The sequence below is a fragment of the Thalassophryne amazonica genome, chromosome 11 (assembly GCF_902500255.1).
Source record: "Thalassophryne amazonica chromosome 11, fThaAma1.1, whole genome shotgun sequence".
NCBI classification, from domain to species: Eukaryota; Metazoa; Chordata; class Actinopteri; order Batrachoidiformes; family Batrachoididae; genus Thalassophryne; species Thalassophryne amazonica.
In genome coordinates, this window is record NC_047113.1 from 8,184,950 (window position 1) to 8,257,038 (window position 72,089).

The 72,089-nt window shown below is 44.2% G+C and overlaps 3 long non-coding RNA genes across 3 annotated transcripts in view; 2 read left to right on the top strand and 1 right to left on the bottom strand.

The window, feature by feature from the left end:
- Window positions 1–13,557: 13,557 nt before the first annotated feature.
- On the bottom strand, window positions 13,558–40,946 carry LOC117520430. Its single transcript, XR_004563646.1, has 3 exons — window positions 40,935–40,946; window positions 33,012–33,022; window positions 13,558–13,775 (listed from the first exon to the last, which is right to left on the bottom strand). It is a non-coding gene; the product is annotated as an uncharacterized LOC117520430 (long non-coding RNA).
- Window positions 14,494–21,259, top strand: LOC117520431. Its single transcript, XR_004563647.1, has 3 exons — window positions 14,494–14,630; window positions 18,374–18,380; window positions 21,248–21,259. It is a non-coding gene; the product is annotated as an uncharacterized LOC117520431 (long non-coding RNA).
- Window positions 40,947–59,692: 18,746 nt separating the features above from the next.
- LOC117520773 overlaps window positions 59,693–72,089 on the top strand; it is a 14,307-nt gene continuing 1,910 nt past the window's right edge. The window contains exons 1-2 of the long non-coding RNA XR_004563759.1: window positions 59,693–59,822; window positions 72,052–72,055. This is a non-coding gene — a long non-coding RNA (uncharacterized LOC117520773). The remainder of the gene's footprint in view (window positions 59,823–72,051; window positions 72,056–72,089) is intronic.

The window sequence follows — 72,089 nt, forward strand, 5'->3', positions numbered from 1 at the left end:
GCAGGTCGGCCCTAGCTGACTTGAGGGCCTCCTTGTCCCCAGACTTGAAAGCAGTGTTGCGTGCTCTCAGGAGCTCACGTACCTCCCTGGTGAACCAAAGTTTTTCGTTTGCTCTTACTGTAATGTCCTTGGTGACGGTTACATCTTCCATGCATTTTGTTATGTATCCAGTTACTGAGTCTGTGTATTCGGTGAGGTTGACGTGCTGGTTGGTGGTGGCCGCCTCCCTGAAAACAGACCAGTCTGTGCTTTCAAAGCAGTCCTGTAGAGCTGCTGTGGCTCCCTCTGGCCAGGCACTGATCTGTTTCACAGCTGGTTTGCTCCTTGTCAACAGAGGTCTGTAAACTGGAATTAGCATAACAGAGACATAGTCTGATGATCCTAGGTGGGGGTGTAGAACTGCTCTGAAAGCCTGTCTGATGTTTGTGTAGACCTGGTTGAGTGTGTTCTCCCCCCTTGTTACAAAGTTCACATGCTTGTGATAGTGTGGCAGTACTGTTTTTAAGTTGCCCTGATTAAAATCACCAGCGATTATGCAGACCGAGTGCGGATGTGTGTTTTGTAGTGTACTCACAGACTGGTACAGAATGGAGAGCGCTTCTTTTGTGTTTGCGCTGGGTGGAATGTAAACAGCTGTGATGTTGACGGTGTTGAATTCCCTCGGCAGGTAGAACGGGCGGCAGTTGAGGGTTAAAAACTCAATGTTTTCTGAGCAGTGGCTTGTGATAACTGCAGCGTTTGTGCACCAGTTGTTATTGATGTAAATGCACACACCACCTCCCCGAGATTTACCCGTGCTGGTGTGGTTTCTGTTCACTTGGAATGTTGTTAGCCCTTCCAGTTGAATGGCACTGTCCGGAACGGTGTTGTGAAGCCATGTCTCAGTGAGGATGATCGTGTTGCAGTCTCTCACATTTCTTTGTGTTGTTAAATCCAGCTTGAGGTAGTCCATTTGATTTTCCAGTGAGCGAACGTTGGATAAGAGGATAGACGGTAGTGCAGTTCTGTGAGGGTTTCTTTTCAGTCTGTTGGTGATGCCAGCTCGACAGCCTTGCTTGCTAGTTCTAGCACACCTCTGCTGGCGCATGCTAAGTCTCCCCTGCCGCTTCAGCTGCTTCCAGTTTCGGCTGGTGTGGGAGGAGGAGCCTGCTGTCTTGGAGGCCCCATTGTCTCACTGGGGTATAAGTCCTAGTCCGAGAAGAGTTTCTCGATCCGTGACTAGGTTAACTCCTGAAAGATCCTTTGTGGTGTTGTTGTTTCTCAGTCCAAGTAATGTACTCCTGTTGTATGTGATTCTTATAGGAGACTGCAAAGGTGCGGATGACATATTTAACATAAAATGCACATCGCTATCGGGAGCTAGCGTGGCCGCAGCCACAAGGCACCGCCATTGAAAACTCATGCCGATAATCTCGTTCACATAAAATCCTTAGAAGATTGCCTTGCAGCAGTGAGAAGCTGGATGTCTAGAAATTTCCTACTTTTAGACTCTGATAAGACTGAAATGATGGTTCTTGGTCCAGTGAGACATCGGCATCAATTTGACCAGTTAACACTCAGCCTCGGGTCGTGTGTCATACATCACACTGACAAAGTGAGGAACCTTGGGGTAATTTTTGATCCTTCGTTGTCCTCTGGCCTCCACATTAGAAATATTACTAGGACTGCTTTCTTCCACCTGCAAAATATAGCGAAGATTCGTCCCATCCTGCCTATGGCTGATGCTGAGACCCTGATCCATGCAGTTATCTCTTCGAGATTGGACTACTGCAATGTTCTATTTTCTGGTTTATCGCAGTCTAACATTAGGCGTCTGCAGTTGGTTCAAAATGCTGCAGCCAGACTTTTGAAAGGAAGCAGAAAGTACAACCACATTACACCCATTTTGGCATCCCTTCACTGGCTTCCTGTCCCAGTGAGATTAGATTTTAAGGTTCTGCTACTAACCTATAAAACCTATAAAATTATTCATGGACTGGCACCTCCCTACCTAGCTGACCTAATTAAACCTTACATACCAGCCTGGGCTTTACGTTCTCAGGGTGCAGGACTACTTTGTGTCCCTAAGGTGAATAAGAGGTCTGCGGGTCACACAGCTTTCTCTTATCGTGCCCCTGTTCTGTGGAATGATCTCCCTGCGTCAATAAAACAGTCAGATTCTGTTGAGATTTTCAAGTCCAGAATTAAGACGCACTTATTTTCCCTTTCATATGGCTAGCATACTGGTACAGTTTTGTTTTACACTTTTTACTCTTTTAATTCATTTATTAGTAATTGGATCAGGCTGCGGCCTCAACTTTACCTAAATTCTGGGTCTTTTAGTGAAGTTTAGGGCTAGTGGCCGGTGACCACCTTAGTATTTCTCTGTTTTTCTTGTTGTTTAATGCTGGCAAATTATATGATATTTTTTGTCTTTCTGATGCCTGATTCTGTTTTTTCTCTGTTTAAAGTGCAGCTCCATCCAGAGATGGGAGTTGTATTTGTGTTGGCAATCCTCCTGTCCTGTGCGCCAATAGCATTTCTTGTATATTCGTCCGTGAATTGTTCTGTGAATTGTTCTGTAATTTATGTTTGTAGCATGGCCCAAGCAGAGGGTCACCCATTTGAGTCAGGTCTGCTTGAGGTTTCTTCCTCAGAGGGAGGTTTTCCTTACCACTGTTGCTCTGGGGGTTGGTAAGGTAAGACCTTACCTGTGTGAAGTGCTTTGAGGCAACTTTGTTGTGATTTGGCGGTATATAAATGAAAATAAATTGAAAATTGAATTGAAATTGAACCACATCCTCAGCAAACAGCAGAGATGAGATTCTGTGGTTCCCAAACCATACCCCCTCTACACCCTGGCTGCACCTCGAAATTCTGTCCATAAAGGTAATGAACAGAAATGGTGACAAAGGGCAGCCCTGGCGGAGGCCAACATGCACTGGAAACAGGTTTGACTTACTACGTGCAATGCGAACCAGTCTGCTGCTGCAGTCGTATATGGACCGGATAGCCCTTAGCAAAGGACCCCAGACCCCGTACTCCCTGAGCACCAGGTACTCTGCACCACCACTCGGCCCGTAGGCCAAAACAACAGTGAGAGACCTGTCCCCGACCAGAAGGCGTAGGGACGCGACCCTCTCGTTCACCTGGGGTGAACTCCAATACATGGCGACTGAGCTAAGAAGCAATAAGCAATGCTACCCCAGCTCTCTGCCTCTCCCCGTGGGCAATGCCAGAAAAGTGGAGCATCCAGCCCCTCTCCAGGAGTTGGGTACCAGAGTCCAAGCTGTGCGTGGAGGTGAGCCCGACTATCTCTAGTCGGTATCTCTCAACCTCCCGCACATGTTCAAGCTCCTTCCCCCCCGGCGAGGAGCCAGGGGCTGTGAGTGCAGACCGGGCCGCCGGGCCACCCTCCCTCGATTGCCACTCAATCCTCTCTGCACCCGACCCCCATGGCCCCCTCTGCAGGTGCTGAACCCCCAGGAGGGCGGGCCCACGTCGCTCTTTCGGGCTGAGCCCGGCCAGGCCCTGTGGGCTAAGGCCCTACCACCAGGCGCTTGCCATACCGGGCGAAATCTGGGTCCTTGATTTTGTACTGGTCATGGGCGATTCTGAACTGCCCTTCGTCTGACCCGTCACCTAGGACCTGTTTGCCTTAGGAGACCCTCCCAGGGACACAAAGCCCTAACAACATAGCTCCTAGGATAATCCGGGTAGGCAAACTCCCCCACCACGATAAGGTGGCAGTTCGAGTCCCCCTCAAGCTGCCACCAGACAGATGCCTTTGGCCTCTGTGTTTGTTACAAAACTTCAGAATTAGTGCATTATTTAACATTAAAAGATATGTGTTATATTTTGCCTTTGTACAAATGACAGAATTGACATTAATGGAGTTACTTTTTATTATTTTTTAAAATCAAAACTATAAGTCAAAACCGCTTTATTTTCCAAGACCTCTGCTTCACGGTGGCACAACTGTATCCTGTTAAGGAATAATGGCTTGATTTGTGTGGGTAGAGTTGAGTTTAGCTCCTCTCAGCTGCTTCACTGCTGCAAAATATGTAGTAAACATAAGCTTCCAGCAGTGGGCAGAGTGCACAAATACAGAAGTTGTTGTAAGTGTACTGGAGACAATACTGAAAGTTATCAGTTAGCTGTAGCTTCTGATAAATTTTTGGGTGGTTTATCGGTTTAGCTTTATAAAAGATAACTTTTCAGTTAGCTGATTAGCTGTTGTCGAAGCTAACTTTTTAGTTAGCTGTGACCACCACTGCGTAAATATATGGCTTCACCCAGCTTCAGAAATATTTTCAGAGCAGATTTGTTGATGTTTTAATGTGCAGAGCGCTTATTAACTTAAAATCAGTAGGTTAGCATCACTGTGCTATATACAGTGAAACAGTGGACAGAGAAGAGCTTCCTCTGAAGTTTTTTTGTTTTAATTATAAAAGCTTGATATTGCATTCAATAAAGAACTACAACCCCTGGCAAAAATTATGGAATCACCGGCCTCAGAGGATGTTCATTCAGTTGTTTAATTTTGTAGAAAAAAAGCAGATCACAGACATGACACAAAACTAAAGTCATTTCAAATGGCAACTTTCTGGCTTTAAGAAACACTATAAGAAATCAAGAAAAAAAGACTGTGGCAGTCAGTAACGGTTACTTTTTTAGACCAAGCAGAGGAAAAAAATATGGAATCACTCAATTCTGAGGAAAAAATTATGGAATCACCCTGTAAATTTTCATCCCCCAAATTAACACCTGCATCATATCAGATCTGCTCATTGACATTGACCCTATGTGTCTTTTTGCAAGGAATGTTTTTGCAGTTTTTGCTCTATGGCAAGATGCATTATCATCTTGAAAAATGATTTCATCATCCCCAAACATCCTTTCAATTGTCCAAAATATCAACATAAACTTGTGCATTTATTGATGATGTAATGACAGCCATCTCCCCAGTGCCTTTACCTGACATGCAGCCCCATATCATCAATGACTGTGGAAATTTACATGTTCTTGTTGTGAAAGTGTAGGAACACAGACCCACAACAGGGGGCGCAAATGAACGGACAATGGAGGAAGTCAAATAACAACACTTTACTGTTGTGAATAAGCACAACAAACACAGCAGATTACAATAATAGACAAAGAAGTCAATTCACAAAATGTGTCACGTGGGCAGGCTCGAAGATAAGAGACGTCTGTCCAAAGCAGAACCGGAACCACACGATTTCCTCTGCCACCGAGCCCCGGGAATACTGGAGCCGCCAAGTCCCGAACTCCCAGGTGGCCACTGCCTCCGCTTGTCGGATCTGGTACTGCTGGCGAGGAACAAAAACAGTTAAATGTGGGTGCGTTTGCACCCAGCAACACGTATGGTGGGAAAACCACCTCCACCTCTCGTCAGAAGAAATGTCTGCTATCCAACGCACAAAGTAACAAAGTATTAATGTCAGAAGGACAACACAGTCGGCTGAGTACTTTACCTCCTTGGTAGAGCGATATCTCGGCAAAGAGGTGGAGATGTCGTCTTGCTGATATACCACTGCAGATCAGATGATTGGTGACAGCTGTCGTAGGTGATAAGTGGCAGCTGTCACCCCGGCAACTCCTGTGAGGCGGCAGCGCCCTCTGGTGCCTGGAGCCCGCACTCCAGGCAGGGCGCCCTCTGGTGGTGGTGGGCCAGCAGTACCTCCTCTTCAGCGGCCCACACAACAGGACCCCCCCCTCAACGGGCGCCGACCAGGCTTGTCCGGGTGGTGGCGGTAGAAATCGGCCAGGAGGGCCGGGTGCAGGATGAAGCTCCTCTTCACCCAGGAGCGTTCTTCGGGTCCGTACCCCTCCCAGTCCACCAAATACTGGAAGCCCCGGCCCATCCTACGGACATCCAAGAGCCGGCGCACAGTCCAAGCCGGCTCGCCATCGATGATCCGGGCAGGAGGCGGTGCCGGACCCGGAGCACAGAGGGGTGAGGTGTGATGCGGCTTTATCTGGGACACATGGAAAACAGGATGGATCCGCAGTGAGGCCGGAAGCTGAAGCCTCACTGCGGCTGGACTGATGACCTTGAGGACCTTGAAGGGACCGATGTAACGATCCTGCAGTTTAGGGGAGTCCACTTTTAGGGGAATGTCCTTTGTTGACAACCACACCTCCTGCCCTGGCCGATACGCAGGGGCCGGGGTCCGCCGACGGTCTGCATGGGCTTTTGCCCTCGTCCGGGCCTTTAGCACACCCGATGGCACTTCCGCAGGTGGGCCTGGACCGAGGGCACACCGACCTCTCCCTCAACCACCGGAAACAATGGGGGCTGGTACCCCAGACACAGCTCAAAAGGGGAGAGGCCGGTGGCTGAAGACACCTGGCTGTTATGGGCATACTCGATCCAGGCCAAATGGGTACTCCAGGCCGCTGGGTGCGTGGCCATCACGCAGCGCAGGGCCTGTTCCACCTCCTGATTGACCCGTTCTGCTTGCCCGTTGGTCTGAGGATGATACCCGGACGAGGGACTCACCGTGGCCCCCAGTTCCCGGCAGAAGCTCCTCCAGACTTGCGAGGAGAACTGGGGACCGCGATCGGAGACGATGTCTGTTGGAATCCCATGCAGCCGGACGACGTGGTGGACCAGGAGGTCCGCTGTCTCCTGGGCAGTCGGGAGCTTCGGGAGGGCCACGAAGTGGGCCGCCTTGGAGAATCGGTCCACTATTGTGAGGATGGTGGTGTTGCCCTGGGACGGTGGGAGGCCCGTGACAAAATCCAGGCCGATGTGGGACCAGGGGCGATGAGGCACAGGCAGCGGCTGGAGCAGTCCCGATGCCCTGCGGTGGTCAGCCTTGCCCCTGGCGCAGGTGGTGCAGGCCTGGATATAATCCCGGATGTCGGCCTCCAGGGACGCCCACCAGAAGCGCTGCCGAACAACTGCCACGGTTCTACGCACCCCCGGATGACAGGAGAACTTGGAGCCGTGACAGAAGTCCAGGACTGCAGCCCTGGCCTCTGGTGGGACGTAAAGTTTGTTCTTCGGCCCAGTTCCGGGATCCGGGCTCCGTGCCAGGGCCTCCCGGACGGTTTTCTCTATGTCCCAGGTGAGGGTGGCCACGATAGCGGACTCCGGGATGATGGGTTCCGGTGGATCCGACAACTCCGTTTTGACTTCGTCTTCATGCACCCGGGACAAGGCATCCGATCTCTGGTTTTTGGTCCCGGGGCGGTAGGTGATCCGGAAGTCAAAACGGCCGAAGAACAGTGACCAGCGGGCTTGCCTGGGGTTCAGCCGCTTGGCGGTCCTGATATACTCCACGTTCCGGTGGTCAGTGAAAACCGTGAATGGCACGGACGTTCCCTCCAACAGATGTCTCCACTCTTCAAGAGCCTCTTTCATCGCAAGGAGTTCTCGATTGCCGACGTCATAGTTCCGTTCGGCCGGGGTCAACCTGCGGGAAAAATAGGCACACGGGTGAAGGACCTTATCGGCCTCTCCGCTCTGGGAAAGCACAGCTCCTATCCCTGAGTCCGAGGCGTCCACTTCAACCACAAACTGGCGACTAGGATCGGGCTGCACCAGAACAGGTGCAGACGAGAAGCGCCGTTTCAACTCCTTGAACGCGGCATCGCACCGATCCGACCAGGTGAAGGGGACTTTTGGAGAGGTCAGGGCTGTCAGGGGGCTAACTACCTGACTGTAGCCCTTAATGAACCTCCTGTAGAAATTTGCAAAGCCGAGGAACTGTCGCAGCTTCCTACGGCTGGTGGGTTGGGGCCAGTCTCTCACCGCCGCAACCTTGGCCGGATCAGGAGCGACGGAGTTTGGGGAGATGATAAACCCCAGGAAGGACAAAGAGGTGCGGTGAAACTCACACTTCTCGCCCTTCACAAACAGCCGGTTCTCCAACAACCGCTGCAGGACCTGACGTACATGCCGGACATGAGTCTCAGGATCCGGAGAAAAGATGAGTATATCGTCTAGATATACGAAGACGAATCGGTGCAGGAAATCCCGCAAGACATCATTAACTAATGCTTGGAACGTCGCGGGGGCGTTTGTAAGGCCGAACGGCATGACCAGGTACTCAAATTGACCTAAGGGGGTGTTAAATGCCGTCTTCCACTCGTCTCCCTTCCGGATCCGAACCAGGTGATATGCATTTCTAAGATCTAGCTTAGTGAATATCTGGGCTCCATGCAGGGGCGTGAACACTGAATCCAACAAGGGCAACGGGTATCGATTACGAACCGTGATTTCGTTCAGCCCCCTATAATCAATGCATGGACGAAGTCCGCCGTCTTTTTTACCCACAAAAAAGAAACCTGCACCCATCGGGGAGGTGGAATTCCGGATCAACCCGGCGGCTAATGAGTCCCGGATGTAGGTCTCCATTGATTCGCGCTCAGGTCGTGAGAGGTTGTACAGCCTGCTGTACGGGAACTCAACGCCTGGAACCAAATCAATGGCACAATCGTACGGCCGGTCCGGGGGAAGGGTGAGCGCCAGATCCTTACTGAACACATCCACAAGGTCATGGTACTCCACCGGCACCGTCCCAAGATTGGGCGGGACTCTGACCTCCTCCCTAGCCTGGGAACCGGGAGGAACCGAGGAACCTAAACATACCCGATGGCAGGTCTCGCTCCACTGAACCACTACCCCGGACGGCCAATTGATCCGGGGATTGTGTTTTAACATCCAGGGGAACCCGAGAATCACACGGGAGGTGGCAGGAGTCACAAAAAACTCGATCTCCTCCCGGTGGTTCCCTGACACCACCAGAGTTACTGTTGGTGTCTTATGTGTGATTAGAGGGAGTAGGGAGCCATCTAGTGCCCGCACCTGCACAGGTGAAGTAAGCGCCACCAGAGGGAGCCCTGCCTCCCTGGCCCATCTGCTGTCTAGCAGATTCCCTTCAGAGCCCATGTCCACCAGTGCTGGGGCCTGCAGGGTTAAATCCTCATAAAGGATTGTAACTGGGAGTCGTGTGGCAATATGGGTATGTCCCACGTGAATGTCTTGGCCCACCCCTAGCCCGGTTTCTAGGGGCGGGCGTTGGTGTTTAACCGCTCGGGGCAGTCCCTCACTTGATGCTCTATTGAGCCACAAACAAAGCACGCTCCGTGGACCAGCCTCCTCTGTCTATCTGGTGGCCTAAATGTGGCCCTGCTCGTGTCCATAGCTTCATCAGCAGGGGGAGCTGTAACCACACGGAGCGTAGAGGCCGTGGAGCATGGGGAGGGTGGAACTCGGTCGGAACCGGAAGGGAGAGGGATGGCGCGTGCCCGGCCACGCCCTTCGTCTCGTTCCCAACCGCGTTCTTCTAACCAATTGTCTAATCGTATAACGAGATCAATAAGCCCGTCTAAATCCCGCGGTTCGTCCTTGGCCACCAGGTGCTCCTTCAGGACCAACGACAGTCTGTTTACGAAGGAGGCACGGAGGGCAGTGCTATTCCAGCCGGACCTCGCAGCCGTGATGCGGAAGTCGACTGCATAAGCAGCTGCGCTCCGGCGCCCCTGTCTCATTGACAGCAGCACGGCTGAAGCGGTCTCTCCTCTATTTGGGTGATCGAACACTGTTCTGAACTCCCTTACAAACCCATCATATGTCAGAAGGAGCCGTGAATTTTGCTCCCAGAGCGCTGTAGCCCAAGCGCGTGCCTCACTGCGAAGCAGATTAATCACATAAGCTATCTTACTAGCATCAGTCGCGTACATGACGGGACGTTGTGCGAAGACGAGCGAACACTGCATAAGAAAGTCCGCGCACGTCTCCACACAACCCCCGTACGGCTCTGGAGGGCTTATGTATGCTTCAGGGGAAGGTGGGAGGGGTCGTTGAATGACCTGTGGAACGTCACTGTTGCGCACAGGATCGACAGGTGGGGGAGCTGCAGCAGCGCCCTGAGGGCGCGCTTCCACCTGCGCGGCGAGAGCCTCCACCCTGTGGTTAAGGAGGACGTTCTGCTCGGTCATTAGATCCAACCGAGCCATAAAAGCGGTGAGGATTCGCTGCAACTCACTGATTATTCCTCCTGCAGACGCCTGTGCGCCCTGCTCTTCCATTGGCCGTTCAACAGCCGGTTGACGCCCCTCGGGGTCCATGACGTTGGCCGAGATATCCTGTTGTGAAAGTGTAGGAACACGGACCCACAACAGGGGGCGCAAATGAACGGACAATGGAGGAAGTCAAATAACAACACTTTACTGTTGTGAATAAGCACAACAAACACAGCAGATTACAATAATAGACAAAGAAGTCAATTCACAAAATGTGTCACGTGGGCAGGCTCGAAGATAAGAGACGTCTGTCCAAAGCAGAACCGGAACCACACGATTTCCTCTGCCACCGAGCCCCGGGAATACTGGAGCCGCCAAATCCCGAACTCCCAGGTGGCCACTGCCTCCGCTTGTCGGATCTGGTACTGCTGGCGAGGAACAAAAACAGTTAAATGTGGGTGCGTTTGCACCCAGCAACACGTATGGTGGGAAAACCACCTCCACCTCTCGTCGGAAGAAATGTCTGCTATCCAACGCACAAAGTAACAAAGTATTAATGTCAGAAAGACAACACAGTCGGCTGAGTACTTTACCTCCTTGGTAGAGCGATATCTCGGCAAAGAGGTGGAGATGTCGTCTTGCTGATATACCACTGCAGATCAGATGATTGGTGACAGCTGTCGTAGGTGATAAGTGACAGCTGTCACCCCGGCTACTCCTGTGAGGCGGCAGCGCCCTCTGGTGCCTGGAGTCCGCACTCCAGGCAGGGCGCCCTCTGGTGGTGGTGGGCCAGCAGTACCTCCTCTTCAGCGGCCCACACAACAGTTCTCTTCAGGCAGTCATCTTTATAAATCTCATTGGAAAGGCACCAAACAAAAGTTCCAGCATCATCACCTTGCACAATGCAGATTCGAGATTCATCAGTGAATATGACTTTCATTCAGTCATCCACAGTCCACAATTGCTTTTCCTTAGCCCATTGTAACCTCGTTTTTTTCTGTTTAGGTGTTAATGATGCCTTTCGTTTAGCTTTTCTGTATGTAAATCACATTTCCTTTAGGCGGTTTCTTACAGTTCGGTCACAGACGTTGACTCCAGTCTCCTCCCATTCGTTCCTCATTTGTTTTCTTGTACATTTTTCGATTTTTGAGATATATTGCTTTAAGTTTTCTGTCTTGACGCTTTGATGTCTTCCTTGGTCTACCAGTATGTTTGCCTTTAACAACCTTCCCATGTTGTTTGTATTTGGTCCAGAGTTTAGACACAGCTGACTGTGAACAACCAACATCTTTTGCAACATTGCATGATGATTTACCCTCTTTTAAGAGTTTGATAATCTTCTCCTTTGTTTCAATTGACATCTCTCATGTTGGAGCCATGATTCATGTCAGTCCACTTGGTGCAACAGCTCTCCAAGGTGTGATCACTCCTTTTTAGATGCAGACTAACGAGCAGATCTGATATGATGCAGGTGTTAATTTGGGGGATGAAAATTTACAGGGTGATTCCATAATTTTTTCCTCAGAATTGAGTGAGTCCATATTTTTTCCCTCTGCTTGGTCTAAAAAAGTAACCGTTACTGACTGCCACAATCTTTTTTTCTTGATTTCTTATAGTGTTTCTTAAAGCCAGAAAGTTGCCATTTGAAATGACTTTAGTTTTGTCTCATGTCTGTGATCTGCTTTTTTTCTACAAAATTAAACAACTGAATGAACATCCTCTGAGGCCGGTGATTCCATAATTTTTGCCAGGGGTTGTATGCCATCAGATGTGTGTCGGATGATGCGGGCCAGTTATTCATGCTAAATTAGACTCATGAAATGATCTTAGGCTGAAATCATATGAGCATTACTGACAGTAGCAAGGAAAATGTCTTAGTAACTCTTGATATCCTGAAAAGATTTACCAGATGTTTTACTGGCTTCTAACTAAAACATAGGACCAAATCCAATATCTGCATCAGTTTGTGCCAAAATCTCCTGAAACAACAGATCAACACAAGAGACAGAATATTGTTTATGCCTTAGTTTATGCAGTAGAGCACAGTTCTACTTATCTCTCTTATAGAAAGAGCAAAAACATATGGGGAAGACAAACAGTTTCCAAAGGAATTCACAATTTTCTCTGCCCCGTGACACTGCCTTGTGTCATTCCACATGAAAACACACACACACACACACACACACACACACACACACACACACACACACACACACACACACACACACACACACACACACACACACACACACACACACACACACACACACAAACTACCGTGGCTGGGAAGTGCAAAAGCACTTTTACAAATTGCAAAACACTTTTCCAAGAAGTCCTGAAACAAATTTACAAAAACAAATTTACAAATGACAGATTCTGACAGAAGGGGAATGTACCAAATGCTGAATGTGACAGAAGAGGAATGTCTGTCATTTGGTACATCCCCTTTGAATGTTTGAATGGCTTTAAACAGGGTATTTATTCCTAATGGTGTGGCTTGAAACTTGGTTGATTGCGTTCCATCAGGGTAAAAATTTGAAGTTCTGGCCGAGACCTCAGATTCGTACTTTTGTTTTCATGCGGATTGCCAGGTCTACACTTTATAAGACAGCCAGTTGCCAGGTCTGCACTTTATGAACCAGCTTGGAGGCAAGCCAGATTAAGCCGTTTCATCCTGTTTTTGCAGTTTTTGGGATTGTGGGTGATCATAGTAGAATGGAACCCTGTGGAATAGCAGACTTGCATCTTGAGAGAACGTCAGCTACAACATTTTGGACATGTGGCATGCGTTTCTGACCATGATACAACACACAAGTTCCTTAGTGTTGAGGACTCTCGTTGGCTGGAAAAGGAAAATGTTCCACCTGTGTGCAGCACATAGATGACTACTTCCAAGATCTGGGGATGGGTCAATTATCTGCCTGGATGGTTGACTTCCAAGAGCCACTGTGTGTCTGTAAGGTGGTGCATATGGCAACGCACAGCACCAGTGCATACTCACAGCCAGTGCTGGACAGAAGAATAAATAAAAATCATCATAAAAGACATAAAAATTCACATAAGAGATAAAATTGTAAACAAAACACGACAAAAATAATTAAAAGCCATAGATCATGAATAAAAATAACAACCACATGATAAAAAGCAATAAGCAAAAATAAATAAATAAATGAATGAAGTCAACATTTTAATAGGGGTCAAAGGCCAAGGAGAAGAGATGGTTTTCAGAAGAGAATTTTTTTTTTAAAAAGATGAGGCCTGCCGAATTTGCTGAGGTGGGTTGTTCCATAATTTTGGACCCAGTCGTGCCAAGACCTGAACAGCAGAGGAAGAGTGAATGATGCGACTGAACCGAGCAGCAGAAGCTGGTTTAACTCATAGAGTTAAATATAAGAAAGCTAGAGGGCGGAGTCAGGCCTGAGCATGTGCTGACAAGGTGCATGTTTTTAGCTGGCCAAAAAAAGCTTCCACGAATGTCACAAATGACCACAATTCCTGGAGTTCACAACTGAGCGTGTCGATACATGGTGATTAGTGGTGACCCGTAACAGAGCGTGACAGCATTCGTAGTTACACGAATGGACACAAAAGCTGTTATGAACTGACACGATTGTCACGCGCTTTCATGCGGCATCACGTATCGCTGTCCCCCGCTACGAATCACTGTTTTCTCACATGTGCACGCTCATGATTGATACAAACCCTGCTGAACCACGTTTCTTCAGTTCGTTTTCCTACCTGCAGTATGTCAGAGAAGCAAAGTGGTGCCCAGTCAGCCAAGTCGCGCCCCAGACCACATACTCCTGTTGATGAAAATCCTATTCTTGGGACGTGAAGAAATCAAAGTACAATTTCTAGAGTTACCCTGCATTGAGCTGACAATTTCAGTCTCTCTTTCTTCAGCATTGTGTGTAACGTCCTCTGGCCTTGATCATTAAACATCTGCTAAAAATTCATTTCCTCCCCAAGAAGCTTATAGGGTCAGAAGACCTGCTGATCTCTGTTTATTGTGCTCACAGCCAAAGTTCTTTAGCTCATAAGCTTTGATCAAAGAAGTAAAATTACAAAATGAAACTGTTGTTCTGATGGGAGATCCAGCTCTTTAAGACCACTTACTATGCACAATGGAGTAAAATTTGTTTTCACAGATAGAATGATGAGTTGCTGGAGCCAGATTCTAATTTGATTTGAAATAAAGCTGAAAATAAAAGCAAAGGATTACAGTAGATGCCAAAAAGATTATTGTAAATCTGCCTAATGAAGTGCCATCTATATTATAGTAGCCAAATGGCCTCTGTATGTGTGTTTGTGTGTATGCACGTGTGTGTATGGCTTCTAACACATAGAAACTGGGTAGAGCTGACATTTTCCATTTGTCATGCTTATGTATTTTGGGTCAAGGATGAATGTGGTGAAAATGGAAAGTTGATAGGACTAATATTTTTGGAGAAATTAGCAATATTAGCTAACAACAGTGAACAATGGACGTGGTGCTGCAATGCACCATGGGAGTTTGGGGTTTTAAGTGTTACTGTGGTTCATGTTAGTTTAACAGTGTTGTTGATTTATTGTGTTTTTGTAGTTCAGTTGGTTTAGTCAGTTTAGTTAAGTGTCATGTTGCCGTTATCATGAGTGGGAAGTGTAGTGTATTTGATGTCTTAAAGAACCTTTGCATAATTGATTACCACCCTTAAAAAATGTCAGATACCTATTTTATAAACAATCTAGAGCTCAGGCAACGCACTAGTTAATGCCTTAATATTTTAATCTAACTCCTTGCAATATGAGAGAGTATAACTCTCACAAAAGGCAGGAATATGTCATGCTTAACCTTGTGGTAAGAACCAAAAATGTGGAAGGTATTGTTGTGAAATTTTGTGCTGTGCTTTAGACATGCAGCTTTTGAAATAGTTCCCAATGAAAAGAATATTGTTGATATTGTATTTGTGTTGGTGACCCTCCTGTCCTGTGTGCCAACAGCATTTCTTGTATATTCGTCCGTGAATTGTTCTGTAATTACCTCCGCCAAGGAGGTTATGTTTTCGGTCGTGTTTGTTTGTTTGTTTGTTTGTTTGTCTGTCTGTTTGTCAACTCAAAAGGTTTTGAACGGATTTGATGAAATTTTGTGGAGTGGTTGGAAATGACAAGAGGAACAAGTGATTAAATTTTAGTGGTGATCCGGATCACGATCTGGATCCTGATGCTAACGCATTAGCATGTCTATGGCATTTTCAATGTTAAAAGTTAGCATTAAGCAGTTGCAGCTGTCATCACGTTCGGGTGCATTTGTTTTCAAATTGTAATATTTCTTAAATTTATTTTTGTTTATAGAAATTTTGTGGAGTGGTTGGAAATGACAATAGGAACAAGTGATTAAATTTTAGTGGTGATCCGGATCATGATCCGGATCCCGATGCTAACACGTTAGCATGTCTATGGCATTTTCAATGTTAAAAGTTAGCATTAAGCAGTTGCAGCTGTCATCACGTTCGGGTGCATTTGTTTTCAAATTGTAATATTTCTTAAATTTATTTTTGTTTATATATTAATAATCTAATGATTATTATATACAATTTTAGAGAAAGAGACAAAAAGAAATAGATCACTGTGCCAAGGAGGGAATCTCTTTAGGGTCAGTGACCCTATGGCCTTGTTTAGAGAAGTGTTTCATAAATGTTAAAAAAAATTAATATATTTGCAGTTTAGTTGAATAATAAATTGAATTCTGTCTCTTATTTGTTTTTGTCTATAAACACATGCAATATCAATATCAGTGCTCAGATGACAGTAGCTTCTGGGAAAAGTGCAAGTTGCAATAAACTGTGATGCCAAGCGCTAAGGATACATGCTATCCAGTCACAGCAGATGAAACATTTTTTACTACTGAGCAAACATCATTCAGTGGTGTCAAAAGTACACACATTTGTTACTTAAGTAGAAGTATAGATACTGCAGTTTAAAAACACTCTGGTAAAAGTTGAAGTATCAACTTGACCTCTTTACTCAAGTAAAAGTGAAAAAGTATGTGCTCCAAAACCTACTTAAAGTATAAAAGTATAAAGTAACCTTTAAAAAAAAAAAAAAAAAAAAAAAAGGTAGATGCCACTATATGAATTGAAAGCTTAATTTAAAAACTGATTCGTTCAACTTGTGGCCCAAGACCCAAAACCCAAAATTACCCCCCAACACCACCTGCACGAAAATGTTTCAATTCTAGAAGCTCTGAAATACAATCTGGGACTATTCCAGACAATAAACTGCAGTGAGTGCAACATCCATTTAGTGAGGAAAAAAAATACAACTTTTCTTATTCAAATTCATTCCAGTAGTATTCTGCTCTTACTAGGATGCAGCAGTTTTCTAGTTTGTCAGATAGGGATGAAGTGGAGGTGTAAGAGTAACTAGGTGTTCACAGGAAACGCTTATTTATGATGATGTGAAATATATATATATATATATATATATATATATATATATATATATATATATATATATATATATATATATATATATATATATATATATATATACATTAAACTGAAGCCAAGAGTAACGAGGCTGTTTGTTTTAAAAATGTAAGGAATAGAAAGTACAGATACTTGTGTGAAAATGTAATGAGTAGAAGTCAGAAGTAGGCAGAAAAATAAGTAATGGAGTAAAGTATAGATACCTAAAAAGTGTACTTAAGTACAGTAACGAATACGAATACCGGAGATTTCAGAAGTCCAGAATGAACCATCAGCCACAGGAAAAGTATAAAACAAAGCTCTCTGCCTGATCTCCACTCAAAGTTTTTTATACACACAGCACTTTCTGATGAACTGTGCAGACATGAGCTGACAAGGAACTCATTTTGAGCTTTATAACAACGCTTCATAAAATGAACGTTATTCATAAAGATAACGGTGTACACCACCGATCATTGTGCGCCCGTTGGCGGTGATATTAAAATGACATTCTTTTTTTCTTGAGTTCACTCCCAAACACACATCACTCCAATCATGTGTCAGTGGACGATCTGCTGTTGCCGTGGTGTTTTCCCTTTGGACATTGTGCACTTTTCAGGCAGTCATGGGGTGCTCTTTGCGGTGTTTTTGCATGGCCTGTATGGTATTTGTGCATCTTCTGTGCTTGGTGACTCTTCTGCAGAAATCAGGTGCAGCTTCATACTTTGCGGCAGCCATTGTGATCATGGCAAGTTTGTGAAAGGATAATAGACAGCAAACAACTGTGGTGCCAAAAACAGGGGGTAAAGAGAATGATTAGAACTTATTTGTCTGATACTTCAACTGAAGCATTCCTCCTAAGGCACCAAGCTGCATGGTAATGGCCCCCAAAACTGTTTCCAGATAGTATATTTACATTACTACCTCAAGATCCACCAGATAATTTCAGTGACACCATTTAGAGTACAGATGAAGAGTTCTTCAGTGAAATAAAAGACACCAGAGGGATGATCCTGACCCTGCTCATGCACTTACAACTTTGCTATAAGAGTATGGTTACCATTTCAAGATATACAGTAGGAGGAGTGATGGTTGGCCATTGTAATCACAGAACAGAGGTAAATATAATTATTTTTTTCTTTTCACACTATTTAAGGACTTAAAATCCAATATATGAAGATATAATTTTTAATGAAATGTTTTCTTGGGGGAGAGGCCCAAAACACTGTACTTAAATTTTAACTTCTGCTTTTATAAACATAAAATAATTGCATCCTGTGGTACCTCAGTTCATGCAATAGGACAAGGATCTCTTACAATTGATGGGATATAGCTTTAGTTACTGGTATTTGCTATTTTGTAATGTATTATGTGTATTCTTCAGGTCAGTGCTTGTGTTTGCACAGTTGTGGTCAGACTTTTTATATGCTTTTATTTGGGGTCTTCTCTAATCCACACAGGGTGCAAAGATATCAAATCAAATCAATTTTATTTATATAGCGCCAAATCACAACAAACAGTTGCCCCAAGGCGCTTTATATTGTAAGGCAAGGCCATACAATAATTACGGAAAAACCCCAACGGTCAAAACGACCCCCTGTGAGCAAGCACTTGGCGACAGTGGGAAGGAAAAACTCCCTTTTAACAGGAAGAAACCTCCAGCAGAACCAGGCTCAGGGAGGGGCAGTCTTCTGCTGGGACTGGTTGGGGCTGAGGGAGAGAACCAGGAAAAAGACATGCTGTGGAGGGGAGCAGAGATCAATCACTAATGATTAAATGCAGAGTGGTGCATACAGAGCAAAAAGAGAAAGAAACAGTGCATCATGGGAACCCCCCAGCAGTCTAAGTCTATAGCAGCATAACTAAGGGATGGTTCAGGGTCACCTGATCCAGCCCTAACTATAAGCTTTAGCAAAAAGGAAAGTTTTAAGCCTAATCTTAAAAGTAGAGAGGGTGTCTGTCTCCCTGATCTGAATTGGGAGCTGGTTCCACAGGAGAGGAGCCTGAAAGCTGAAGGCTCTGCCTCCCATTCTACTCTTACAAACCCTAGGAACTACAAGTAAGCGTGCAGTCTGAGAGCGAAGCGCTCTATTGGGGTGATATGGTACTATGAGGTCCCTAAGATAAGATGGGACCTGATTATTCAAAACATTATAAGTAAGAAGAAGAATTTTAAATTCTATTCTAGAATTAACAGGAAGCCAATGACGAGAGGCCAATATGGGTGAGATATGCTCTCTCCTTCTAGTCCCCGTTAGTACTCTAGCTGCAGCATTTTGAATTAACTGAAGGCTTTTCAAGGAACTTTTAGGACAACCTGATAATAATGAATTACAATAGTCCAGCCTAGAGGAAATAAATGCATGAATTAGTTTTTTAGCATCACTCTGAGACAAGACCTTTCTAATTTTAGAGATATTGCGCAAATGCAAAAAAGCAGTCCTACATATTTGTTTAATATGCGCTTTGAATGACATATCCTGATCAAAAATGACTCCAAGATTTCTCACAGTATTACTAGAGGTCAGGGTAATGCCATCCAGAGTAAGGATCTGATTAGACACCATGTTTCTAAGATTTGTGGGGCCAAGTACAATAACTTCAGTTTTATCTGAGTTTAAAAGCAGGAAATTAGAGGTCATCCATGTCTTATATATTAGATATACATACAGTAAATGATCCACGTAAATGTTTTAATAGGTGGTGCAGAAGATTTGACAATGCCTTTTTACTTGACAAGGCCAAGGCCTATTCACTTCTCGTGAGTGATCATGATTGATTACATCTGGTAGTTTCTCTATACGAGCATAAAAATGATGTGTTTGACAGCACTGACTGGACTGACCAAAGTCCAAGGAACTCAACAAAGAGCTAAGAATTGTAGTTTTACACAAGTTGGGAAGGTCTCTTGGAGCCATTTCTAAGCAACTGCAGATTCCAAGATCATCACTTAAAACAATTGTACATAAGTACATGTTAGTTGGATGTGTCACCACTTTGTCAAGGACTGGAAGAAGTCCAAAACTGTCACCTTCAGATGAGAGAAAATTGGTTAGGATGTTTAGGAACAACTGAGGAATCACCAAGGCTCAGGCCTGCCATGAACTGGCAACTGCTCAAACATCAGCATTACTGTTCACAGTGATGCCGATTGTCTTCTTTTTGTGATTTTGTTTTTTTTTTTGGTTTTTTTGGTGCTTGTTTTGTGCCTTTTCTGATTTAATATTTTGTAAATAATAGTTTTAATTTTGTAGTTCCGTTTTTTAAAACCTTATAATTTATTTTATATACTCATACTCTGAGAGGGGTTGATAAAGAATAAATAAAGAAGAATAAAGTGAAGTGAATTTTACATCACCATGGACTGAAAGGCTGCACTGACCAAGAAAGAAGCCCCTGCTCCAAAATCTACACCTTTAGACTGAAATTTGCAGCTGCCCACATGAAAAAGCCAAATATCTTCTGGAGGGAAGCTTTTTGGTCAGACAAGACAAACATTGAGCTATACAATGACAAGACGTATGTTTGGAGGAGTAAAGGTGAAGCTTTCAAACCTAAGAACACTGTACTAAGTGTCATGCATGGTAAGTGGTAGCATCATGCTCTAGGGCTGTTTTACTGTCAGTGGTACTGGTACATTGCACAAAGTGGATGGAATAATGAAGAAGGAAAGGAGGACTACCACCAAATTCTTTAGCGTTACCTCAGTCAACAGCTAAATGGTTGTACATTGGATAGAGCAGGCTAACATTATGTGTCTTACATTTACTTTGACTTCCATGTCATTGCAAACATTAGGAACCCAAGATATATTATTGTTTATGTGGTCAACTTAATTTTATTTGATAATGTACATCCATTCCTGCATTTCAGGCCTGCAACACATTCCCAAAAGGTTTCTCCCAGAGAAATTTATGACAAGTTATAATGTACTGAAAAAAACAAAACAAAAAACTGTTATTCCAGACAGGTGTCGTTGATATGTGTCTGTAATCATGACGTGGTACAAAAACAGTATCCAGAAAAGGCTGAGTCTTTCAGAAGCAAAGATATGCAGAGGATCTCCAGTTTGTCTCTAAATGCATATGACAGTTATCGAAATGTTTAAAAACAATGTTCCTCAAAAACAGGGAATCACATAGTGCTCCGTCTACAGTGCATAATATCATTAAACAATTCAAGAAATCGGGAGGAATTTCAGTCCATAAATGGCACAGGTGCAAGTCTAACCTGAACACCCATGACCATTGATCTCTCAGACAGCACTGCATCTCATTAATACCTGATATAACCACCTGGGAAAGGAATTACTTGGGAAACCTTTTCAAGTACTAGGATATAGAGTTACATTCACAAATGCCACTTAAAACTTTATTGTGCAAAAAGGAAATCTTATATTAATGTTGTGCAGAAGTGGTGTTGACTTTTCTAGGCTTGGAGGCATCTGGTTTGAACCATCACACAGTGGAAACGTGTACTATGGTCAGACAAGTCAATATTCCAGAATGTCAGCTATATCTCCAAAAGAACAACATTCTGCACACATTTCAAAGACATGAATGTGGAAGAAGGGGATATGGTTTATGGGATATGGTATGGATATGGTTACTGGACCGCTCTGCCTGCAGTCCTGACCTGTTCCCAGTTGAGAAAGTGTGGAGAGTTTTGAAATAATGCAACAATAACCCCATCCTGCTCCACACCGTAAGACATATTTGCAGTAAGAATGGGACAAAATAACACCAGAAATGCTTCATAAAACATTTTCTAAGTGTCATGAGAAAGAATGGCAACATTACGAGGTGGTAAATGCTTTAGTCTCCCAGCTTTTTAAAAATGTGTTGTAGGCTTGAAATGCAGGATGGATGCACATTAATAAAGGAGATTAATTTGACCACACAAAACATGACATGTCTTTGGAGCATACTGTCTGCCATGAAATAGAAGCAAAATGTAGTGTAAGAATAACTGTGTACTTTTTTGCATAACATCCCAACTTTAGGGATTGTACAACAACCACTACAGAGCTGACTTTACATGAATTATTCAGCTCCTACTGTATTATGTTTAATTTGTACATGTTCATTCAAGCCCCTCTATTTTGCCACAAGATAATTTCACAAGGACCATAATGGAAATAAGCATTTATGCTTAATTGTGTGTGTTATCAGTGTATCATTGATACTGATGTTGCAGAATAAACTCAATCACTCAATCATAAACAATGTTTTATTTATGTTTTAACCCTCTGGGGTCCGAGAGCTTTTTTTCAACAGTTCACTCGCCTGGCATAAATGTTTTATTAAGGCTGTTAACAGCTCTCCCTGCATCCCACAATCAAGTTTTATGTCTCTTTTTTCAGGACAGCCTGTTCTTTCATAATATATATGTTTTTGTTGTGTTTTATAAGTGTAATAAAGGTTTACAATCAAAAATAACAAGGGAAAAAGTAAAGCAAACACATTTAACACCACACACACCACACGCATCTATTCAAAACACACAGCAAACTATAATAAACAACTGTTTTGACACTTTATAAAGGTAATTTGAGGTCTTGTGTGAAAGACTGTACAACAAAAAAGTTCAAACAATAAACACAAGCACATTTTCAACAATATATACAAAGTGGTCTATGCATTTATGCTCCAGTCTGAGGAGCGGCCCCTCTCCCTTACCTCATTGATGTGGTAAACAGTGCTTTACACCAGAGGGAGAGAGCCACAGAGTAATCCAGTAACATTCAAATGCAAACTAGTGGAGCAATCCTGATAGTTACACACTCTTTGTTTGAGCACGTGAGATTGTAATGCGAGGCTCTCCATCTGCTTTCACTTTCGCTGTGTGTAATGGTGCAGGGTGCATTGGAGGAGTTAGGGGGCTATTCAAATGGGCCAACTAGTAAGATATCACTCCTGAAAACGATCTTTGGTTTATCACATGAGGTAAATCTGCCCTATGATTGGATTTTGGAAAACCATGTGACAGTGAACCAATTCCAATTAGACACTCACATTGCGCACATCATCACACAGCTTCTATGAGGAGTACAAAGATAGGCGACAGTGGATCGAAAGTCCGCGGAGTTAACATTTCAGCAAAGAAAAAAAAAAGTAAGTTTCTATCTCATATCATTAAAAAGTTATTTATAATTTAGTAAAGCTTGGTCCCAGCCATCGTATACGACGGCGTCGGCCCCAGAGGGTTAACGGCGTCTGCAGGAGGGCATGTGTGTGTGCATACATGAGCTTTTGATAAGAGCGGAAGTTAGCGGAAGTTAGCATGCACACTAGTGTCTGTGTAATGTCTTTTAAATTACTCCAGAGGTGTTATCAAGGTTCCAAAAACAGCATTTTTGTTGTGAAAGTGTAGTGACACGGACCCACAACAGGGGGCACAAATGAACGGTCAATAGATGAGCCAAAAACGTAACAATTTAATGTTGTGAAGGTGCACAACGAATATACAGACAATCTCAGAATCTGATAACAGTCAATCCACAAAGGTGACGTGTGGGCAGGCTCGAGGATAGAAGACGTCTGTCCTAAGAAGAGCCGGAACCACACGATTTCCGCCGCCACCGAACCTGGTGAATACTGGAGCCGCCAAGTCCCGAATTCCCAGGTGATCACCGTCCCCGACTGTCGGATCTGGTACTGCTGGCAAAGAGCAAAGACAGTCAAGTGTGGGTGTGTGTACACCCCGTAACAACAACGGTGGGAATGCCACCTCCACCTTTAACACACACTCGTGCAGCGTCTGTTTAACCACTTATCTGACGGGACGTTAGGACGAAACAGTCGCGACCCACGCCGGTCCTCTGGTTGACAGCTGCAACACAATAGCTCTTAGAATCACTTTAATGCTGGCAGAGAAAATTACCTCCATAGAAGTACGATATCTCGGCGATGAGGTGGAGATGACGTCTGGGTTTTATGGAGTGAGATGATGAAGAATGAGTGACAGCTGTCAGGAAATAATGAGTGACAGCTGTCACTCCCCGCTGTGTCCGTGGCGGCAGCGCCCTCTCGTGCCTGAAGCCCGCACTTCAGGCAGGGCGCCCTCTGGTAGTGGGCCAGCTCGTCGTCCTCATCGGGGTCTCGACCTGACTCCAGTTCGTCGTCGTAACCGACTTGAGTGGGCAAATGCTCACATTCGCTGGCGTTTGGCACGTTGGAGAGGTGTTCTCTTCACGGATGATGCGAAGGAGATGTGTTGCACTGCATGAGGCAAATGGTGGTCACACCAGATACTGACTGGTATCCCCCCCCCCAATAAACAAAACTGCACCTTTCAGAGTGGCCTTTTATTGTGGGCAGTCTAAGGCACACCTGTGCACTAATCATGGTGTCTAATCAGCATCTTGATATGGCACACCTGTGAGGTGGGATGGATTATTTCAGCAAAGGAGAAGTGCTCACTATCACAGATTTAGACTGGTTTGTGAACAATATTTGAGGGAAATGGTGATATTGTGTATGTGGAAAAAGTTTTAGATCTTTGAGTTCATCTCATACAAAATTGGAGCAAAACCAAAAGTGTTGCGTTTATATTTTTGTTGAGTATATGAGAAACATATTATATTTACACATGAATGAAGCAGTTTTCGAGCACTAGAGAGACACCAACGAGTGATGTCACGGTGCAGCTCTACTGTGATTGGCTGTCACCCTTGTCCCTCAAAAAAAAAAAAGAAAAAAGATTTGCATGATTCATAACATAAAAATATGAAACAGAATCTGACTTTTTAACCGCTTAAAAAAATCTCTTAAAATAGGTCAGGGTTAGCCATCTTTAAACTTGTCCAAGGTCTGTGTCCCAAGAAGGTTCCCTGTGAAGTTGAAGACTCTGGCAGTAATAGGACTGGACTTATGCTGAGCACAGACAGACGGATGGACACAAAGCCTTCGCAATACCCAACGGCCATATTTGATGGCCATCAGGCAATAAGAAAGCCATAAACGATTCGGATAATTTTGCAGAACATCATCCCACCCATTCTACTCATACCCTACCTTGTGGAATAGTTTCTGTACAGCAGGAACACATGAAGCAGTGTGATTAGCCAGGACACTACCACAGCCAGTTAATAATGGAAGTGGTCCAAATGACGTTTTTTTTTTTATATATGTATGTAATAGAGGTTTTTTTTTTTGTTTTTTTTACATTTAACTTCATCTTGAAGTCATTTATACCAATCAATCACAAATATTTTGCTGATCAATATATTCTTTAGGTCATCCATTTATTCTTCTTGGCTGTTATGATACACCAAAAAAGAGGTGTTATTTGGACCATGTTTTTCTTGACCTTGACCTTTGATCAAATAACTCTAAAATCTGATGATCCATCTAATCTCTTTGGTTGTTGAGATACACAAAGAATCCAGTAAATCACATTGTAGGATTTTAAAGAATCTATTTGTAAATTATGGTGGAAAATAAGTATTTGGCCACGCACAAACAAGCAAGATTTCTGGCTCTCACAGACCTGTAACTTCTTTAAGAAGCTCTTCTGTCCTCCACCTGTTACCTGTATTAATGGCACCTGTTGGAACTTGTTATCTGTATAAAAGACACCTATCCACAGCCTCAAACAGTCAGACTCCAAACTCAGCCATGGCCAAGACCAAAGAGCTGCCGAAGGACACCAGGAACACAATTGTGGACCTGCACCAGGCTGGGAACAGTGAATCTACAATAGTCAAGCAGGTTGGTGTGAATAAATCAACTGTGAGAGCAATTGTAAGAAAATGGAAGACATACAAGACAATTGATAATCACCCTCGATCTGGGGCTCTACGCAAGATGTCATCCCGTGGGGTCAAAATAATCATGAGAACAGTGAACAGAAATCCCAGAACTACAAGGAGGGACTTGATGAATGACCTACAGAGAGCTGGGACCAAAGTAACAAAGGCTACACACGATGCAGAGAGGGACTCAAATCCTGCAGTGCCAGGCATGTCCCCTTGCTTAAGCCAGTACATGTCCAGGCCCATCTGAAGTTTGCCAGAGAGCATATGGATGATCCAGAAGAGGATTGGGAGAATGTCATGTGGTCAGATGAAACCAAAATAGAACATTTTGGTAAAATCTCAATTTGTCGTGTTTGGAGGAAGAAGAATGCTGAGTTGCATTCCAAGAACACCATACCCACTGTGAAGCATGGGAGTGGAAACATCATGCTTTGGGGCTGTTTTTCTGCAAAGGATCAGGACGACTGATCCGTGTTAAGGGAAGAATGAACGTGGCCATGTATCATGAGATTTTAAGCCAAAACCTCCTTCCATCAGTGAGAGCACTGAAGATGCAACGTGGCTGGGTCTTCCAGCATGACAGTGATCCCAAACACATCACTCGGGCAATGAAGGAGTGGCTCCGTAAAAAGCATTTCAAGGTCCTGGAGTGGCCTAGCCAGTCTCCAGACCTCAACCCCATCGAAAATTTGTTGAGGGAGTTGAAAGTCTATGTTGCCCAGCGACAGCCCCAAAACATCACTGCTCTAGAGGAGATCTGCATGGAGGAATGGGCCAAAATACCAGCCACAGTGTGTGCAAACTTGGTGAAGACTTACAGGAAACATTTGACCTTTGTCACTGCCAACAAAGATTGTGTTACAAAGTACTGAGTTGAACTTTTGTTATTGACCAAATACTTATTTTCCACCATAATTTACAAATAAATTCTTTAAAAATCCTACAATGTGATTTCCTGGATTTTTTTTCTCATTTTGTCTCTCATAGTTAAAGTGTACCTATGATGAAAATTACAGACCTCTCTCATCTTTCTAAGTAGGAGAACTTGCACAATCACGGACTGACTAAATACTTTTTTTGCCCCACCAAGTTTGATCCATCTTGACTTCTTTGTCATTGACCTATACAAAAAACTTGACCTTTGACCAAACTTCTACAAAATTCCATCACCTCTAGATACTTAACCAAGTAATATTCTAAACAAGTCTGAAGGAACTCCATCTTTTAAATGGACAAGTGATGACATCCCACAACCAACCTAAGACTGACTGGGTCATCACCACCACCTTGAAGGCAAGGATAATCCCTATTGCCTCAGGACGAGGAGTTGGAGCAAGGAGAAATGCAATGATTCACAATTATCTTGGGAATAGGAGGCGATGAGGTGCACTGACCCTCAGCTACTGCAAGGACAGGATTAACATTGAACTATGATGCTTGGTGTCTACAGATGTTGGTAGATTCTAGGTGCGCAGGACTTTACTCTGAAGGTGCAGGAAGTCAAGAACAAGGCAGAGTGTAACATATTTAAAGCAGAGTGAAATGATGTGATGACTGACTGGAGCAAGGACAAGTCTGGCTGAGGTGACTTAAGTGTGATCATCAAGTCTGACTTGAGACATGAGGTGGATTCACACAGAAAAACTCTTGTGGGGAGTGATGTGGCAATAGGCTTAACAGCTGACGTAGGGTCAAATCAAGAGTCATACAATACAATACATTAAATTAATGGTATTAGTGATGTTGAGTGGAAACTGACCTTGAAGGCAAAAATGGACCATAATGGCACAGTTGGGAAAAGCAAAGATCAGTTTCAGTTCAGACTCTTTGGTCATGGAAAAACATGAGCATTAGTTTCATCTAGAAGGTCACTGACTGTGGAATTATCAGAGCCTGAAAATGTAATTTCAGTGTCCAGAACTGGATGGGATGTTTGAGGGCATTGATGTGTGGGCCAATGATTTTTAACACCCGCCCCCCACCCCACCCAGTCATGAGACCCAATCTTAACCACCTGACTCATAAAAATATGTACTGATTAACAACCCAAATCTGACCTGCCCTGTGAGAAACTGGGTCTATGTTGCGATGGAATCCACACATTTATGTAGAATATTTTTTCCTATATAACCCACAACACAAAAAGTATAGACACTGGTACAAACAACAAGAATTTGCACTCTAAGTGTAGGTTGCACTTCTTATGCTGTATTCACATGTTGGCTGTAATGGGCAAACAGTACACCGGGTGTTGTTTATCTTTAATGAGGAGGAAAGCCAGACATCAAGATTTGGATTACTTTTAGTGCAAAGTCACCCATTTTTAATCAGGTAAACATGTTTCTGTGTAGGCTCTCAGTTGTCCAGGTGGTTTCCATAGTAGAGAAGCTTGAATCGTCGACTGGACTGGGTTGCTTGGTCCTGAACACATCGGACTATGAGGCCAAGATCAACAACTTGCTCAGTGACTCCAATACATACGAACATCTGAAGAGACCCCATGAGTGGCTATAAGAAGAAAATCATTAGCTACCTCCAAAACCTGGAGAAAGAGGGACTCATCAATGGATCTATGGACTGCCCAAAATCCACAAACAGGACGTGCCACTCACGCCTATTGTATGTAGCACAGATTCCATCACGTACAATTTGGCTAAGCACCTCAAGTGGATTTTGGCTCCTCTAGTGGGTAACTCAGACCACCATGTGGAGAACACACAAGATTTTGTGAACAAGATCAAGGACCTGCAGCTGGAGGCAGATGAAACTATGGTGTCATTTGATGTGACATTGTTCACCTGCATCCCCACTGCTGAGGCCGTCTCAGCTGTGAGGCAGAGACTGCTGGAGGATGTGTCTCTACTTGAAAGGACCAAACTCACACCAGACCACATCTGCCAACTCTTGGAGATCTGTCTCAACACCACGTATTTCCTGTTTAGGGGGAATTACTACAGGCAGATCCATGGTTGTGCGATGGGGTCTCCGCTATCCCCCATTGTGGCCAATCTGTACATGGAGCGAGTGGAGAAGACAGCTTTGACGTCTTTCTCAGGATTCCCTCCCAGTCACTGGTTCAGATATGTCGATGACACATGGGTTAAAATCAAGCAACAGGAGGTTGAGGACTTTACAGAACACATCAACTTGGTGGACTCCAATATCAAGTTCACACGTGAGGATGCCAGAAACAACCATTTAGCCTTCTTGGACTGTGATGTTACGATTGGAGAGAACAGGCAGCTCCAGACAGCGGTTTACAGAAAACCCACTCACACTGACCAATATCTGCTCTTTGGCTCAAACCACTCCCTTGAACACAAGCTCGGGGTGATCAGGACTCCTCAACACAGAGCCCTACAGGTGCCCACAACTGCAGAGGGAAGGGTTAAAGAACAACAACTTGTCCGGAAAGCCCTCACAGTATGTGGGTATCCACGATGGTCCCTGTGCCAAGTGCAGAAGTCCCAGAGAACAAAGAGACCAGATAGACAGGAAACAGAGACAAGAAGAAGAGGAGTGTCTCTCCCTTATTTAGCAGGAGTAGGGGAAAAACTACAGAGGATCTTCAGACAGCACAAAATCCCAGTTTACTTTAAACCGGTTAACACCTTGAGACAGAAATTAGTTCACCCTAAGGACAGGATCCCTAGTAGCAAACAGAGCAATGTAGTGTATTCTATCAGATGTCAGGAAAACTGTAATGAACACTACATAGGTGAGACTAAGCAACCTTTACACAAAAGACTATACCAGCACTGCAGAGAGGGCACCAGTGGACCTCAGTCTGCAGTTCATCTCCACCTTAAAGACACTAACCACACGTTTGAGGACAAGGAAGTTAAACTCTTAGCCAGAGAGAGGAAATGGTTTGAGAGAGGGGTCAAGGAGGCATTCTGTGTGAAACAGTTGAAACCCAGCCTTAACCAGGGAGGGGGTCTGAAACACACTTTGTCCCCTGTTTACAATGGGGTACTCAGGTCAAAGCAGTTTCAGTCTTTTGTTCATGGTAATGAGTCATTCACGTCATCAGGAGAGTCATCAAGGGAACCATCAGGAGAGGCTTCCGTCCCATCATTAGGAGGGACAGCTGCCTCATTAGGAGCATTAGGATGGTGGTAACTAGAGCACAATAGCTGCTAATTAGAGCTGTTGTTTAGTCACTAGCCAATAGCAGTCTGCCTCTCGGTAGGAGGGGTCTGGTTAAGTTTAAAACTCCAGCTTTTGTGGCTTCTGTTTATTCTTCTCTAAAAGAGGCAAGACAGAAGTCATACTACCAGAGCAAGAATTTTAGCTGAGGAAGCTTCTGCGATTTGAAGCGAAACATCCTTGCATCAAGCAACCCAGTCCAGTCGAAGATTCAAGCTTCTCTACTACAGGTAAACATGGATCATTTTGTGTGATATTACAGAGATAAGTGAATCTAGACCTCACAAAAGTTAATTTTTTTTAAGCTGCCATCAGAATCAGTGTTTTTTACTTTAATATAATAATGTGCAAAATGCTGTATCTTTCATTGAAAAATGACCATGCATCACATCATTACCAACAGTTTGCCACTGCAGGAAATCAGCTATGACAACCAGGATGACGGTTTGTCTCCTACCAACATGTATGCAGCATAAATGCAGACAATATCAAGCAGTGCAGAGCACACCCTCTGGTTTGTGAGGGAGAGGGAAGAGAAGATGAAAGTTATATGTCATTTAGAGAGCCTGTAATAAATCTTTTTTTTTTTGTTGTTTTTTGGGTGGGAACTCTGCTATATCACTTTTTGTCCTGCCAACACCTGCAGTATTTTCTGACCAAGCTTACCTGCACCCATGGGTGCCTGTGGTTTATAGGTTGACCTGTGCATCACTATTCCATGGTCTTAGGGAAGAAATAGTGTTCTGGATATGAAATCCATCCAGGTAGCTTCCCTGGGCTAAACAAAAATACACCTCATCTAATTTAGGAAATATGTTTGCCAACCAATAGTTATTGTCCATCAGAGCCCAGGCTTTGAATATGTTTTGGATGGAAACAATTTAACAATAAAAACTGAGTAAATCGAAATCTGACTGATGAAAATTTCATTTGTCACATTCTGTCGGGATTCAAGAAAATGTGAACCCAAAACACTGAACACCATGCAGGCATAACAGGTGAATTTATTTACATAGTTTACACAATGCAGCAGTAAGAACAGTTCAAAACATGGCAGTACGAGAAAATGACCCCCCCCCCCCCCCCCCCCACAAAAAAACAACAAAACAAAAACCCCCCAAACAGACAGGCAAGGCAGGACTACCAGGAACAGGATTAAACAGCCTACGGAATGAAGACAGAGAATGAAAACATAGCACTCTGATGTGACATCAGCACAAGGATCGAATAAACACAGAGTGAAAACCAAGAACTCATATATGGTGACTAATGACAGAAAACGCAAGACACGTGTACAAATACGACACAGGTGCATGAATGAGTCAGAAACAAGATGGAGTTGGACGCCCACTGGAGAAACCACAACACTTTGCAAAGAACACATGATAGGAGAGGAAAATGAAAGCAGCCCTCGGGCAGAAAATGCTTTGAAACAGGTTGTCCTCATGAAAAATTCACAGTACAATGTAAGAAAAGTAATGCACAAAAACAAATCATGCGTATTCCACATTTTGAACAGCCAGCAGGCGATCATATTATAGCCATAAGGGTGATTCTTAGACTACGGGCACTTATGTCCTTTGATCATATTGTATGAAAAACAGAAAAAAAGGGGAAATTTCACACTTTTATAGTTATCTTTACAATGAAAGTGTTTTAAGAAATTTGTTCTAGTAGTCTATGATGACTTTTTCACCTTTTTTCAGCTTCATTATATGCAAATATTGCCGTTTTGTGCTTGTCCCACACCCACACTTTTGATCTTCAATGATAAAAATGAATAGTAAAGAAACGTTTTTTCTGTTTTAAAATATCTCTGAATAAAATATCAGTAAAATAATCAAAACATAATTGGGGTATTCAGTGTCATACAACTGTTGTGATTTTTTTTAAACAAAATGTAGTTGTCCCACACTATTGCCGTAATTTCCCTCACAACACTGTAATGTCCCTTTAAACAGTTGGTATGAAAGATTGTTTGGGTAGTTTCTATGGAGATAAACAGTGACATCAGAGCACATGTATATAGCGCCAAATCACAACAAACAGTTGCCCCAAGGTCAATCAATCAATCAATCAATTTTTTTATATAGCACCAAATCACAACAAACAGTTGCCCCAAGGCGCTTTATATTGTAAGGCAAGGCCATACAATAATTATGTAAAACCCCAACGGTCAAAACGACCCCCTGTGAGCAAGCACTTGGCTACAGTGGGAAGGAAAAACTCCCTTTTAACAGGAAGAAACCTCCAGCAGAACCAGGCTCAGGGAGGGGCAGTCTTCTGCTGGGACTGGTTGGGGCTGAGGGAGAGAACCAGGAAAAAGACATGCTGTGGAGGGAAGCAGAGATCGATCACTAATGATTAAATGCAGAGTGGTGCATACAGAGCAAAAAGAGAAAGAAACAGTGCATCATGGGAACCCCCCAGCAGTCTACGTCTATAGCAGCATAACTAAGGGATGGTTCAGGGTCACCTGATCCAGCCCTAACTATAAGCTTTAGCAAAAAGGAAAGTTTTAAGCCTAATCTTAAAAGTAGAGAGGGTGTCTGTCTCCCTGATCTGAATTGGGAGCTGGTTCCACAGGAGAGGAGCCTGAAAGCTGAAGGCTCTGCCTCCCATTCTACTCTTACAAACCCTAGGAACTACAAGTAAGCCTGCAGTCTGAGAGCGAAGCGCTCTATTGGGGTGATATGGTACTACGAGGTCCCTAAGATAAGATGGGACCTGATTATTCAAAACCTTATAAGTAAGAAGAAGAATTTTAAATTCTATTCTAGAATTAACAGGAAGCCAATGAAGAGAGGCCAATATGGGTGAGATATGCTCTCTCCTTCTAGTCCCCGTCAGTACTCTAGCTGCAGCATTTTGAATTAACTGAAGGCTTTTTAGGGAACTTTTAGGACAACCTGATAATAATGAATTACAATAGTCCAGCCTAGAGGAAATAAATGCATGAATTAGTTTTTCAGCATCACTCTGAGACAAGACCTTTCTGATTTTAGAGATATTGCGTAAATGCAAAAAAGCAGTCCTACATATTTGTTTAATATGCGCTTTGAATGACATATCCTGATCAAAAATGACTCCAAGATTTCTCACAGTATTACTAGAGGTCAGGGTAATGCCATCCACAGTAAGGATCTGGTTAGACACTATGTTTCTAAGATTTGTGGGGCCAAGTACAATAACTTCAGTTTTATCTGAGTTTAAAAGCAGGAAATTAGAGGTCATCCATGTCTTTATGTCTGTAAGACAATCCTGCAGTTTAGCTAATTGGTGTGTGTCCTCTGGCTTCATGGATAGATAAAGCTGGGTATCATCTGCGTAACAATGAAAATTTAAGCAATACCGTCTAATAATACTACCTAAGGGAAGCATGTATAAAGTGAATAAAATTGGTCCTAGCACAGAACCTTGTGGAACTCCATAATTAACTTTAGTCTGTGAAGAAGATTCCCCATTTACATGAACAAATTGTAATCTATTAGACAAATATGATTCAAACCACCGCAGCACAGTGCCTTTAATGCCTATGGCATGCTCAAATCTCTGTAATAAAATTTTATGGTTAACAGTATCAAAAGCAGCACTGAGGTCGAACAGAACAAGCACAGAGATGAGTCCACTGTCCGAGGCCATAAGAAGATCATTTGTAACCTTCACTAATGCTGTTTCTGTACTATGATGAATTCTAAAACCTGACTGAAACTCTTCAAATAGACCATTCCTCTGCAGATGATCAGTTAGCTGTTTTACAACTACCCTTTCAAGAATTTTTGAGAGAAAAGGAAGGTTGGAGATTGGCCTATAATTAGCTAATATAGCTGGGTCAAGTGATGGCTTTTTAAGTAATGGTTTAATTACTGCCACCTTAAAAGCCTATGGTACATAGCCAACTAACAAAGATAGATTGATCATATTTAAGATCGAAGCATTAAATAATGGTAGGGCTTCCTTGAGCAGCCTGGTAGGAATGGGGTCTAATAAACATGTTGATGGTTTGGATGAAGTAACTAATGAAAATAACTCAGACAGAACAATCGGAGAGAAAGAGTCTAACCAAATACCGGCATCACTGAAAGCAGCCAAAGATAACGATACGTCTTTGGGATGGTTATGAGTAATTTTTTCTCTAATAGTTAAAATTTTGTTAGCAAAGAAAGTCATGAAGTCATTACTAGTTAAAGTTAATGGAATACTCAGCTCAATAGAGCTCTGACTCTTTGTCAGCCTGACTACAGTGCTGAAAAGAAACCTGGGGTTGTTCTTATTTTCTTCAATTAGTGATGAGTAGAAAGATGTCCTAGCTTTACGGAGGGCTTTTTTATAGAGCAACAGACTCTTTTTCCAGGCTAAGTGAAGATCTTCTAAATTAGTGAGATGCCATTTCCTCTCCAACTTATGGGTTATCTGCTTTAAGCTACGAGTTTGTGAGTTATACCACGGAGTCAGGCACTTCTGATTTAAAGCTCTCTTTTTCAGAGGAGCTACAGCATCCAAAGTTGTCTTCAATGAGGATGTAAAACTATTGACGAGATACTCTATCTCACTTACAGAGTTTAGGTAGCTACTCTGCACTGTGTTGGTATATGGCTTTAGAGAACATAAAGAAGGAATCATATCCTTAAACCTAGTTACAGCGCTTTCTGAAAGACTTCTAGTGTAATGAAACTTATTCCCCACTGCTGGGTAGTCCATCAGAGTAAATGTAAATGTTATTAAGAAATGATCAGACAGAAGGGAGTTTTCAGGGAATACTGTTAAGTCTTCTATTTCCATACCATAAGTCAGAACAAGATCTAAGATATGATTAAAGTGGTGGGTGGACTCATTTACTTTTTGAGCAAAGCCAATAGAGTCTAATAATAGATTAAATGCAGTGTTGAGGCTGTCATTCTCAGCATCTGTGTGGATGTTAAAATCGCCCACTATAATTATCTTATCTGAGCACTAAGTCAGACAAAAGGTCTGAAAATTCACAGAGAAACTCACAGTAACGACCAGGTGGACGATAGATAATAACAAATAAAACTGGTTTTTGGGACTTCCAGTTTGGATGGACAAGACTAAGAGTCAAGCTTTCAAATGAATTAAAGCTCTGTCTGGGTTTTTGATTAATTAATAAGCTGGAATGGAAGATTGCTGCTAATCCTCCGCCTCGGCCCGTGCTACGAGCATTCTGACAGTTAGTGTGACTCGGGGGTGTTGACTCATTTAAACTAACATATTCATCCTGCTGTAACCAGGTTTCTGTAAGGCAGAATAAATCAATATGTTGATCAATTATTATATCATTTACCAACAGGGACTTAGAAGAGAGAGACCTAATGTTTAATAGACCACATTTAACTGTTTTAGTCTGTGGTGCAGTTGAAGGTGCTATATTATTTTTTCTTTTTGAATTTTTATGCTTAAATAGATTTTTGCTGGTTATTGGAAGTCTGGGAGCAGGCACCGTCTCTATGGGGATGGGGTAATGAGGGGATGGCAGGGGGAGAGAAGCTGCAGAGAGGTGTGTAAGACTACAACTCTGCTTCCTGGTCCCAACCCTGGATAGTCACGGTTTGGAGGATTTAAGAAAATTGGCCAGATTTCTAGAAATGAGAGCTGCTCCATCCAAAGTGGGATGGATGCCGTCTCTCCTAACAAGACCAGGTTTTCCCCAGAAGCTTTGCCAATTATCTATGAAGCCCACCTCATTTTTTGGACACCACTCAGACAGCCAGCAATTCAAGGAGAACATGCGGCTAAACATGTCACTCCCGGTCTGATTGGGGAGGGGCCCAGAGAAAACTACAGAGTCCGACATTGTTTTTGCAAAGTTACACACCGATTTAATGTTAATTTTAGTGACCTCCGATTGGCGTAACCGGGTGTCATTACTGCCGACGTGAATTACAATCTTACCAAATTTACGCTTAGCCTTAGCCAGCAGTTTCAAATTTCCTTCAGTGTCGCCTGCTCTGGCCCCCGGAAGACAATTGACTATGGTTGCTGGTGTCGCTAACTTCACATTTCGCAAAACAGAGTCGCCAATAACCAGAGTTTGATCCTCGGCGGGTGTGTCGTCGAGTTGGGAAAAACGGTAAGAGATGTGAACGGGTTGGCGGTGTACACGGGGCTTCTGTTTAGAACTACGCTTCCTCCTCACAGTCACCCAGTCAGCCTGCTTTCCCGGCTGCTCGGGATCTGCCAGGGGGTAACTAACGGCGGCTAAGCTACCTTGGTCCGCACCGACTACAGGGGCCTGGCTAGCTGTAGAATTTTCCACGGTGCGGAGCCGAGTCTCCAATTCGCCCAGCCTGGCCTCCAAAGCTACGAATAAGCTACACTTATTACAAGTACTGTTACTGCTAAAGGAGGCCGAGGAATAACTAAACATTTCACACCCAGAGCAGAAAAGTGCGGGAGAGACAGGAGAAGCCGCCATGCTAAATCGGCTAAGAGCTAGTAGCTATGCTAAGCTAGCGGATTCCTAAAAACACGCAAAGTGAATAATGTGTAAATAATTTAGAGGTGATTCAGCAGAAGGAGTGCTTTAGTTAAGGCACGTGAAGATTACACTGGGAAACAAATCGTAATCTAGATAACTAGATCAATCTAACTGCGCAGATTAAACAGCTAACAGATACAGAAAAACACCGCTGTGCTCCGGAACAGGAAGTGATACAATACCGCAGTGAGAGCCAACCGACCATGGAACATTTTCTTTCGAGAAAAGAGTGGAAATGTATCTTATTATTATTGTTATTGAAACCCTTACCTAACACAAACCATAACACGTGTATTTCTCAATGTTAAATGGGAAAAGCGCATTGCGTATGTGCGTGGAAAAAGGTAGGAATATGTACAAAATATCGCACATACCTTTTTGTGTGTCGTCATGAGAAACGTCTAGTAAGACACTGTTGGCTGAAAACACATCGAAACACAAACTGGGGTGAGCCCTATAGGGCAGCGCCGTCTCGTTTGAACCCTGCGTGATATCATGGGATTTGACCACTTAAGGGTACCTCTGCTCCCGTTGTGCAATATATACACAGCATAACTTCACGCGGATAAATGGTGTACAGTTTTGTTTTTGGCTGCAATCACCAAAACAGTCACGAAAAGTGTTTTTTTTTTCAGTTTCCAGTGGAGAAGGGAAGACAAAGCGAGTGGGAGACGTTGTGTCGGGAAGTGTTAGCATACACAGCTAACCAGAGTAGTTACGTTCTCTCGCCTCCAAAACCGCCTCAACATGTTTGATCTCCGGGTCATAAACAAACTGCAACACATGTCCAATTTCCCATCACATCATCACTTTTTCTTTGCATTTTCACTTTGTTTGCGTATAATTTCCCCTAAAACCCACTGAAAATGCTGTGGTTTTTCCCCTGGAAGTAGAGAAATTACATCATGTTTTACACCTTTAGCGTCCGCCCTCAAATGAGACTGCGGTGCCCTATTGGCAGAAATATGTACAACTACAAATTGAAACAGAATCATTCATATTTGAATGGGTCAATCTGAAAATGTACATTACAAATACAACCCTATCTCAAGCCAGTTCATGACGTATCACAAATTCATTTCATGACTGTATCACGAAATGCAGGATGATGTGGGGTGGGGTCTTTGGAGGTTATGGTTAGGGGGAAGGGGTAGGGCTAGAAACAGTATTGGCGGGCCGTGAGAGTGGCGGGCAGCATTTGCCAGCAAATGCTGCCCGCCACTCCCGCCACTCTCATGGTTGTTGAGTGCTACTGGTGGCTGAGATGACGATATTGTTGAGATGATGTAATAGTGATACTATTACACTGAAATTACGTGAAAGAGGCTGTGAAAATTCCCCCCTACTTTAGGCAGAAAAAGCAATGTAAATAATAATAAATAAATAAGAAGAAGAAAAGAAGAAAAATGTGAACTTATAGAATTTTGTCCAGGAGCTGAGTCTCTTACGTTTCATTGACATCCTCACAGACAATGAAAAAAAAAATCAATTAATCCGGATTGCCTCATCTACATTCTCCACACAGGTGAGGCCTGCTGTCACTGCATGCACCAGGGTCACTGCCGGACCAGTGGCATTAGACTTATGTCCACTGAGGTCCTGAGGTGGCTTCCTTAGAGATAAGGTGAGAAGGTCGGTCATCCAAGGGGAGCTCAGAGTGGAGCTGTTGCTCCTTCGCATTGAGGTGGTTCATGCATCTGGTAAGGATGCCCCCTGGGTGCTTCCCTAGGGAGGTGTTCCAGGCACATCCATGCGGACCACGGGGAAGACCCAATACTAGGTGGAGAGATTATATCTCCACACTGGCCTGGGAATGCCTTGGGATCCCCCAGGGATCCGACCTGATCCCAGATTTCTTACTTTGTGACTGAATTCCAATAGCCGAAACCTGAAACTGAATGGAATATGAAATTGCATTATCTGTATTTAATCCTGAAAATTCAACTCTCTATACCTCCACATTCAGTTCAAATTCAGTTCTTGCCATTCAGTTTGAGTTTACTGTGTCAAACTGTGTAAACTCAAACTGAATGGTCCTTGAGAACAAGGAGTCAAGTGCAGATTATTGTGCAGCTTTAAAACTTGTTTTTGCCCAGTCAGCATCTATTGCATGTAGTTGACCAGAGCCACAGGGACTGGGACTGGTATGTATAGCATACCTCAACCACTCCAGGCTCATTTCATTCTACCCCCTACTTTCATTAGAGGTCACAATACCATCTTGAAACATTACAGTCCATGGAGACTCATGCCTGATATTGTCCACCATCACTGTCAATCAGAAAGGAGTTGGAAACCATCCTTAATACAATCCCAATACCACATTTCCTCCCTTGGAATCCTGTCATAAGCTTTCTCTAAATCTAGAAACACATAGTGCAACTCCTTCTGGCTTTCTCTATACTTCTCCACGAACACTCTCAAAGCAAACGTTGTATCTGTAGTGCTCTGTCTCAGCATGAAACCATGTTGTTGCTCATATATCGTTGCCTCTCTTATCAGCCTAAAGGCCCAGTGATACATAGCATGACTTGATTCATGCACTTGCACACCCGTTGTCGTGATGATCCCACCTGCTGTGTTCCCAGCTGAACGCTATTCTTTGTTCTGCCACCTGCCACGTGCTTTGTGCTGGACGCTGTGTATAGTAAAATAATTATTTCATGGCGGATTAATCATTTTTTCTGCAAAGTGGGTGCTGAAAATGGCTCTAATTGCTTTCTGAATCACAGAGGAGGCTTCAGCTGCAGCCGTTCCATGTACAGCTCTGCACATTGTTAAAAATAGGTGTCAGTACTTCTTTATTAAAAGGTCCGTGTCAAACTTTCCTCTCTCATAAACATCTCCTTGCCTCCACTACTATGTGGGCCATCTATTGTTCCACTCTTCAACCTCTTCACAGCAGTCCTCACTTCATTCTTGCCAGTTTGCCACACTTCCCATTTCACTCTGCATACTATCCAACCTTATCTCTCTTGCTGATACTTTCATTCATTAAATCCTCAAGTACCCCTTCATTTTCTCAACACACACTCTTCACATGTCAGCACATTCCTCTCTGTGTTGTTTATTGCCCTAATTTTCTTAAAAGTGTTTCGCAAACTGTTTAAAAATGACTATAAAATCTAACAGATAGTAATATACTGTTGGAGTGGTCAGGAGAGCTGTTGTTTTTAGATATTTGGGGAGTTAGGTCATTCATGAGATTTTTTTATTGGTTAAATGGTCCTCGGGCTGGAAAAAGTTTCAGAAACACTACCCTGCGCAATTCTTTTTTCTTTTATTTTTGTTAAAATACATATTAAACATGGCCATTTCCATCCTTCTTTCCAAAATACACAACAGCCTTCCAAATTCGTCTTCTTGATACTACATCTACCCATCACCTTCTCATCACTTCTGTTCCCTTCACCAACATGCCAGCTGACGTCTGCTCCATTCACCACGCTCACTCTTGCATATATGCTGCCACCTCAGCAAGCTCACTCCAGAAATCACAACCCAATATGCACTGATATTCATCATCCACTAATTAAATTTCCAGCTTCACTCTCGTCCTGTCAGACATTTCCAACATACGATTAATATACTCTTACTGATTATTTTGACACAGTTTCTTCTCCCTGCCGCACAATGATAGAACAGTTTAAACTCACCCACAGTTTTCCTGACCTTACTAACCTTTCACATGGTCTCTTCTACATAGATGATGGTTTTCTCCTGTCTATCATATCCCTCTACCAGCAATACTGCTGACATTCAAACCACAAACTCTCACCTCCACACTTCACCTTCCTCAAAAAGATGGGAGGGAGGCTTTCTCCTTTCCCACTGCCTCTGGACTGAAGGTGCACTGACACAAGCATGCCTGTAGCTCACGAATGTCATAGTGATGATCCCACCCACTGTGTTCACAGCTGGAGGCTGTTCTTTATTCCACTGGCTGCCACATGCTCTTCGCTTGACACTGCGTATATAAAATAATTATTTTGTGGCAGATTAATCATTTTTTTAATACAAATTGGCCATTGGAAATGGCTCTAATCACTTCCTAAATCACAGAGGAGGCTGCAGCCGGAGCCGTTCGCGCGTGCACACACGTACGCGCCTAACTACCTGCAGAAAGCATTATCAGCCGTCTAAAAAGGTAATTATTTGTTATGTTTACATTGTCATGGCTTGATAAAACAGTTGTGTGTTCTTTCCTTCTTGTGTGCAGCTGTTAAAGTATGTTTGTAACAGATTTAACTTCTCGTTATGATCCTTCAGAAGAGCTGCACTCTGATGCGATCCGCTGACGTCACCACTCGCTCTTTTCACTTCTTCTTTACTCCACTTGATGAGCTGCACATCGTGATGGAGATTAGATCTCGCCACATAGCACGACATCTGTGCGTGAAAGATTTTTTGACCATCTCAAAATTCTCTGTGTGCAATAGCACACAGAGATGCCCCTCTGGCATCCTGTCTGCACTCATTAAAGGCGAGTTTACTCTCCAGCACAACACAGGTCATGCTAGTGCGTGAATCAAAGGCATGCTTGTGGCAGTGGGCCTTCACTCTCCCCCTCTCGTTCGTATTCGCCCTGCATTCACACAGCTTGTGCTTGCACCCTGCTGGCAGCAGTACTTTGACAGTTGTCAACCTGTTCTTCGACTGATCCACTATGTAAATTTGATTTGTGATCTGCATGGTGGGTTCCTGTTGCAACCCACCTCAAGGAACGGAACTTAGACACATTGGCTACGTTTACATGCTGTTAATATTCGGGAAAAGGTCAATATTCTGGTTTCTGAATCATTAGGAATAACCTGTTTACATGCTTAAGCAGACAAAGTTACTCCTGTATACATGATCATTGGTATCATTTGGAACATCCCCATCTAAACAGCGACGCACGTCTTCCACCGGTGCTTGATTTGGTCTGGCGTTGGTGCAAATCCTGCTTTGCATAACTTATCGGCCACCTTCTTGTAAATGTCGCTATCTCAGTACTTTCTACCATCAATAAAAGTACCAGCAATAAAAGACATTATATTCATGTCTTTCACGATACTAATGAAGTACTCGGTTTCCTCCTCGCTCCAAAAGTGTGGTGCTGTGCTGCCACGTCTGGATTTCCCCATGCTTGCTTACCTCTGTTTCTATGGTGTCCGGTGGGCTGTGCGAGCTGCATACAAGTAGTTGCCGTACTCAAAAGACCAAGATTCCTTGCGGCTTGGACATGCGCAGAACACAAAATAATGTTCCTTTCTATGGGGATATCCCAATGCGCTTTTATATGACCTGATATTCAGGTTAGAAAAGGAGTAACCCAGGGGTCATATTTGGGTTTTTAAAAATCGGAATATGGTGTGGAAGGATCCCTTTCCTCCAGCTTTTGATAGATGGATGGATATCACAATGAAGGTAGTTTCATATGAGAAGTTATTGGCAAGGTTAAATGACAATTCAGACATTTATTCTAAATCATGGGGATGTATTTTTGATTAAATAGTGGGGTTGGTGTGGGAGGAGATACTTGATACTTGAGGCAAAACTTTTTCCTTTTTGGAGTAGTGGTAATTTTGTATAAAATCTACATATATAGGCAATATTACATTCTATTGTACCAAACTGAATTATTAAGCAGTAACTATTATAAATATATATATTTATATTTTGCAGGTTATTGTTTATTTTATGAAGGGGACATGAATTGTTCAAGGTTGTGTCAATTTTGCCTGCAGTACCTCTTTCTCAGTACTACTGGGGGGACTTTGTATGAGTATTGTACACTTACGGCATAAACTTTATTTTATATAGATTTTTTTTAAATTTTATTTATTATTATTATTACTTTTTATTTTAGTTTTCTTTAATTCCCTTGGGCCCAGTAGGAAATGTATAATTTGGGTTGCTGTCTGTTATGTTTAAATGTTAAAAATGAAAAAAATAAAAACCTGAATTAAAAAAAAAAAAAAAAAAATCGGAATATGAGCATATTCGGGTTTTTGTGGGTGTTTACATGGCCGTGCGCAACCGGGTTATTGCTAATATTCCGGTTATGTAAGGGTTATGAAAGGGTTATTGGCTGCATGTAAACGTAGTCACTGACTTGTGCACACCAGGTGGCTTACAACTGTGATGTTCCCAGTTCAAAAGTGAGCCTCATTCTTCATGCTTACCTCGCTCACCCACTAACCTCACTTCGTAGTACACTTCTTAAAGTTACTCTGAAAACTGGGGGGGAAAGTCCAGATAATCCATTCTGACATCCCCACTCCCATCCCTGTCCTTCGCACTTCTCTGGTGTAATTTAGAAATTCTTTCATGCTCTGCTTCATGTAATCCAGGAGGAACATGACCTCACATTGTGCTGAGAGTTTTTCTGGCTGTTTGACAGGTTTTCCTCACAGCACGTCTTTGATAACCTCAGAGACACAAATCTTCACATGTGAGACACCCGTCTCACCCCCCATCTCCACCACAACAATCCCACCACTCAAATTCAACAATGGGGAAAAGTGCTGCACACACAAAAAAAATGGAAGAAGAATGTGTTTTGTGTTAGATTAAGGACAGCCAGGATAGGTGGGACCTTCCTCCGGTGTTACGAAGGAAACTACTTGTATATGACAGCAGCAAGGATGGAGATAATGAAGATTTAGAAAATGAAAGCTCAGCTAAATCATGGAATATTTATTATTTGTGTGAACACAGTAGATAACGTATCATTGTCAAACATTTGACTTCCTCACTCCCCAAACACTGCTCTTAAAGTTGGACAGAGAGATCAGGGACTGACGCACACGTCTCCTGCCAGAAGCAAACAGTGAGAACCTACAGGTGGATGATGGAGTGAACAGGATTCAAATGAGACATTTGCAGGAGGCAGTGAACCGCATGACTGAACCCCAGGAGCAGGCAGGGAACTAGTTTTATCCAGTTTCACCCGTGACACGTGAAATATGAAGTGAATGCGGTCAGTGAGGAAGTGCCAGAGGAATATGGTGCCTCGGCACCTTGAATCTAATACTATCAATGCTTGATCTGTGACAGCAAATCAATATCAAATGTATTAATTTCTATAGCACCAATTCATGACAAAATCACCTCAAGGCACTTCACACAACAACACAGAAAACACAACAAAGAATTAAAAGATCAAAACGTGATATAAAGCAACCCATAAAAATACAAAAATTTAAAATATAATATGCATAATACCATAGTAACATACATAAAATACTAATGATAAAACAGGGAAAAAAGATGGGTCTTGAGTTCAGATTTAAAAGTCTCGACAGTGTCTGGCTGCCTTACGTGGAGTGGGAGATCATTCCACAGGCAGAGGCACAATACGAAGAGGCTCTGTGACCGGCCGACTTTATTCACCCTGGGAACACAAAAAAGTCCCACACCCCGTAAATGCAAGGCCCGAGCCGGTACGTAAGGCTAAACCAGTTCCGCCAGGTAGGGAGGTGCCAGTCCGTGAACAATTTTATAGGCCAGTAACAGAACCTTAAAATATGACCTCCCATAGACAGGAAGCCAGTGAAGGGATGCCAAAATGAATGTAATATGATCAAACCTTCTGCTTCGTGTCAAAAGTCTCGTATCAGCATTTTGAACCAGTTGAAGACTCCTAGTGCTGGACTGGAGAAAATAAGGCATTGCAATAATCCAGTCTAGAAGAGACAAATGCATGTATCAAAGTCTCAGCATCAGCCATAGACAGGATGGGACAGCAGACAAAGTTTCTCCAGTCACAGCCACAGAAGCCTACACATCCTTCAGAGTTGTCATAGAAGTCTCTTTCTTACATAGTCACTCAGTTTTTGAGAACTGCCTCCTCCAGACGGATTTACCACAGTCGCACACTGTGAGTATTTCTTAATGACTGATGTAAATGACGTCCAAGACGTTTTCAGGGACTTAAAAATGCTTATGTGTCCATCTTGAACATGTCTGAAGAAAAGTGGCTGGAAAAATTGATAGTTTGTCTGATATTTAGTTTAACTGTTTAGTCCAATTACTTATGGCCTCTGAAAATGGAGGAACTGTGAAAATCTACAGTAGATGCACATCGTGATTAGTTCATTTCAGCTCCATTGTGATGGTGCACAGATGCAAAATTTCGCATATTATGTCACCAGGAGGAGGGCGGAGGAGGAGTAACAGGAAGACAGGGGTCGGGAAGGAGAGGAACAGTTGTAGCCAGTAAGCGAGTCGTGATCAGTATTTCTGGTATTTATATTTGTATTTACATTTTTCAGCTCGTCTGCTCTGTGTAAACCTGATCCCGTCAGATCTCAGACACTAAGCAGTGTGGGACCTGGTTTGTACTTGGATGAGAGACCTCTGTGTGTGTTTCTCCAGGTAAAACTGGAGTTGCATGAGGAAGGACATCCGACATGAAACCTGTGCCAAATGTTATGTGTCGACGCGGGTTGAGGAGCGGACCTGCGTCTGACAGAACCCAGCAGTAAAAATAACCAGAAGGCGGTTCCCAACAGAAACAATTTATTTTTTTTCACCTGTGCTTACAAATGTAAAACATAAAAGCGTCCCTCTGGTGGAGTGATAAGTGGCACGTTCTCCAGCGCCCGCAAGAATTAAAGCCCGGCGCTCCTGGACCCACTACCACTGACAAACACCCCCCAGGTGGACACAACGAACCGATTCTCTGTGGAGCAAAGAAAAGGTGAGGTGAGTCAGCAGGTACAACTCTATCTTTCACATAACACACGCTATCAGCAACACACTCAGGTCAATGTTTCTTTTTAACTTTATGCAAATGAGCAGCCCCTCACAACAAGTGGAGGATCACTTATCCTGCACGCCACCGCAGTGAGAAGCAAGCTGCACAATTCTCCTCACAGTCTTAATTTACTGTGTAACCAAGCACCAAGATACTATCAACAATTACTTAATCACTTAATTACCTTTAGCGTGTGCTGACAGCATGTGTCCTCACCCTTCCCTGCTTCACGGGCTCGATATGTCAGACCCAGGCGCGGTCCTCAGCGTCTCACAAACACACGTCACAAGGTTGAGTTCCCGGCAGCTCTGCTCAAATCACACATGACTTATATGCAGAACGCCATCCAATTATCCGCTTCAGCTGCAAGTCTTCAAGGCCGCACGTGAGCCCCTGCCACAGGTGTTCCACATGACGCTAATAAGGGTGAGGACTCTTCAGCCAGCACTTTCTCCACAGACAAATCAGCCCTCATGCCACCTGGAGAGCAAAGAAAAGAAAAGAACACCAAAACAGCCAGCCACGCCCCCCCAACACACAACACCAAATTCCAATGTGGATCTGACTGTATCTGCTGTGGCAACCCCAAGCAAAAGGGGAGCAGCCGAAAGGACAACAACAACAACATATTTGTATTTACATTCATCAGATTGTTTTTTACTTCTACTTTTGATACTCTGTGTGCTTCTTACCCTGTGTGCTGCTATACAATGCTGCTGGAACCTCAAGTCTTCCCAAGGGATTAATAAAGTTCTATCTAATCTAACCATACAAATACTTACAGACCTGACTGTATATATAAATTATGTATGCACATGCATGAACAAAAAAAAAAGGTCTTGCTTAAGGATACATTCAGTAATTGGTTGTAGACGCCCCCCCACTCCCTTCCACTTACTGTGTGTTACCTTCCAGGCCACCCTGAAGCTCAAACATGTATGTATGTCTGTGGCCATGAGTGAGGAGTGCTCATTATTTGTCGAATGCAGATTTACTTTGTGATTGTGTACATACAGCACACAAATATCTGCGTCACTGTTGCAACGGAAGGCCTCTCTGTTTCTAATGAAGCGCTCATGTTTTCCATTACTGGTTGGCAGACAGTGTGATTGGAGACGCATAGCTGCCAGTTTTCCTCTTCATCAGTTAACTGTTTGCAGGTCATCTGTTGCGACAATATTTCAGTTAGTTTGGACTGCAGTCGTGGGGAGAACGACAGGAGGAAGCTTACTGGAACACAAACAAGATGAACCCATATAAGTGCTCGACTGAAGTCTGTCTGAAACCAGCGAGAAAATGGACAACACACCACCATATGCTGTCACTCATGGAACATTAAGCCAAATTTAAAGCTACAGTGTGTAGGATTTAGTGTGTAGGATCTAGTGGTCAGGTTGCAGATGGAATTATGCCAACGCTGGGCATGATGTTGTATCTCTGCACATTTTTTCTTCTTTGGGAACGGCGATACATGCTTCCTTGCCTTCTCTTGTGATAACCAATATGATTGTTCCTTTCACAAAAATTGTATGTTTCAAACCTGTTAGCCTGCACTAGCAGTGACTAGCTATTGTGTAGGGGAGCAACCACATTTCTCTTTTTTCTTCTGTTTTATGGCCTTCCTCTGGTTGTCCGCCTGGGTGGTTGCCATCCAGGTATCATGGATATGGTGAAGGATGCCTGATACTTAGTACAACTATAGTTCTAGATCAGTGATTCCCAAAGGGTGGATCATGGCCCCTTTATGGGACATGAAGGTACTACAGGTGAGCTGTGAAAGGTCATTAAAAATAAATTAAAAGCATCTTTGATCTTGGAATAATATATAAAATTACAACAAAATATTTATGGTTATTTTGAAAATATAATCTGAAGCAGTGAAACATCCCAGTGAGATTTAAGTTGTGGGTTATTCTTCACCATGGGTGCAATTTCAACCGGGGGGACAGAATATGGTATGCCCTCCCCACCTTCTGACATATACGAGGTCTGTCCAAAAAGTATCAGACCTTTTTATTTTTTTCAAAAACCATATGGATTTGAATCATGTGTGCTTGCATGAGCCAACCTTGAACCTTCATGCGCATGCGTGATTTTTTTCATGCCCGTCGGTTGCATCATTCGCCTGTGAGCAGGCTTTGTGTGAGCACTGGTCCTCCCCTCTCGTTGGATTTTCATTGCGAGGTGGAACGATTTGGAGCTTTGCTGCATCAAATTTTTCCAGAAACTGTGAGAGACAGCCAGGTGGAAACCATTCAGAAGATTCAGACGGCTTTCAGTGACGATCTTATGGGCATCACACAGATTAAGGAGTGTTACAACCGGTTTAAAGACGGCACACAATGGCGGAGGGCGCGCCGTGCTCCGAGCGGCCATCGACAGGCTGAAACGACAAGATCATTTCCAAAGTGAATGCTGTGTTGATCCGGGACGTCGTCTGACTACCAGAGAAATTGCAGAAGAGGTGGACATCAGCACTTTTTCGGCACATTCCACTGTTACAGGAGATTTTGTAATGAAAGACGTGCGGAAGTTGGAAGTCTCACAGGACATGTTGTGACATGTCCAGCTCTTACACAATTCCTCGGATACTCACTCGACTGAAAAGCCACTGAAAGCCGTTTGAATCTTCCGAATGGTTTCCACCTGGCTGTCTCTCACAGTTTCTGGAAAAATTTGATTCAGCGCTGCTCCAATCGTTCAGACATTTTCCTCGAAATGAAAATCCAACGAGGGGGGAGGATCAGTGCTCACTCAAAGCCTACTCACAGGCGAATGACGCAACTGACAGGCGTGAAAAAACTCACGCATGCACACGAAGGTTCAAGGTTGGCTCATGCAAGCACACGTGATTCAAATCCATAAGGTTTTTGAAAAAAATAAAAAGGTCTGATACTTTTTGGACAGACCTCGTATGTGTGTACTTGAAACATGCTTTGTCAGTCTTATGTGCAAAACCATGTCAGAATAGTATCTTTGTTTCTGCAAGTTTGTACTTTTAGCAGCATTGAGATTGTTTACAACACCTGTTTCTTGTTTGTCAATTCAGAATTTTCTGGGACTGCATTTGCCCAGATTTGAAACCAAAAATAGTTGCCTCTAGGGACTAGTGTCTACACATAAGTATCAATGGGTCATATGCTAATTTACTAAATTCTGAAAGTTAGAAAAGGAAATCAGAAAAGCTATCTGGGACCTCAGAAAGCCCATCTGCAATTATTGCTTGATCTCCAAAATCAGTCTTTGCAAGCGAAATTATGTTCAGTATGAGTGTTGTCATTAGTGCCACTTCAAAAATTAAATTCATAATTTATCCTAAACTTATGATCTGTTTTTTTTCAAACGTATGCAAAAACAAATCTTGAGAAAAAAATACAGTATGCGATACTTAATAATTATTAAGAGCCTGTTCTTTCATATTTATGAATACATTTTACCACATTGCAGATGTTTTTTTTAATGAAAACTCAACCTATCATTCTTTTTGAGTTCTACACATGTGGTGATACCTTATTTACACCAGGATATTAATAAACTCAATGCTGGCTATTCTCAGAATAAAGTACTTATATCCACAGTTTCAAATTGCATAAGTCAAATGTGTACACTTTATGGTCTTCTCAAAACATTAAAATGACTATTCTGGATGCTCAGAATGCATCTGATCTTATCTAGAAATCGTTGGGTCTGGGGGCCGCTTTAGGCCCCCAGACCCCCGGCCTATGGGCTTCGGCCCTGCGGGCCTCACACTTTGTCCCCCCAAATTTCTAGTTCTAAATTGCGGCCTTGTTCTTCACTCATCCCATGGCAGATCTTGATATAGGTGATATGGTCACTCGTCCAGGGAGCCAAATTGGAGGGAGTGGCACAAGCATTCACCAATAAATTAATTAAAAAAAGTGTTCATTTGCACATCCATATCGTAATGGTGCTTGCTGCTGACTGAGAAGGTGTGACGCCACACTTCTTCAAAAATCAACTTTTTTCAAATTTTATACTCTCCTCTACTTATCCCCATGCTTTTGGACATGAAAAAGCCAAAAATCCCAATTATTTTCCTCTAAAATGTTGGGAAGCATTGCCTCATGAAGCATGAAGTGTTATACTTTCTAAACTACTAGAAGCACCACTATTTCACCACTTTTTGGGACCTATTTTTGGCTATTTTCTTGCACAAGGATGGATTCAGGCATTATGGGGTGACACGAAAAGTATTAAATGAAACAGTAGAAACAGTACTGCTATATTTTATGCATGTTTTATAATAAAATCTTTAAAGTCATTGTTTTTGGTTTCAATATTTTCTTAATTGTATCTTCATGTTCAAAGAACACGGAACGACTGACCGATCGAATGTTATGACGCCTCACGGAGCGACTAACCGATCGAATGTTATGACACCTCACGGAGCGACTAACCGATCGAATGTTATGACGCCTCACGGAGCGACTAACCGATCGAATGTTATGACACCTCACGGAGCGACTGACCGATCAAATGTTATGATGCCTCACGGAGCGACTGAGCGATCGGATGTTATGATGCCTCACGGAGCGACTGACCGATCAAATGTTATGATGCCTCACGGAGCGACTGACCGATCAAATGTTATGACGCCTCACGGAGTGACTGACCGATCAAATGTTATGACGCCTCACGGAGCGACTGAGCGATCGGATGTTATGACGCCTCACGGAGCGACTAACCAATCGAATGTTATGACGCCTCACGGAGCGACTGACCGATCAAATGTTATGACACCTCACGGAGCGACTGACCGATCAAATGTTATGATGCCTCACAAAGCAACTGAGCGATGGGATGTTATGACGCCTCATGGAGCGGCTGACCGATCAAATGTTATGACGCTCACGGAGCGACTGACAGATCGAATGTTATGACGCCTCACAGAGCAGCTGACCGATCGAATGCTATGATCCCTCACAGAGCGATCGGATGTTATGACGCCTCACGGAGCGACTGACCGATCGGATGTTATGACGCCTCACGGAGCGACTGACCGAACGAATGTTATGACGCCTCATGGAGCGACTGACCGATCGAATATTATGACGCCTCACGGAACGACTGACCGATCGGATGTTATGACGCCTCACGGAGCGACTGACCAATCGAATATTATGACGCCTCACGGAACGACTGACCGATCGGATGTTATGACGCCTCACGGAGCGACTGACCGAACGAATGTTATGACGCCTCATGGAGCGACTGACCGATCGAATATTATGACGCCTCACGGAATGACTGACCGATCGGATGTTATGACGCCTCACAGAGCGACTGACCGATTGGATGTTATGACGCCTCACGGAGCGACTGACCGATCGAATGTTATGACACCTCACAGAGCGACTGACCGATCGGATGTTATGACGCCTCACGGAGCGACTGACCGATCGAATGTTATGACACCTCACAGAGCGACTGACCGATCGGATGTTATGACGCCTCACGGAGCGACTGACCGATCGAATGTTATGACACCTCACAGAGCGACTGACCGATCGGATGTTATGACGCCTCACGGAGCGACTGACCGATCAAATGTTATGACACCTCACAGAGCGACTGACCGATCGAATGTTATGACGCCTCACGGCTGACTGATTGAAGTTGGATGCTGGTTAAACGATGTCTCCGAAAGTCAAGGTAAGTCCAGATTCCTTGTTTCATTTTGGCTTTGGTGTCTTATGTTAGTGCCGTGTGACTGGGGCTTTACATTTGTTGCTAGGAAAGTTACTAGAAAATACCAACATTGTGGGTGCAATGAAAATGTTTTCACTATTATTTGATTCCTTTGTGCGACTGACATTGTTATTCAAGCATTCAAAAGGCTATTCCTACCTCCACACACCTCCAACCACACACAAGAAAGTTTCTTGACAGTTCTCGTTATTGAACGAAACCGTGTCTCCCTAATCAGACTGAGTTGTGACATCATCACACATGCCTTATAGGCGCTGCTCTGTCGCAACTTGAAAATCATCCATTAGTCCGAGGTTAAACCATAGATTGCCTGGTCTATGGGTTTTAGAATTTAGTATCAGTGAATACCAAGTATTCCTCCCACATCCAAAGACATGCGGGTTAGGTGGATTGGAATCTTTAAAAAATTGTCCGTAGGTGTGTGTGTGGGTGTGTCTGTTTGTTTGTCTATTTGTGGCCCTGCGACAGACTAGTGTCCTGTCCTGGGTGTACCCCGCCTCGCACTCTATGACTGCTGGGATAGGCTCCAGCCCCCCGCGACCCTTAATTGGACTAAGCGGTAGAAGATGGATGGATGGATGGATGAATACCAAGTAGTCACACTGTAGGGAAATAACACCCACAGGGCGCCAGTCTGTCACCGGAAATATCAGACCTTAGATTTAAAAATTCAGGCATTACATATCAAACATGAGACAAAATTGACAGTTTGTGCAGAATGGTGTTGTTTTCTTTTGGGAGGGGGTGGGGGAGGGGTGGTTGTCCAGGGCGTCATAGAACCTAGAAAAAAACCTCTGGACTGATCTGATGTAGCTTAACCTACATACAAGGGTATTTCAAAATGTTGTTGGCCTCATCTGGAAACAAAAATATTTGGAGGCTCAAGATGTGACCTTCTTCTGTGAAGTGGTCCAAGTGCATTGATTTAAGGTAGACTATGTTGAAAAGTAATGCAAGAACAATCATTCTCGTGTGATAGTAGAGAAGAATTGAATCTTCGACCTGACTGGATTGCTTGACGCAAGGACGTTTCGCTTCAAATCGCAGAAGCTTCCTCACGTCAAGCAACCCAGTCCAGTCGAAGATTCAAGCTTCTCTACTATGGAAACCACCTGGGCAACTGAGAGCCTACACAGAAACATTCTTGTGCGATGTTTTCTGGGTGAAGTCATGAACTTTTACATGTACCCTCATAATCAATCAATCAATCAATCAATTTTTTTTTTATATAGCGCCAAATCACAACAAACAGTTGCCCCAAGGCGCTTTATATTGTAAGGCAAGGCCATACAATAATTATGTAAAACCCCAACGGTCAAAACGACCCCCTGTGAGCAAGCACTTGGCTACAGTGGGAAGGAAAAACTCCCTTTTAACAGGAAGAAACCTCCAGCAGAACCAGGCTCAGGGAGGGGCAGTCTTCTGCTGGGACTGGTTGGGGCTGAGGGAGAGAACCAGGAAAAAGACATGCTGTGGAGGGGAGCAGAGATCGATCACTAATGATTAAATGCAGAGTGGTGCATACAGAGCAAAAAGAGAAAGAAACAGTGCATCATGGGAACCCCCCAGCAGTCTACGTCTATAGCAGCATAACTAAGGGATGGTTCAGGGTCACCTGATCCAGCCCTAACTATAAGCTTTAGCAAAAAGGAAAGTTTTAAGCCTAATCTTAAAAGTAGAGAGGGTGTCTGTCTCCCTGATCTGAATTGGGAGCTGGTTCCACAGGAGAGGAGCCTGAAAGTTGAAGGCTCTGCCTCCCATTCTACTCTTACAAACCCTAGGAACTACAAGTAAGCCTGCAGTCTGAGAGCAAAGCGCTCTATTGGGGTGATATGGTACTACGAGGTCCCTAAGATAAGATGGGACCTGATTATTCAAAACCTTATAAGTAAGAAGAAGAATTTTAAATTCTATTCTAGAATTAACAGGAAGCCAATGAAGAGAGGCCAATATGGGTGAGATATGCTCTCTCCTTCTAGTCCCCGTCAGCACTCTAGCTGCAGCATTTTGAATTAACTGAAGGCTTTTTAGGGAACTTTTAGGACAACCTGATAATAATGAATTACAATAGTCCAGCCTAGAGGAAATAAATGCATGAATTAGTTTTTCAGCAGTTTTTCAAGCAGTCCTACATATTTGTTTAATATGCGCTTTGAATGACATATCCTGATCAAAAATGACTCCAAGATTTCTCACAGTATTACTAGAGGTCAGGGTAATGCCATCCAGAGTAAGGATCTGGTTAGACACCATGTTTCTAAGATTTGTGGGGCCAAGAACAATAACTTCAGTTTTATCTGAGTTTAAAAGCAGGAAATTAGAGGTCATCCATGTCTTTATGTCTGTAAGACAATCCTGCAGTTTAGCTAATTGGTGTGTGTCCTCTGGCTTCATGGATAGATAAAGCTGGGTATCATCTGCGTAACAATGAAAATTTAAGCAATACCGTCTAATAATACTGCCTAAGGGAAGCATATATAAAGTGAATAAAATTGGTCCTAGCACAGAACCTTGTGGAACTCCATAATTAACTTTAGTCTGTGAAGAAGATTCCCCATTTACATGAACAAATTGTAATCTATTAGACAAATATGATTCAAACCACCGCAGCGCAGTGCCTTTAATACCTATGGCATGCTCTAATCTCTGTAATAAAATTTTATGGTCAACAGTATCAAAAGCAGCACTGAGGTCTAACAGAACAAGCACAGAGATGAGTCCACTGTCCGAGGCCATAAGAAGGGGCCATAAAAAGGCCCATAAGGCCATTTATATATTATGATATTTTATCATAATATATAAATGGACATGCTTCATCTTAGTCTCACATCTCAATCAAAATTGTAACTAAAACTTTGGGTGGGCTTCAGAAAATGTTCAGATTTCAAAGTGTGCTGCAGTATTTTGAAGTTTGGGAATGGCTGTACTAGACGCTGAGCAGTTCTACTGGTGCCATTGGGGATTAAGGGTCTTCCTCAAGGGTGCTTTAATCATGGCTGGAGGCTGCTCTTTCACAATCTGCACCCACGCAGACCTACAGATAGCTATTTGGGAGGGGGATCCTGTGACCAACTAGTCGCAAAGACCACTTCTCTAACTTTCGGGTCCAACTTTCCTGACACAAGCTCCAGCTCACTTAACTTTTCATGATATCCACAGTGATGATTCTTACATTCAAGTTATTAAACCCTGTATTTACGGATATGCACTTTTTTATTAATCAGTGTGAGCATCATTGTCAAACAATGTCAGTGCTGTGATCATTCAGTGTCATGGTAATGCATGCTCAAGTTATCTTTAATGATTTTTGTTGAGACATGATAAAAGATTTTAGTAAGCAATGTGGAAATTACAGGTCATTGTTCATCGCTAAAGCTCCAGAGAGAATTCTATCACGAGCCACCAGTGGCTTGAGATCTGAAAAAAGTATGCAGTATGTCTGTTGTGATTATGAGAGAGTGCAAACAGACAAATATATTTCTGTTGCTGCTTCAGCTGTGCTGCATGTTCAAGATTGTTTTGTTTGATGTGTAGCCAAGCTTGTTAGCTGTTAGCCTGCAGAGAGCAAACTTTAGATAAAGTTTGACACATACGGTCCTTTTTGCAGAGGTCGTTAAACAGTGAAAGCGTTGGACAACGTTGGTCTATTTGAAGAGTTTCAGTCAGGTTTTAGAATTCATCATAGTACAGAAACAGCATTAGTGAAGGTTACAAATGATCTTCTTATGGCCTCAGACAGTGGACTCATCTCTGTACTTGTTCTGTTAGACCTCAGTGCTGCTTTTGATACTGTTGACCATAAAATTTTATTACAGAGATTAGAGCATGCCATAGGTATTAAAGGCACTGCGCTGCGGTGGTTTGAATCATATTTGTCTAATAGATTACAATTTGTTCATGTAAATGGGGAATCTTCTTCACAGACTAAAGTTAATTATGGAGTTCCACAAGGTTCTGTGCTAGGACCAATTTTATTCACTTTATACATGCTTCCCTTAGGCAGTATTATTAGACGGTATTGCTTAAATTTTCATTGTTACGCAGATGATACCCAGCTTTATCTATCCATGAAGCCAGAGGACACACACCAATTAGCTAAACTGCAGGATTGTCTTACAGACATAAAGACATGGATGACCTCTAATTTCCTGCTTTTAAACTCAGATAAAACTGAAGTTATTGTACTTGGCCCCACAAATCTTAGAAACATGGTGTCTAACCAGATCCTTACTGTGGATGGCATTACCCTGACCTCTAGTAATACTGTGAGAAATCTTGGAGTCATTTTTGATCAGGATATGTCATTCAAAGTGCATATTAAACAAATATGTAGGACTGCTTTTTTGCATTTACGCAATATCTCTAAAATCAGAAAGGTCTTGTCTCAGAGTGATGCTGAAAAACTAATTCATGCATTTATTTCCTCTAGGCTGGACTATTGTAATTCATTATTATCAGGTTGTCCTAAAAGTTCCCTAAAAAGCCTTCAGTTAATTCAAAATGCTGCAGCTACAGTACTGACAGGGACTAGAAGGAGAGAGCATATCTCACCCATATTGGCCTCTCTTCATTGGCTTCCTGTTAATTCTAGAATAGAATTTAAAATTCTTCTTCTTACTTATAAGGTTTTGAATAATCAGGTCCCATCTTATCTTAGGGACCTCATAGTACCATATCACCCCAATAGAGCACTTTGCTCTCAGACTGCAGGCTTACTTGTAGTTCCTAGGGTTTGTAAGAGTAGAATGGGAGGCAGAGCCTTCAGCTTTCAGGCTCCTCTCCTGTGGAACCAGCTCCCAATTCAGATCAGGGAGACAGACACCCTCTCTACTTTTAAGATTAGGCTTAAAACTTTCCTTTTTGCTAAAGCTTATAGTTAGGGCTGGATCAGGTGACCCTGAACCATCCCTTAGTTATGCTGCTATAGACGTAGACTGCTGGGGGGTTCCCATGATGCACTGTTTCTTTCTCTTTTTGCTCTGTATGCACCACTCTGCATTTAATCATTAGTGATCGATCTCTGCTCCCCTCCACAGCATGTCTTTTTCCTGGTTCTCTCCCTCAGCCCCAACCAGTCCCAGCAGAAGACTGCCCCTCCCTGAGCCTGGTTCTGCTGGAGGTTTCTTCCTGTTAAAAGGGAGTTTTTCCTTCCCACTGTAGCCAAGTGCTTGCTCACAGGGGGTCGTTTTGACCGTTGGGGTTTTACATAATTATTGTATGGCCTTGCCTTACAATATAAAGCGCCTTGGGGCAACTGTTTGTTGTGATTTGGCGCTATATAAAAAAATTGATTGATTGATTGATTGATTGACAACTAATTCAGAGAAAAGGCTTCAATCTTCACTGAAGCTGGCAGGCTTTATTCTGGCTTGTAGACAGTTCATCTGCATCGTCTCAGTCCACCCAACTATCAATGGTTTCCAGCCGCGGCCGGTGAAGTAACTTAGGACGGACTGGCGTCCTGTCTGTGGGAATTTGTATACACTCAAACACTCTATCCACTGACGTGGTGTCTGGTGATAAGCATCAGCCAGATAAGCCTCAGGGGACTTACTGCTTCTTCTTTTCAGTCTGCTTTTAAAGGTCAAGATAAATTCATTTGTTTTTGCTGAACACTGAAAGCATTTGGGTTCTATTTAAGAGATGAACATGATAACACAGTTTAGAATGTCAGCTTTTATTTCCGTGTACAAGCCCAATTCCAATGAAGTTGGGATGTTGTGTGAAATGTAAATAAAAACAGAATACAATGATGAGGACACTAATTGTGAGTGTCATGATTGGGTATAAAAGGAGCATCCCCAAAAGACTCAGCTGTTCACAAGCAAAGATGGGGCGAGGATCACCACTTTGTGAACAACTGTGTGAAAAAAATAGTCCAACAGTTTAAGAACAATGTTTCTCAATGTTCAATTGCAAGGAATTTAGGGATTCCATCATCTACAGTCCATAATATAATCAGAAGATTCAGACAATCTGGAGAACTTTCTACATGTAAGGGACATGGTCAAGGTCAAGGTCAGGTTTATTTATAAAGCACATTTACAAACAGTCAACACTGCCCCAAAGTGCTGTACAATAAAAGGAATTAAAATTATATTTAGTTAAATAGAAGAACAAAATAAATGAACAAGACAATAAAAGATGTGGCAGTATTCAGCTCATCTTGTGTTAAAACTCTTTAAAAGAGTCTTAAAAGAATAAATTGAAGGAGCCAGTTGGACATTCAATGGCAGAGTTCCAGAGCTTGGGCCCCGCAACAGCAAAGGCTCTGTCTCCCCTGGTCTTCAGCTTAGACCAGGGACAGACCAGTAAACTCTGGTCCGCGGAGCGCAGAGCTTTTCCTGGAGTGTGCAATGACAGCATATCAGATAAATAGAATGGGGCTTGACCGTGAATTGATTTAAAAACAAGCAACAAAATCTTAAAATCAATTCTAAAAGCAACAGGTAACCAGTGCAGTGAAGATAAAACAGGAGAAATGTGTTGGTGCCGTTTGGCTCCAGTGAGCAGACGCGCAGCTGCATTTTGCACCATCTGGAGACGATGCAGAGATGACTGATTAAGACCAACATACAGAGAATTGCAGTAGTCTAAACGAGACGTGATCAAGGCGTGCACAACTTGGTCCAGCTGTTTTGGGGGCAGGTAACGCTTGATTTTACTTAAAAGTCTAAGCTGCAAGAAGCTTGTTTTGACCACTGTGTTGATCTGCTTCTCAAATTTAAAAGAGCTGTCTATAAAAACACCAAGGGTCTTAGCAGATGAACGACAGTAGGAGGTGAGTGAACCAAGGGCAGAAAGGTCAAGGTCACCAAGGACCACAATCTCTGTTTTGCTTTCATTTAGATTCAAAAAGTTTAAAGACATCCAGTCTTTGACTTCTTGAAAGCAGGTCTGTAGGATGGCAGATGAGTTTGCTTTAAGGTTCAGAGGTAGATAAATCTGCACATCAGCAAAGCAGTGAAAACTGAATGTTATATTTTTAAAAATTGATCCTAAAGGAAGCAAATAGAGCGAAAATAGAATTGGCCCTAAAATTGAACCTTGAGGTACTCCACAAGTCAAAGGGGCTTTCTGTGACGCAAAGGGACCAAGGTTTACAGAAAAGCACCGACCAGTCAAATAGGACTTGAACCATTTGAGCACTGTGCCATTTAATCCAACGCACGATTCAAGGCGAGATAATAAGATTTGGTGGTCAACAGTGTCAAAGGCTGCAGTTAAATCTAAAAGCACAAGCACAGCTGAGCTGCCAGAGTCCATGATTAAAAGAAGATCATTAAAAACTTTTAAAAGAGCAGTTTCAGTGCTGTGCAAAGGTTTAAAACCAGACTGGAATTTTTCAATTATGTCAAATGCAGTAAGGTGCAACTGTAATTGAGTATAGACCACCTTTTCAAGTATTTTAGATAAAAATGGCATCTTAGAAATGGGTCTATAATTAGAAAAAATAGCAGGGTCCAAATTATGTTTTTTTAAGAGGGGCTGTATTATGGCCTGTTTAAAGCAACGAGGAACAACACCTGAAGTCAGAGAGGCATTATTCAAATGTAAAATACAAGGGCCAACTGAATCAAGGACTTCTTTCAAAAGCTTAGCAGGAAGGAAATCCAGTGCACAGTCTGAAGGCCTTAAACTTTGAACAGTTTTAGATAGGTCACAAAGAGAAATAGGCTCAAATTGACTAAAAACAGCTGTGCACTCAGGAATGATGCAGGGGTCAGTGATGACAGTTGGCAAGGAGGATCGAATGAGTGAGATTTTGTCACTAAAAAATTGACAAAATTTGTCACACAAAGAAACAGAGGGAACAGCACCAGTTGAATCAATAGGGTTAACAATTTTGTTCAAAACATTAAAAAGAACCTGGGGTTTGTGAAGATTTGTAGACACAATATTTGCCATATACTCTCATTTTGCAGTCTTAACAGCATCTTGATAATTCGTAAGTGAATGTCTTAAAATCCCCAGTGATACTTGAAGTTGATCTTTCTTCCATTCCCGTCTGCGTGCGCGCGTGATGTCATTGTGCCATGGCTCTGAGCCATTTGCACGCCAGTTAGTGAAAGGGGCGACAACATTGAGAATCTCTGAGCACGTAGTATTGAACAAGGTAACCAACTCGTCATATCTGTATTAGAATCGTAAGACATAAGTTCAAAAACATGAAACACAGCAGAAAAGAGTGGCGCAGTAGTGGGGCAAATAGCGCGCCGCTGGCGCGCCAGAACACATTGTTTCCTAATGGTGGAGGACACCGCAACAGAAAAAAACACAGGAAAATGGTCCGATATGCCTGCATTACAGATCTCTATGATGATCATATTTAGACCACTGAATAAGATAAGGTCCAGAGTATGACCCTTGTCGTGGGTCGGGACATTTACTGCCTGCTTAAGATTAAAAGAGTCCACAACGTTAAGAAAGTCATTGACCAAGGGCTTGGATGGACAACAAACATGAATATTAAAATCCCCAGCAATTAAAAATGCGTTACAATTAAGAGCAATACCTGCCACAAAGTCAGAAAAGTCATTTATAAAATCTTTGTTAAATTTAGGAGGGCAATAGATGAGTGCGCACAAAACAGGTATATCCAATCTGATTTCAAAGAGCTGTAGCTCGAAGCTCGCATAGGCTTTAGTGGGAAGCAGGCAGCAAACAAAGTCAGATTTAAACACTGTCACCAAACCACCGCCTTTGCCTGTAGTGTGAGGGGAGCTGAAGAAGAGCAACCCAGGGGAAGTAGCTCTGAGAAGGCGAAGGACTCGCCAGCCCGAAGCCATGTCTCTTCTCTCCAGTTGGCTTTCGGCAATGCCCGTGACACTGCATTAAAAACTGACATCATTATGTAAAGGATCGTACTGCGTGGGCTCAGGAACACTTCAGAAAACCATTGTCAGTTAGCACAGTTCGTCGCTACATCTACAAGTGCGAGTTAAAACTCTACCATGCAAAGTGAAAGCCAAACATCAACAACATCCAGAGATCATTTAAAATGGACAGACGCAAAGTGAAAAATTGTGCTGTGGTCTGATGAGTCCACATTTCACATCATTTTTGGAAATCATGGATGTCGTGTCTTCCGGACAAAAGAGCAAAAAGACCATCCGGAGTGTTACGAGTGCAAAGTTCAAAACCCAGCATCTGTGATGGTATGGGGGTGTGTTAGTGCTCATGACATGGGCACTAACACACATCTGTGATGGCACCAGAAAAAACCTGCACACTCACGGTCAGCTCGGGGGGGAACACTCACCCCATACAATGACTTCAGCTTCTTGGCTTTATCAGCAATCTCTATCATGACAAATGGCATCATCCTTGTTTGTGTGGTTGTCACTGAGAACCACACCTAAGTGTATTGCTGTGTTTTGTCTTTCAACAAAATACAGGTGAGCCCCATTAACTCATGCACATGTAAGTCGCAGTTTGGTTTTACTCACGGTTAAGTTGTGGACCCCAAAAATTTAGAATACTGCATAAAAGTCAATTTTGATTTGACTGTTTTTGGGAGGGATTGTCAGTGCGGACGAATCTAGACGATTCAAAGTTTTTGGATGTGACCTTCCTCTTTAGATCCTTAATGCAGGTTCAGATTGGGCTGGAATTTACACACCCACCCACCACAAAGGCACCTTCCACAAGTCACATCCAAAAACCTCAAATTGTCCAGAATTGTCTGCACTGACGAAGCCCTCATTGCTGATATGCAGCAGCCGGAGGAGGAAGAAAAAGATCAGAAAGACAAGAAATACTGTATAATTTGCCAGTATTAATCAACAAGAAAAACAGAACAAATACTAAGGTGATCGCCGTTCACTAGCCCTAAGCTTCACTGAAAGACCCAGAATTTAGGTAAAGTCGAGGCCACGGCATGCTCCGTTTCCTAATAAAATGAATTAAAAGAATAAAAAGTGTAAAACAAAACTGTACCAGTATGCTAGCCATACGAAAGGGAAAAGAAGGGCGTCTAAAGTCTGGACTTGAAAGTCTCCACAGAATTGGACTGTTTTTATTGCAGGGAAATCATTCCACAGAACAGGGGCATGATAAGAGAAAGCTCTGTGACCCGCAGACTTCTTATTCACCCTAGGGACACAAAGTAGTCCTGCACCCTGAGAACGCAAAGCCTGGGCCGGTACGTAAGGTTTAATTAGGTCAGCTAGGTAGGGAGGTGCCAGTCCGTGAACAATTTTATAGACTAGCAGCAGAACCTTAAAATCTGTTCTCACTGGGACAGGAAGCCAGTGAAGGGATGCCAAAATGGGCGTAATGTGGTCAAACTTTCTGCTTTGTGTCAAAAATCTGGCTGCAGCATTTTGAACCATTTGGAGAGCCCTAATGCTAGACTGCAGTAAACCAGAAAATAGAACATTGCAGTAGTCCAATCTAGAAGAGATAAACACATGGATCAGGGTCTCAGCATCAGCCATAGACAGGATGGGATGAATCTTCGCTATATTTCGCAGGTGGATGAAAGCAGTCCTAGTAATATTTCTAATGTGGAGGCCAAAGGACAACGTAGGATCAAAAATTACCCCAAGGTTCCTCAATTTGTCAGTGTGATGTATGACACACGAGCCTAGGTTGAGCATTAACTGGTCAAATTGATGCCAATGTCTCACTGGACCAAGAACCATCATTTCAGTCTTATCAGAGTTTAAAAGTAGGAAGTTTCTAGACATCCAACTTCTCACTGCTACAAGGCAATGTTCTAAGGATTTTATATGAACGAGATTACCAGCAGTTATCAGCATGTATAACTGAGTTATACATGCATAGCAGTGAAAGGTAATCCAAAAAACGCTGCAATATGTGCCCAAGGGGTGCTATATAAAGGGAGAAAAGCAGGGGGCCTAAGACAGACCCCTGTGGAACCCCAACTTTCATGTCACTAAGGTTAGAGGTAGTGTTACTGTACAAAACACAGTGAGAACGACTGGTCAAGTATGATTTTCCAGCCTATCAAGTAGAATATGATGATCCACTGTATCAAATGCAGCACTGAGATCTAACAGCACCAGAACCGTAGTGGTGTTCAAATCCATTGTAAGCAGAAGATCATTCACCACTTTAGTGAAAGCCATCTCTGTGGAATGATATTTTCTAAAAGCAGACTACAGTGGCTCAAAGAGATTATTCTCAATAAGACAGTCTACGAGCTGACATGACACCACTTTTTCCAGAATTTTAGAGCAAAATGATAGATTTGATATCGGCCGATAGTTTAATAGACTAGGGTCAAGATTAGGTTTCTTAAGTAATGGTTTAATCACTGCAGATTTGAAACATTTAGGAACAGATCCAGAAGTTAAAGAAAGATTAATAATTTTCAGCCCAGTCGGCCCAAGAGTGGGCCACAGGTCCTTAAACAGTTTTGTTGATATAGGATCAAATAAACAGGTTGTGCTTTTTGTAGATGTCACAAGTTTCGTCAGCATGCCTTGTGAGATACTATCAAATTCTGTAAATCTAGGTAATACCTCAGTAGTGGCGCCCACCTCAATAGCAGGATGTAGTGGCTGGGTTAAAGCATGCTGGGATATGTTTAACCTAATATCTTCTATTTTTGTTGTGTGGGCCGCTGAAGAGGAGGTACTGCTGGCCCACCACCACCAGATGGCACCCTGCTTGGAGTGCGGGCTTCAAGCACGAGAGGGCGCCGAAACCAGTGGAGTGACAGCTGTCACATCATCACCACCAGCTGTCACTCATCGACGTCAACCTCCATAAAAGCCGGACTGCAACTCCACCTCCCCGCCGAGAAATCAGCTACCTTGGAGGTAATTTCTCTGCTGAATTTAAACTGAATAATAGTCTGATCTCATTTGCAGCCGTTTCCCTGTGACGTATTCCTTATCTGCTGTATTGGCGTTTGGTGTGGACTGCGACGGCTTCGCCTCCCACCCCAACCAGATAAGTGGTTTTCACAGGAGCTGTCCGAGTGTTATTGGAGGTGGAGGTGCTCCCTCCCAAAAGAACACAGACTGTGGGATTACTGAGTGTGCGTACTCACACTCACCTGTACTGTTTCTGTTCTCTGCCAGCAGTACCAGTTCTGACAGCTGGAGACGGTAACCACCTGGGGACCCAGGACTTGGCAGCTCCGGTGTTCTTCAGATCCATTGGCGGTGCGGGCCATGTGGGATCCGACTCGGTTCTGGACGGGCGTCTCCTATCCTCGAGCCTGCCCACACGTCACCCAACGTGTAATTGACTGTAGTTCCAAACTTGTTATTGTCTGTATTCCGTTGTGCACAATTTACAACATTAAATTGTTACTGTTTGGCTTATCCATTGCCCGTTCTTTTACTCCCCCTGTTGTGGGTCCGTGTTCCTACACTTTCACAACAGGATTTCTCGGCCAGCGTCATGGATCCCGAGGGGCATCAACCATCGCTTGAACAGCCAATGGAAGAGCGAGGTGCACAGGCGCCAGCAGGAGGCGTGTTAGGTGAGCTGCAGCACATCTTAACCACTTTTACTGCTTGGTTGGACTTAGTTACCAAGCAGAGCGTTGTTCTCAATCGAAGGATGGAGGCTCTCACCGCCCAGGTGGAAGCGCAGGCTCAGGGCGCTGCTGCAGCACCTCCTCCTGCTGACTGAATGCCAGAGACAGACATTCCACTGGTCGTTCAATGAACCCCCCCACCTTTCCCTGAAGCATACATAAGCCCTCCGGAGCCGTACGGAGGCTGTGTGGAGATGTGCGCGGACTACTTGATGCAGTGCTTGCTCGTCTTTTCACAGCGTCCCGTCATGTACGCGTCAGATGCTAGCCGGGTGGCTTACGTTATAAATTTGCTTCGAGGAGAGGCACGCGCCTGGGCTACGGCGCTCTGGGAGCAGAATTCACGGCTCCTAACGATTTACACTGAGTTTGTGAGGGAGTTCCGACAGGTGGTCGACCACCCTCATAGAGGCAAGACCGCTTCAAGCGTGCTGCTGTCGATAAGACAGGGGTGTCGGAGCGCAGCGAAGTATGCAGTCGACTTCCGCATCGCGGCAGCGCGAGCCGGCTGGAATGCTGTTGCGCTCCATGCCGCCTTTGTAAACGGACTGTCTCTGGTCCTTAAGGAGCACCTGGTGGCGAAGGACGAGCCGCGGGATTTAGACGGGCTTATCGACCTGGTTATACGGTTAGACAACCGATTAACAGAACACTGACAGGAGCGAGACGAAGGGCGTGGTCAGGCACAAGCCGTCCCTCTTCCTCCCAGGTCCGAAAGGGAGCCGTCTTCCCCACGCTCCACAGCCAGGGCACTCCACGTGACGACAGCTCCCCTGCTGACGTTGCTATGGAAACGAGCAGGGCTAAAAGGCGATCAGATCAGAGACAAAGGAGGCTGATCCGTGGGGAGTGTTTTCTCTGCAGCTCAACCGAGCACACACAGAGAGAATGCGCCAAACGGTCAAAACAGCAGCACACGTCCTTAGAGACTGGGCTAAGGGTGGGTCACAATACCCACGCGGGGAGACCCCGAAAATCTGCACGTATCCCAGTCACGATCCTGAGTGGGGATCTAACCCTTCACGCCCCAGCACTGGTGGACACGGGGTCGGAGGGGAATCTGCTGGATAGCAGATGGGCAAAGGAGGTTGGGCTCCCTCTAGTGGCCTTGCCGTCACCACTGTTGGTGCGGGCACTAGATGGCACCCTTCTTCCACTAATCACACACCAGACACAGCCAGTGACATTGATTGCATCTGGAAATCACAGGGAGGAGATTGTGTTTTATGTAACACCTTCTACCTCCGGAGTGATTTTGGGTTTTACATGGGTGTTAAAACACAGTCCCTGGATTGATTGGCCGTCTGGAGTTATGGTTCAGTGGAGCGAAACCTGCCACCGGGAGTGTTTAGGATCCTCGGTTCCACCCGGTGTGACAGCTAAGGAGGAGGTTTTAGTTCCCCCCAATCTGGCGGCGGTGCCAGCCGAGTACCATGACCTTGCTGACGTCTTCAGCAAAGATCTGGCACTCACGCTGCCCCAGCACCGTCCGTACGAGTGTGCCATTGATTTGATACCGGGCGCTGAGTACCCGTCCAGCAGGCTGTACAACCTCTCACGTCCAGAACGCGAATCAGTGGAGACCTACATCCGGGACTCGTTAGCTGCCAGGTTGATCCGGAACTCCACCTCCCCGATGGGTGCTGGTTTCTTTTTTGTGGGCAAGAAGGACGGCGGACTCCGTCCATGCATTGATTACAGAGGGCTGAACGAGATCACGGTTCGCAACCGATACCCATTACCTCTGTTGGATTCAGTGTTCACACCCTTGCATGGAGCCCAAATTTTCACAAAATTGGATCTTAGGAATGCTTATCACCTGGTTCAGATCCGGGAGGGAGACGAGTGGAAGACGGCATTTAACACCCCGTTAGGTCACTTTGAGTACCTGGTCATGCCGTTCGGCCTCACCAACGCGCCCGCGATGTTCCAAGCGTTGGTTAATGATGTCTTGCGGGACTTCCTGCATCGGTTTGTCTTTGTATATCTAGACGATATACTCATCTTTTCTCCGGATCCTGAGACCCATGTCAACCATGTACGTCAGATCCTACAGCGGTTGTTGGAGAACCGGCTGTTTGTGAAGGGCGAGAAGTGCGAGTTCCACCGCACGTCTTTGTCCTTCCTGGGGTTCATAATCTCCTCCAACTCCGTCGCCCCTGATCCGGCCAAGGTTGCGGCGGTGAGAGATTGGCCCCAACCAACAAACCGTAGGAAACTGCAACAGTTCCTCGGTTTTGCAAATTTCTACCGGAGGTTCATCAAGGGCTACAGTTAGGTAGTTAGCCCCCTGACAGCCCTGACCTCCACAAAAGTCCCCTTCACCTGGTCGGATCGGTGCAAAGCCGCGTTTAGGGAGTTGAAACGCCGGTTCTCGACTGCACCGGTTCTGGTGCAGCCCAATCCCAATCACCAGTTTGTAGTTGAAGTGGACGCCTCTGACTCAGGGATAGGAGCCGTGCTATCCCAGAGCGGGGAGTTCGACAAGGTTCCCCATCCATGTGCATACTTTTCCCGCAGGTTTACCCCGGCTGAAAGGAACTATGATGTCGGCAGTCGGGAACTTCTTGCGGTGAAGGAGGCTCTTGAGGAGTGGAGACACCTGTTGGAGGGAGCATCGGTACCATTTACGGTTTTCACAGACCATCGGAACCTGGAATACATTCGGACCGCCAGGCGTCTGAACCCCAGGCAAGCCAGCTGGTCACTGTTCTTCGGGCGTTTTGACTTTCGGATCACCTACTGCCCCGGGATGAAGAACCAACGATCTGACGCCCTGTCCCGGGTGCATGAAGAGGAGGTCAAGACCGAGCTGTCAGACCCGACGGAAACCATCATCCCCGAGTCCACTGTCGTGGCCACCCTCACCTGGGACGTGGAGAAGACCGTCCGGGAGGCCCTGACATGGAGCCCGGACCCGGGGACAGGTCCGAAGGACAAATTGTACGTCCCACCAGAGGCCAGGGCTGCGGTCCTAGACTTCTGTCACGGTTCCAAGCTCTTCTGTCATCCAGGGGTGCGAAGGATCGTGGCAGTGGTCCAGCAGCGCTTCTGGTGGGCGTCTATGGAAGCCGACGTCCGGGAGTATGTCCAGGCCTGCACCACCTGTGCCAGGGGCAAAGCCGACCACCACAAGGGCCAAGTCCTCCTCCAGCCTCTGCCCGTGCCTCATCGCCCCTGGTCCCTCATTGGCCTGGACTTTGTCACGGGCCTCCCGCCGTCCCAGGGCAACACCACCATCCTCACGATAGTGGACCGGTTCTCCAAGGCGGCCCACTTCGTGGCCCTCCCAAAACTCCATACGGCCCAGGAGACAGCAGACCTCCTGGTCCACCACGTCGTGCGTCTGCATGGGATACCAGCGGACATTGTCTCAGACCATGGCCCTCAGTTCTCCTCTCAGGTCTGGAGGAGTTTCTGCAGGGAACTGGGGGCCACCGTGAGTCTCTCGTCCGGGTATCACCCTCAGACAAACGGACAGGCAGAGCGGGCCAACCAGGAGCTGGAGCAGGCCCTCCGTTGCGTTACCTCCATGCACCCGACGGCCTAGAGTAACCATCTGGCCTGGATCGAGTACGCTCATAATAGCCAAGTGTCATCTGCTACCGGCCTCTCCCCGTTTGAGGTGTGTTTGGGGTACCAGCCCCCATTGTTTCCGGTTGTGGAGGGAGAGGTCGGTGTGCCCTCGGTCCAGGCCCACCTCAGGAGGTGCCGCCAGGTGTGGCGGACTGCCCGTTCTGCCCTGTTGAAGGCCCGGATGAGGGCCAAGGCCCATGCAGACCGCCGGCGTTCCCCAGCCCCTGCATATCGGCCCGGGCAGGAGGTGTGGTTGTCGACAAAGGACATCCCACTTCAAGTGGACTCACAGAAACTCAAGGACAGGTATATTGCACCGTTTCCCATCCTCAAAGTCCTCAGCCCGGCCGCAGTGAAGCTTCAGCTGCCAGCTTCACTGCGGATCCATCCTGTCTTTCATGTGTCACGGATCAAGCCCTACCACACCTCACCACTCTGCACCCCTGGACCTGCACCGCCTCCTGCCCGGATCATCGATGGGGAGCCGGCATGGACCGTGCGTCGGCTCCTGGACGTCCGTCGTAAGGGTCGGGGGTTCCAGTATCTGGTGGACTGGGAGGGGTATGGCCCCGAGGAACACTCCTGGGTGAAGAGGAGCTTCATCCTGGACCCGGCCCTCCTGGCCGACTTCTATGCCCAGCACCCGGACAAACCTGGTCGGGCGCCAGGAGGCGTCCATTGAGGGGGGGGGGGTCCTGTTGTGTGGGCCACTGAAGAGGAGGTACTGCTGGCCCACCACCACCAGATGGCACCCTGCTTGGAGTGCGGGCTTCAAGCACGAGAGGCCGCCGAAACCAGTGGAGTGACAACTGTCACATCATCACCACCAGCTGTCACTCATTGACGTCAACCTCCATAAAAGCCGGACTGCACCTCCACCTCCCCGCCGAGAAATCAGCTACCTTGGAGGTAATTTCTCTGTTGAATTTAAACTGAATAATAGTCTGATCTCATTTGCAGCCATTTCCCTGTGACATATTCCTTATCTGCTGTATTGGCGTTTGGTGTGGACTGTGACGGCTTCGCCTCCCACCCCAACCAGATAAGTGGTTTTCACAGGAGCTGTCCGAGTGTGTTATTGGAGGTGGAGGTGCTCCCTCCCAAAAGAACACAGACTGTGGGATTACTGAGTGTGCGTACTCACACTCACCTGTACTGTTTCTGTTCTCTGCCAGCAGTACCAGGTCTGACAGCTGGAGACGGTGACCACCTGGGGACCCAGGACTTGGCGGCTCCGGTGTTCTTCAGATCCGTTGGCGGTGCGGGCCGTGTGGGATCCGGCTCGGTTCTGGACGGGCGTCTCCTATCCTCGAGCCTGACCACACGTCACCCAACATGTAATTGACTGTAGTTCCAAACTTGTTATTGTCTGTATTCCATTGTGCACAGTTTACAACATTAAATTGTTACTGTTTGGCTTATCCATTGCCCGTTCTTTTACGCCCCCTATTGTGGGTCCGTGTTCCTACAGTTTCACAACAATTTTCTTCTCAAAGTAATCCAGGAAATCTTGTGCTGTAAAAGGAGAGCAAACTACAGGTGGTTGTCCATGAATAAGACTTGCCACCATGTCGAACAAGAACTTTGCGTTATGCTTGTTTTTGTTTATCAAATCAGAGTAATAGGTCCTCTTTGTAGCCAGTAATGCATGCTTATAGTCTAAGATAGCATCATGCCACACAAGGTAGAAAACGTCTCATTTTGAATGACGCCATTTCCGTTCTAGACCTCTTGCCTTATGCTTGAGGTCACGCAGGTAATCAATGAACCAAGGTGACTGTGATTTGGGGGAGCACGGTTTTAACACAGGTGGCACAATCATGTCGAGTGTAGTTTTGAGCATTGAGTTTAAACTATCCACAAGTCTGTCTACTGACTGGGTATTTGTCAAATGTCAGGCAGTCTAGCTTCAAGTTCAGTCTTAGTTGAGGAGTTGATGCATCACCGTAGTGTATATAAGGTTGTTGTTCCACTAAACATGGTAGCAAAAATGTAAACTTAATAAGTGAGTGATCAAACACCACTGATGTAAGAGGCATGATGTCAATATTCGTGACAGCAGTACCACGTGCGAGAACCAGATCCAGGGTATTTCCAGTAATCTGTGTCGAATCCCGAATGCATTGCCGAAAACCTAATGCATCCACAATTTCCATAAGGATCAGAAGACTTATTTATATGAACGTTAAAGTCACCAATGATCAGAATGTTATCTGCACTAGTTGACAAGTTAGAGATGAACGCACCAAATTCATCTAAGAATTCAGAATATGGGCCAGGAGGCCTATATACAGTGACAAAGTAATACGGCTGATTTTTATTCTTCTGACCTTGGCAATGCGTAACATCCTGAGCAGAGTGGAGAATCAGATGTTCAAACGAGTTATATTTGTGACCCCCAACAGCTAATAAACTAAACCTAGATTTATAAATAAGAGCAACACCCCTGCCTTGCTTCGCATCATGAGGGACGTGACTAAATGTATATGGTGGTGGGCAGCCCTCATTTAAGGGGAGGACAGCTGTAGGTTTAAGCCAGGTTTCACATAACCCAATCATATCTAAGTGAGGATCAATAATTAGATCATTGATCAACAATGATTTTGAGGATAGTAATCTTATGTTAATGAGACCCAGTCTAAGGACCTCAGTGGGGTTGACAGTTGAACTGTTTGGGTTTAGGGGTGGTTCCAGAGTAGCATATGTAAGATGCCTAGAAGTAGGTTTAGGTTTGAGACATTCCACGCGACTATCTCTCACACAGAACACGAAGGGAGGAAGGGAGTGAGACTAAGGAAGGGAAGACAGGTGCCATAAAATATGAGTTTGTACTCCTTACTCCCACTTTATTATTTATTTATTGTTATTTATTGCCTTTAGCTTCATGGCCATAATATGGTGTCATGTTACTATTACCCTGTTGCAGGTGACTGTGGATGACATGTAGGCGAGCAGAGTGTTTGCACTTTGTGAAAGCTGTTTATGTAAGGTGCATCTGACTCTTGCACTCTAAACAGCACTGGACCTCATATTTTTGGTGGTCTAAAGTGTAAATACTTCCTTGTGACAGAAGATATCTGTGCACTATCTCTCTGCATAACCATACATTTTAAAGCAGCCACAACAGATGTCTTTGCTTATTGAGGGTATCTATTAAGAGTGGGGTTGATCAACATCACAATATGTAATTTTACAATATACAAATAAACTTTTAAAGTCTGGAATAAAATTCAATTGTATCAGATCTGGAGCCAGTGTAGGGCTGGATGCAAGCAGAAACAAAAGGGATATGGTTAAAAGGTTTTACTGAGTAAACTGGCAAAAACGGTACACGGTAAAGCAGTCCAGCATCAGAAAGACTATGAGAAACACTGCAGGGTCTGTAGTCAATGTACAGAAATGATCATTTTCCTGACAAACATCCTTAAAAACCATAGCCACTCTGAAGGACTGATAAAAGAATTGTTAAGCAAAAAGGCTATTGATATTGGTGGATCGAATCATTTCTTAACAGTACCTGAAAAGAACCAGTTCTCGATAGCCAACACTATTCTCAAGTGATTGCACAGGACTGAGCTTCCCTTCCCATAGACTCTCATATGCATCACACTATGGAATTTGGGGATAAGCATGTATATAAAACTTCCTTGACTTTGTCAAAGAAGCTTACTTGGAAAGTGTTCTTGATCTGGCCAGCTGTTGAAAAGGAGTTTTCTTCCCCAGAGAAACACTTCTTTCATCCATGAAACCTTTTAGCGCTAGTCTGCTAGCTGTGCACCATACGCTGTCACTACTTTGAAGCTCCTTTTGTGTTTGAGATGAAGCATTGTATCAGGAAGGCAAACTTAAAAATGTTTGAAAAATCAAAAACATACTGTTTAACAACCCTCAAATTCAGATGATGTAGACCAGGGGTGCCCAATACATTGATCGTGATCGACTGGTTGATTGCAAAGATAGTGTGGGTAGATGCATCGCATTAAAACAGGCCCTTAGCCAGGGGGAGGTTGGGGGTTCAGCTGAACCACCCGCTTCACCCACTTTTAGTGTTTGATGCTGCTGTTCATCCAATGTTTTGTGCAGCCGCTCCGAGTTGAAAAAAAAAACCCCAGTTGTCATTGTCTCTCTGTGTCTCAGAGCGCGATGACGGCAGCACACCTGCAGTGATCTTAACAAAGACATTTTTACAAGTTTCTTTTATGTAAAACTCTGTACCACTCTGTGAGTGTCCTCACTGTGGTTTAACTAAAAACAGCTAAAGACCTGCAATATGCTAACAACAAATACTAATGTTTTTCCACCCCCCAAATGTGCTTAAGTCTATTTCTGAGGATGGCATGACATGCATAAATACTCGCTTTATCCATTCTTCCTGCTCATACGGCAAACCAGGGGTGAATCCAGATGGAAAGAGGGTGTTGTATGTGTGTGTGTGTGTGTGTGTGTGTGTGGGGGGGGGGGGGAGATGTGCCCCGACAACACCCCTAGATTAAAGGTCCACTTTTGAAAACATTTTTTCATACTCCTAAATACTACTATTACTTCATAATTACTTAATAATAATAATAATAATAATAATAATAATAATAATAATAACAGGGGCAGCACGGTGGATTAGTGGTTAGCACTGTTGCCTCACAGTGAGAAGGTCGTGGGTTCAATTCCGGTGGCCTTTCTGTGTGGAGTTTGCATGTTCTCCCCATGTCTGCGTGGGTTTCCTCCGGGTGCTCCGGTTTCCTCCCACATCCAAAGACATGCGGGTTAGGTGGATTGGAATCTTTAAATTGTCCGTAGGTGTGTGTATCTGTGTTTGTTTGTCTGTTTGTGGCCCTGCGACAAATTGGCGTCCTGTCCTGGGTGTACCCCGCCTCGTGCACTGTGGCTGCTGGGATAGGCTCCAGCCCCCCATGACCATTAATTGGACTAAGCGGTACAAGATGAATGAATGAATGAATGAATGAATGACTAATAATAATAACAATTGAAATGTTTAAATCAGTTTTACTGTGGGAGTAAGTATTACTACAGTTCTGCACTAAGTTTAATTGATGAGCCACTGCATGTTTAGCATTTGTAATGTAGGTAGATCATTTTGACTTGGTCATTTTTAAAGTAGCTTGCAAGCTGAAAAGATGTGGGCACCCCTGATGTAGACCAGTGACTCCAGAACATTAGGAACACATTACAAATGTAAGCTGACAACTATACTCAACAAAAATATAAACGCAACACTTTTGGTTTTGCTCCCATTTTGTATGAGATGAACTCAAAGATCTAAAACTTTTTCCACATACACAATATCACCATTTCCCTCAAATATTGTTCACAAACCAGTCTAAATCTGTGATAGTGAGCACTTCTCCTTTGGTGAGATAATCCATCCCACCTCACAGGTGTGCCATATCAAGATGCTGATTAGACACCGATGATTAGTGCACAGGTGTGCCTTAGACTGCCCACAATAAAAGGCCACTCTGAAAGGTGCAGTTTTGTTTTATTGGGGGGGGATACCAGTCAGTATCTGGTGTGACCACCATTTGCCTCATGCAGTGCAACACATCTCCTTCGCATCATCCGTGAAGAGAACACCTCTCCAATGTGCCAAACGCCAGCGAATGTGAGCATTTGCCCACTCAAGTCGGTTACGACGGCGAACTGGAGTCAGGTCGAGACCCCGATGAAGACGACAAGCATGCAGA